The sequence below is a fragment of the Blennius ocellaris genome (assembly GCF_963422515.1).
Source record: "Blennius ocellaris genome assembly, chromosome: 20".
Taxonomy (NCBI): domain Eukaryota; kingdom Metazoa; phylum Chordata; class Actinopteri; order Blenniiformes; family Blenniidae; genus Blennius; species Blennius ocellaris.
The window spans coordinates 15,873,500-15,928,143 of record NC_137669.1 but is presented as its reverse complement, the minus strand read 5'-3'; the positions used below and the strand labels follow the sequence as shown (position 1 = coordinate 15,928,143).

At 40.7% G+C, this 54,644-nt stretch overlaps 1 protein-coding gene across 1 annotated transcript; it reads right to left on the bottom strand.

Moving 5' to 3' along the window:
• Positions 1-16,247: 16,247 nt before the first annotated feature.
• On the bottom strand, positions 16,248-40,146 carry triqk (triple QxxK/R motif containing). Its single transcript, XM_080516214.1, has 4 exons — positions 40,039-40,146; positions 37,321-37,395; positions 28,245-28,330; positions 16,248-18,057 (listed from the first exon to the last, which is right to left on the bottom strand). Exons 2-4 carry the CDS (start codon positions 37,379-37,381, stop codon positions 17,956-17,958), a joined length of 249 nt encoding a protein of 82 aa, XP_080372340.1. The 5' UTR covers positions 37,382-37,395; positions 40,039-40,146; the 3' UTR covers positions 16,248-17,955.
• Between the last annotated feature and the right edge of the window lie 14,498 nt (positions 40,147-54,644).

The window sequence follows — 54,644 nt, the reverse complement described above, 5'->3', positions numbered from 1 at the left end:
CACACAAACACAAACACAAACACAAACACAAACACAAACACACACTATCATAATTCATAGCACATTCCTCTCTTAATGCATGTTGCCAACCATTTATACACACACACACACACACACACACACACACACACACACACACACACACACACACACACACACACACACACACACACACACACACACACACACACACACACACACACACACACACACACACACACCTCACTCTCGCCCTCACTCATATTCATGCAGTGCCACACAAACAAGCGCACACACAGGAAACTGTAAACACAAACATCATCAGACTCAGCTTTTCACCAAGAAAGCACTGGAACATTACGATGATATTATCAATTAAGTGTTCGCCTACTGAGCCAAGTTATCCATCTCTATTACGGAGTACAGGCCTCTTTTAGAGACACCAGTGGGGTATTCAATTACAAAAGTGAAGAAAACAAGAGATTTATATATCCAACATAGAGTAAAGAGAATCGGCGAGAAAAAAAAAAGAGAAAAAAAATGTGCTTTTAATTAATTACCAGTCCTTTTGAGGCAGGTTTAAATGATTATAACAAACATTTTTAAACAGACTTGTGGGGTCAAATATCAAACTAAATTATCCAAAATGACAACAAGTGGCTGTCAGGACCATGTGGTGAACTTCATGGCCACTCAACAGCAGTTGTTAATTGAAATTTATGGGTTTTCCATCACATAATTGCAAAGAAAGGAAACTAATTACTTTATTAAAAGATAAAGCCAAAGAGGTTGATGCTGGTCTGAATTCATAAGCAGGCGTCCTTAATTTGGAGACATTGTGATGACTGACAAAACTTCATCAAGAGCAGGCAGCTGGTACACCGATAAAATATTCAACACATTTAAACAGAGTTGGTATGAAATCAGATGAAACTATGTCATATATTTAAGGTTTCAAATGTAAAACAGGATAATAAATCACGTATAGAAAATATAATTCTGATGTTTAGAACGCTCACGTAGGAACTGAAGTACAGATAAATGGTTTTGAGAGGCTGTCCACCACTTTTCTACATAATGAAATGTACTCCTCACACAAGTATGGACTAAATATCTCGAGAAAAAAATTTACCTCAACAAGGCCGATATACTTCAAATAAAAAAACAAAACAAAGAAATGCCAAGCATAAGGATCACTTGTAACACTGCTGCTTTCATGGTCCATTGAGTCCAGTCCTCAGCCACAATGTATAACATGGCGCACACTGGCAATAATAATGGCTGATATTCTGTGTCGGGTCACTGTCAAGTGGTTCACTCACTTGGTAAGCGGCGCCGCGTCCCCCCCCCAGGCACAATCCAGGCCTCCAGAGATATCACCCCACATATCGCTGGTCTCCCAAAAACACTTCAGTGCAAATATTTGAATATTATTTGTAACAAGTGCAATTTTACAGCTCAGAAAAATGGTACGTTCGCAACAAATTCAGTGGGCTGTGTATCCTGTGCCTGAATTGAAAATATAAAAAGTCCAGAAGAAGAAACGCTGTGATCGACTGAGCCACTTTGCTTCCATAAAGGCAGGAAAGGAAACAAATCAAAAATGAGAAAGACCAAGATGGAAGGAAAAAAAAAAAAACCTGGGAAATGGGGAATGATGTGATTAATTCGATTTTAAAACACGGAAAGAGAGAAAACTGAATTTCAAGGATCTGAGAAAACAACATATTACAGAGGTAATCTTCAATTAAAAATAAAAAAAAACTAAACTGTCAAATGATTCATGATTGACACGGTTTGTTTTGTACAGAGAGAATACATGTTTGTTCTGAATGCAGAGCCCCTTCATACACAGAATTACTTCAAAATTACATAATCAACGTCAAAAAGCCGACGAAGAAATTCAAGTTTTGTTTCGTTTTTTTTACTGGCTGCAGGCTGTATGCAAAAAAAGGATTTCTGATTGATTTCTTACAGCGTCTCTAAGTCTGTGTAACTGCGAGTGTCACTGGCAGAGGCAAGCGGAGAGAATTGCATAAACATGTATTGTTGTGCTTTCAAGCAGAGTATTGTTTCTGGACATATTTTTTCATGAAGTCTCGCGTTGCAGCCCCCTGGCAGGCGGGGAAGATCTCTTGGCATGGCTCTGCACCACTTTCTGTCTCCCCTCTCTTGTTTACAGCACAAACACATCTGCCTTTCACGCATAAGTGGCTCCTCAGAGTTGTGCAACGGTAAATGATATCCCCCCACCCGCTCCCAGACAGAGGTGTGTATCTCCCAAAAACGTCCCCAAAGCTGAGAGGACTTGGCAAAAACACACAGGTTGTTTTAATGAGCTGCTTATCATCGTGTGTGTGTGTGTGCGCACGTGTGTGTGTGTTTACACAACCAGTACACAGACACACAAACACAAATCAGACATTTAGTGTACGAAGCTCTTAAAGGGTTTTTTTTTATTTTTTATTTCAACTATATTTGAGCAATCAGCATTTTTCATTAATTGAAAATGCTTCATTAACATTGTAATGAACAATAAAGTGGTTTCACAAGCTTCGGTTTTAGAGGCTCTTCTCAGATGAAGTTTAAACCCGAGGACAAGATCACATAAAGACTGAATTAGCATAACAGCACACAGCAAAATTGATCAGGTCAATTCTCACTAAAGTGAACCAATCCAGCAATAAAAGTGTGTTGTTTGTTGGTTTTGGATGCAAATATAAAAGGTCTGACCAGTTTGTTTTGAAAATAATCAGACCGCCTGGTTTTTTGTAGAATCTTGTTTAAAATTTTTGTCAATTTGTCCTAATTAACCACTGATATCATTAAAAAAAATGCAAGGTTTTAGATACTTAAAGCTCAAAACTGTTGTTCCAGACAGACGGAAAGACAGGTAGGGATTCACTAGCTTCATTTCACAGAAAGCTAGGAGATATTTACAAAACAATTACTGATGCACAGCACACACGCGACACTGCATGTAACATTTGTGAAACGTCTCTCTGCCAGACTCTCATTAGAGCTGAATCAATATGCCAGAGAATGGGACACCTCTGAGAGGAATCTTGATGGGAGAAATTATGTGCCATTACCAGGTAAATGCCTTTTGCGTAATTATTATGTGCTGGACGTGGTTTGCGAGCAATCCAAGTTTATTAATGCACTGCAACTTTCATTGCTGGTGATGCTTTAAGTGCTGTTGCTTCAGGAAGGTGATATGACAACAGTCCAGTACTGTGTGTACACAGCGTATCATAGCGTATTCCGGCAATATAAACAATTGTATATTGAGATTGTTCAAATTTTTGATCATAGTAGAAAAGATCTGCACACTTTATTTTGTGTCAGTTATTGTGGTAACTCATTGATACAGGGGGAAAAAAATGGACTTCCCATATAATATTGATGAAGCTGCTCACAGTATGCAGTCACGTTAAACTTAAAAGATTTAAACGCATTTAAAATAGACCCCAATTGCAATTACCAAGTGCAGTCCTACTTGAGCACACTGAGATCTGAACATTTCATGAAATCAACACTTCTGTTCATCAAGAAACAATAACAACTCCATATGCTTCTAGGGAACAATCCCAGGTGTAAACTTGAGTCATTGTTCTGAAGCTATACTTAGTTTTCTGTCTCGGTCTGTATCGAGCAACAGCAGCAAAACCAAAGAGCCTCACTCTGAAATTATGTACTTTTTTAGCCCGTCGGAGCAGAGACATGTCGGCTGAGCTGTAATTGTGGCGGATTGTACAACGGGGTTTGAGGTTGCTATGTAGTCACATACTAGCATTATGTCTCGTTCCTTTTTCTTGGCCTTTTTTTTCTCCCCGATCCTCCTCTTTTGTATGCACGTCTCGATGCCTCGTGAAGCCAGCCACAAGCATGCGGAGAGCGTTGGATTTGCCAAACTGTTCTGCGACTCCCCCCAATAAGCGGATCGTCAGCTGAGCAGCCGACCTGAGCGCCGAGCAGCCAGTCGGCCAGAAATCCCAGCCGAGTGTCTCCTTCATCCTGCCAGCTCCCCGTTTCCTCCCAGTAGCTACAATGTGGGATTGTTTACAGCTCTTTTTATAGTCCAGTGAATAAGCCCTTATTTTCTCCCAATCTACCCCTGCTGAGAGAGCCAGCCCAGACAGTGGGAAGTAGCCCTAGGAAGTCGTAATTATATTTGGCACCGTGTGCAAGAGCCAGACGCGCACGCACACTTTTGCACAAATTCTTACACACACACACACATGTAGAGGGACTGAGAAGAGTTAAAACGCCATCACTTGCACTTATGTAAACAACCCTGCACAACATTTACTTTTAAGTATTTGCTTTCACTGAACGCTTCTCTAAAAGTACACACGGGTGAACGCACACTGTGCCTTTCATTGCTTCTCATCCACGTAGACCTGAAGCATTTCATCCCGCCTTTACAATCACCTGAAATTAGATTCCTCGAACGGTGACTGAAGCTTCTTCACCCGCGGGACATGAGGAAAACACGTCACATCATTGTATCCAAGTAAAACAGAGCAGTTAACCGTCGCAATGAAAGTCATGCTACGAACACAAAGGTCACACGCTGGCACACACTTTGTAAAAGTGTGGTTTATGTGGCTTTTTAATCAATTTTACATGTGGGGGTTAACAGCTGCAAGGATCCATTGGTAAGAACGGACACTATCGGATTAATGCCATGTCGATGCTTATATGGATCTAATACCAGTTCCACTGATGATCTTTTCAACATGTCTTTATTGCAGTATATTAACATCACATTATGTTCATAAATGTGTCTTGTAACAAGTTATGATTCAATCTATCATCATTTATTTGTATAAAAAGATGGCATGCTGGGAAAATTAACCCCGTCTCCCTTTGTTTGTTTTAGTTTTTTTTTTTTTTTTTTTTTTAAATTGTACCCTGGTGATAAAAGCATCTCGACCAAAAAAAAAATGCTTTCTGGTCCATTCGGACTACTGTGGATAAGATATGAGATGAACAACAATTTTGGCAACGATTCATGAAACGACTTGAAGCAGAAAAGTCTATCTTTTTGGTAATGACACTGTAATAACGCGATTAATATTAACACGTGTTGACGGCTGCACCTGTGCATATGGTTACAGAGAGCCGGTGTTACAGCAACTGCAGATTAAACTGATTTGTACAAAGGACTCTGGGTGTCACATTCTCAAATGAGGGTCACAACGGAATAATGGGAACGGCGGGTGAAATCGCTTTATTTTTTTTTTTCCTCCGGCGGCAGTTCCAGGAGTCCTCTTAAGTGCTTTCTGTGTCTGTGCAACATGTGTGAATACGCCATAATCCATTCCCCATCACAAATGCAATTCCGCCTTTCAGAGTAACAACGTTAAATGAGATGAATAGGCCATCAATTGCACCACAGAAAATTTGCCGTGGCAGGCAGTACACAGCTCGAACTGAAAATTGTACAGAATTGGGTAAAAAAAAAACGTTTTATATTCTCTTGTATCTTCCTGAGTTGTACTTGTATTTTTAACAACGGCGCTATAGTTAATGTCAAACCGTAGTAAATAAAATGCCAGGTACTAGAAAATCAGAGCGTCCCTTTATATTCAGCCGACGCTTTCACGACACAATAGCAATGGGCAGAGGATGAATTGGATCATAGCTCTGCTAAGAAACTGTTGGAGCTCCACAGGAATCCCATTTATCCGCGTGTGGCTTCCAGATTGTGCTATCGCGGCAACATCCTCCTCACAAATCAGAGTTAAAATGAACAACCAAGCTTAATTTTCGTCTTCTTTAAGCAGCTCAAAGACATGTTACAGTGAATAACAGCGAGGCAGCGTTACAGGCCATGTCAGTTTGTGTTCTGACTGATGAGGCAACACATATAATTTACATAAACAGTACTTCTGGATAGGTTGTTATGTGAAGTATAAGAAATATTTTCATGTTTGGCCAGTCGTATGTTGTTCAAAGCAGCAGATCTCATTAAAGAAATATGTATAGATCTCAAATTATAAGAATATTCGGGAAAAGGTTCATTATCCCTGAAATTTACAACTAATTGTAAAACTTTTAGAGCATTTTGAGTATTTGAAAAAGTTATATAAAAGTATTTATATAAGTATTTTAATCCTTAAAAGGGTTTTAAAAGGATGTATGAAAATTCTCCAAAAAGAAAAAGAAAAATTCACTAGTTTAAACACTGGGAACTTCTTCAGACTTTTACCTTCAGCACAAATGTTAGATTGACAGTTTGTTCAAAAAGCAATGTTATCTTGGGAAACGGCGGGACTTTGGGAATGTCGACAAGTTTACTGTAGGAAAATCGAATTTGTGTTATATCCGTCTTCTCCTTGAACGTCCATCACTATTGCTTTTTAAATAATCTGGTATGACTGTAACAATCTGTGAAGCGTCGTTCTTCTGGACTTCAGCATGTAATGAACTTGACTTCAACATTCCTTATAGCCCTTCATAGAGTGATTTACTCCAACCTGACATGACCTTTTCTAACATTTTGACACACAGTTTTTTTTTATCAGTAGACCTTTTTTCACCGGTCACCACAGTCGATCACCTGCCTCCGTCTCCCCCGGCCTCCTGCCTCCTCTACTGTTACACCAACCATCTCCATCTTCTCCTTCACTAAACCCATCAATCTCTGAGCACTTCCTCTTACTCTCCTGCCTAGCAGCTCCATCGCCAACATCCTTTGTCCAATATGTGCCATGGAGATGATGCAGATTTATCACATGCAATATCTTCAGCTTGGCTCTTTATCCCTGTCCTGCAGGAATAAATAATATCCGAACCAGCGCTGTGGTCTTGCTCTCCTTTTTATACATTTTGTCGGGCTGAACAGTGGAGTTCTAGATTGATTGGTCAATCATTTTGAAGATCATCATAAACACTGTTTTACATGAAATTATGACAGCGTTTGCCTGTAATTCTATATGGTGGGACACTAAGAAAAGTGTAAATCCTGCAAATAAGAACTTCATGCCAATTATAGTATTCTTCCATGTGTAAATGTCTCCTGCTTTGCATCTAGATATCATGAAATTATATTAAAAACACCTCAATAACTTTAAAAAAAAAAAACACAAAAGTGGAAAACACAGATCCAGATGTGAAAGTTTATTGAACTTGTCACCCGAGGAGATAACTGATAAAACACGAGAGATAAGAGTGAGAGAAGGAAAAAAAAAGCAAAGCAAAGGGCAAAGAAGAGAGGTTCTCGGCGGTGAGCGAGATGAGTGATTGGGGAGGGACAGGACGGTGTGTGGGAGACGTGGACGAGGACCGGGGCCGAGCTCACAACAGGCTGGTTGGGTGAGTCAGGGGGCAAGTATGCAGAGGATGCTCCCTGATTCACCCTGGTACTGGCTTGTGTCGAGGCCTGCGATCCGTCTGGCTCACCTCCATCACACAAGGATATCTGTGTTTGAGGGAGGAGGGGTTGGGTCAAGGTGAGGTGTGTGTGTGTGTGTGTGTGTGTGTGTGTGTGTGTGTGTGTGTGTGTGTGTGTGTGTGTGTGTGTGTGTGTGTGTGTGTGTGTGTGTGTGTGTGTGTGTGTGTGTGTGTGTCACACACGTGCAAAAAAAGGATCTTGGTTTTTTTTTTACTTTCGGGGCACTTTTGTGACCGTTAACCCTCAAATACACTCAAATTGATGGAATATGCAATAGGAACAATCACAAACTTGAGATAAACACTCGTACAAAACATTGATGTACTAATTACTGTCCTCTTCCTCTTTTCGGACCAGTTTTAACTAGTCTGTGATTGTTAGCCTTTTTTTTTGGGGGGGGGGGGGGGGGGGGGGATCAAGTGTGTGCCTGCTGTTCTTCCTCATAGAGTACCAGAGGCGGACCATCGTCAACCCACAACAGTCAGGCTCCATTGGATTAGCCAAATATGTTGACATGCACAGCATGAATACTTTTTACTCGTAAATATACAATTTATGGTAGTTCAGTCACTCTTGCGAAACGTATCCATCATGCCAATACAGGTATTTATTATAACGACCGGTTTTCACGTGGAAATTATTTTGCAAGGACTTCTCACCGCTGGTCAAGGTGTACGAGTGACGATCACAGGCTGAGCAAGGAGGTCAAACAATAGAGCCGAGGTGGAGATCACTGCAGGATCCATTTCAAATTAGAGCTTAAGAAAACATAAGTTCACAGTCACTTGGAGTACAGCGATTTATCAGCCTGAGAGCAGCTTGGTTTATATTTAGGTTGGAAGGCAGAGGGCTGACTAAGAGCTGTGAGCTTGTTTGAATGGAAACACTCTGAGTACTCGGCTTTATCCTGAGAACCTCCAATGACTCCAAAGTCTAATAAATTAGAAACTCTTAATAGAAATATGAGCCTTGGTGGATCAAAAGAACTAACAATCTAGCGTCTTCACATTAAAATAGCTTCTGCTTGAGTTGTCAGTGTCGTCATGGAATTCTCAAAATGTTCATTTTTGATTTTCTGTTGTTTTACTATTGATTCTTTGGGTACCGGTAATTTGCGTTCACTTACACTAATAACTGTCGCAACTATAAAACATCCATAAAGCCAAAGTTTGTTTGTTTTTTACCTCACAGAATAGTGAAAACAGTTTATTTGAACTGGCAACAAATTATTTTGAAGTCATCTGGTAATGATTATCTCGTTTCAGGCTTCAACAACAAAATGTATTTTTTGTCGAAGGGATTTTTACAGCTCTTCTTCGCCACATTTAAATGTTATTTTATAATCAACTACCGACAAATGGTTGGAAGCAGATTGGATTTCCTTTCGGAAACAAAAGATAATTAACACATTTTGTAAGAGCTCATATTTAGATAAAATGTATTATTTGATGTGAACATGATGTCCTCCTGAGATTCATGGACATGCAGTGTTTTGTGGACTCGTTATAAACACCAACTACTTGATTGTTTGAAATATGACCAAAAAGAATTGGAAGATAATCAAAGTGTACAGGAGGAATGTATACACTGACGAGGGAACGCTCAAACACACGATGAGATCCTGTGCGAGTTTGATGAAATAAAACGTCTGATGATTGCAAAACAAACTCGGGGTCGTCTTTATGACGCCGAAGAGTAACAAATGGGTTTAGTATCAACTAAAATGCAGGATTGTATACAAGTGAATCGAGACAGGAGCTTTTGTTTAATTGAGAATCAGTGACGACCGGTATCTACAATAACAAACAGCCCCCACTAGTGGCCCAACGTGAAAACTACATGGTTTTCAGCAAACACAAGACGATGCTTTTTCACTTCAAAATGTCAGGTAAACGGGAGCGCAGTGTGAACGTAAGTGTGAAAAGTTGTGTAAGTCAACGTGCTAATGTGTGAGTCGACAGCAACTTTGTAGGGTTGGACGCAGTGAAAGTGCGATCATAGAACAATAATGTTCTATGATTTATAATGATTTAAGACCAACAATTAACTAATGAAGGAAAAATAATCATTGTGACATAAAATGCCTTAATGATGTAACAGGTACAGATCATCTGCAGTTTGTTGTTGTTGGGCTATAATAGCTTTAAATAGGCTGTAGGTGTGAGTGTGGGTGAGAGTCTGTCTCTCAGAGCTTTGTGACAAACTGGAACTGAACTCCATGCTGTAAAAAGCTCTGACTGATCAACAACCAGGCTCTGCCTCCCACATTGGATATATATTTAACAGATATCCGATGATAAAAACACAACAAAACACCAAACTTTTAGATTTAAATTTGAATAATGACCATAAATCTAGCATGTGTTTAAATAAAAAAACACATCCAAGCATTAGTCATTGCCCACTGAGTCTTCGGAGGGTTTTCTGGTATAAAACATCTAAAATGGCATGTGTGCAAAGATTTTTTTTTTTTTTTTTTAAAGTGAAACAAGAGAAAAGTTTTTTACTGAATGGCCGTCTCTGTCTTCCTCTGACGGTCCCCTGACTGAATGGTATCGGCCCTGACCTCCGGCGACCCCTGGCTAAAGGGGACGAGAGGGAGAGAGAGACTGGACACTGGTGTCCATATAGAGAAAGCAGTGTGTGAGCGTTTGAGGAACAAAGAACGGCAAAGGGAGTAGGAAACATTATTTGTGCTCGCCTTCTGCCCCGAGGTTATGACTCCTGTGACTCTATCTGCTCTAAATCAAAGACGCTCCAGAACCGTGGCCTTTGAAGGATAACGACCATCCTCTCACCGCCTTCAAGGACACGTTCAAGCTCCATCTCGAGCGGGAAACTCACAGCGCATCTGCCACATTATTCACTAGATATTCAGGTGATGGGCATATTTTTCTTCAGAGTCAGAAGCCGAGGTGGTGGAAGGCTGGAGCAAAGATGGAGCCGCATTGAGCTTCATGTGGAAGCGCTCCCTCAAACACAGAGACGGCGTTCTGGCTCGTTACCTTCTGGTCACGCGATATCTGTTCAGCTTTGTTTCGCCCACAGTGGGAACAAGTGAGCAAGATGGAGAGGTGAACAGAGAGATTGATAGTTACTCTATTCTCGGGCCATGTATCACCTTCCATTGTTGCAGTTGCCAAAACACAGCGAATTGGCGCTTTAGCCAATTAAAGCCACGACACTAATGATGTAGGTTATGCCGCTAATGTAACTAATGCTTTGGTCCTGTGTGGTCAGACCTGTGCATGGGAGAAGAAGTAATTGTTTGTTGTCTACTGGTAGGAGTTGAAAGAAAAAGGGGAAAAACAATTAAGTTGGCATTCATCAGTCGTCATTATTATTATTATTCGTCATCCATTAAGCTAACAGGAGTAGGTTAATAAGTAAAATATGTGATTAAATACTAAAAAAGTGTGAGAACATTGTGTTTCACTTATTTTCATTTAATAATTATCTCTTTAAAACATGAAAAAAATACTACTACAAAATATTTGATTGTGCATTGTAAAATAAAATATTGTATATTAAGCCAAAATAGTGGTTTTTGTATTTTTTGTAAATAATGAAAAAAAAAATGGTTGTTAATAGTGTTTATTGTTGACAAACATCCTCCAGAAAAATGCTTCCCATCATATATTTTTCCTCAACAAATTCTTAAAAGAATACGATTTCGGTCAGTTTTACACTTTAGATTTTTATATATTAATGACCCAAGATAAAAGTTTTGACTAACTTTAAAATGTTAATCCTCAAAAGCATTTCAGTAAATGCTCCATAAATGGTTGACAGTCAAAAGTCGCTGATCGCTTTGGATCATATGTACACATTGTCTTATTTAAAAAAAAAACAAACGCTGATATTTTCACCATAAATAACCTGTTAGATCCCAAGAAGCGGAAGTAAAGTGGTGACATATTTTGGCTGGTGAAGACCAAAGAAAAACATCCCTGCTAATATGATTCCATTTCTTTTCTCGTGTGTAAAGAGGCAACACAAAGTTTATCAACCTCACAAAGTAATGAGCCAAAATTGTGCTGCAATGATTTAATCTCCGCTCAAATGATAAAAATCACTGAACATCCTCTAAACCGGGTAGAGGCCGATGGTTGAGGAGTAATCAAGTGAGAAACGACTTGCTACTTGAACGCACCCATCAACGCTTGCTTACTCTCTGGAACAGTGGCGCTCAGAGGGAGAAGGAGGGACCCCAGATCGGCTTACTTATTCCAGTAAACACCAAACCCGTCTGCAGGAAACCCAAGACGAGGTGTTGATGTTATTCCCTCAGGTAATTCCATGCTCACTAGCGCATGGCTAAACACAGCGATGTGAGAAACTCGGCAACGCGCCTCCGTCTCTTCGCCGGCTGCAACATTGTCATTTCCCCCCCCGAAAAAATACCAAAGGGAAGACAATGTGGTGATCCTGAAGAAGAAGAAAAAAAAAGATCTGTCAAATCTAGCAGCAGACATCTGAACTAATTCACATCTCAGACAGCAGACAATAACTGAACTGATTGCAACGGGGGATTTATTGTGCTGCATTGTTCCAGCTCCATGCCTTCACTCTGCATGTGCACTATAAAGACGCTTCATCAACACATGGTGGGTAAAAGATCATCTAATTACAAACCCCAAATAGAATCGCTCCAACAAACAGTATGTTGTAGTGATTTCTCCACAGTGATTTCAAAATATTAGTCAAAGCTGTGTTGTATTCTGTATGCAACTCAGATATAAGTCAAATCTAGGCTCCATTATGGACACATCAGTCCATCACATCCTATCTAAGGCCATGTTCACGCTGCAGTCTGATGGAGGTGACATTTAAAATGTCGTGTGACCAATCACGCAAATAAATCAGATCTAAGCAAGAAATTGGAATTAAGCATCAAGACCTGCCGTGTGAAAACTAGATCAGCTGGAGAGACTATGCAAACTCGACGTAGTAAGGCTCTCAAATCAAAAACCTCTGGATTTTCTCACAGTGAGGTGAAAGTGTTACCTGCAGTGAGAACATGGGACAGTCAAACATAATGTCCTAACAGAACATTGCACATTGTAAATTAGCTCATGCTTATTGTGTAGATGTGAAAAAAAAAAAAAAAACACAAAAAGGGAACAGAAGCTCTGGTGCATTTTAAACAACACTTGAAAAGCACAACAAATGAATGCCCACATCAGGAAGGAGCCAGTAATTCTTAGTCAATGTGCTAACAGGGCCCTCGGTGTGCGCCGGCTTCCCGTTCATCTGCGCCGTGCAGGAGACCCGATTCCCAGGTAGATCGGCCTCAAGTGGGTCTGAGCTGGATGGTTTACTCAGGGTGTTGAGTCTCCTGGGAGCTGAAGGATAGGATGTCAGCTGCTGCTTCCTGCTTTAGCCAGTAACAGGAACTGGCTGGGTTCCAGTGTGTGTGTGTGTGTGTGTGTGTGTGTGTGTGTGTGTGTGTGTGTGTGTGTGTGTGTGTGTGTGTGTGTGTGTGTGTGTGTGTGCTGTCAAACAGAAGACTGGGCAACAAGCCCAGGTGCAGCAGAGCCCAGGTGTTCCTCTGTGAAGAACACAATGAGCGCGTGCAAACATGGAGGGACAGGCAGGCAAATGGAGAGGGATTGGTATCAGAGAGCACACCTGTTGAGCACCTGCCCTATCTGCTCTAACACACCAATTATAGATGAAGCAGTTGTAAACACACACAAGCACACAGCCAAATTTTGCGCACCACCATCAAATCACACACACACACACAAAAAAAAGTAGCCACGCAGGGACAATGTCACTCTGAGGATAAGCAGAAGTTTTCTACAAAGACGCGCATCCAACTAGTTTTGAGTCTTTGCAACTTTTCTGTCACATCCCCCCCCCCCCCCACCCCTACGCCCTCCCCTCCTTCCCCCCGCCTCTCTCTCATCTCCTGCCGAGTTCTTCAGTCTCTGTGTCATTAGGCAGCGCATCAGGGATTAAGAGGGCGATGGGAGGATGTGATTTGCAGCAGAATCCACTAAGTCTGGCATTACCACACACCTCACAAAGCACGAGGGAGTTTTTAATCCACAGCACAGCACAATCCTGCTAATGCATTCATATCAGTCCCGCAGACGACCGAGGTCGGCCGAGAATTAAACACCAAAAGTATTACTGTCAAGTTTGTCATTGACATGTTTGTTTTCAACATTGCCGCTTGCTGATGCCCCGCATTTTGATTAGGAATTTGGCGTGCAGAGGAGCATTTGTGGAACACGGTGAAGAACAAACACGGGTCTTTGCCACACGGTGCATGCAGGGTGACGCCCGGCCTCATGGAAGATGAGCTACATGCAATGCAACATTTTTCCCATTTGCATAACTCTGAAATTACAAGCGTCGAGTATATACACATTTCTCACGTTGGCCTTATCGACGAATTCCTATTTTTCTCAGCAGAACTGTAAAAGCAACGGTAGATATGCGGGATGGTGGCGAGAAAAGAGAAAGAGGGAGGAGACGCTATGTGTGGGACCGGCAGTAGTACTGTGTGACATGCATCATCAGTCCTGTCTCTCACCATACCTCCCTAATGGGAGCACAGCAGTGTGTGTGTGTGTGTGTGTGTGTGTGTGTGTGTGTGTGTGTGATAGGGACTAAATGAGCTTCTGGTGGGACTGACCCTCCTCACTTCTCACCGGTCCGTCAGAGAGACTGAGCGCTCCACTGGAGCATGGCCACAGGCACGGCGCTGCATACTGAAAACACACCACTACGCCACACAAGGCAGAGGAACGGAGAGAGCGGCTGAGAGTGAGAGAGATGGACGAACTACGAATGCAGAGTTCCTCGGCGTGCACACGTACATAAAAAAAAAACTCAAAACATGTGGCGAAATATCACCGTAATAAAAGAGGCCATCCTTAGAAACCGATGGGAAAACACTCCGAGGTCAATGTGCCGTTATGTTCACATGACTTCATGGTGGAAAAAAGAAAAAAAAAAAGGGGGAATACGTGATCAAATAAACATTTGTTTATGTCAAGAGCAAATGCCGAGCAGACCACGTGCCCTGCGCCGGTTCTCTTGCAGTCATAATTATGATTCATGTCTCAGTACACATTCGTACACGTATGAAAACGTTTCCTATCGCCTCAAGTGTGGGAAAGTGCAGCGAGACTACAAACCGGCGTTGTGTGTTGGTGCGTTTGCAAGCTCAGCCTGAGCATAATTACTCTTGGTGACATACCATACATGACTAATGAGCAGAGTTTGAGCGCGGGGCGTCCGGCTCATTTGTCACAGGATGGTAGGTAAAACTTCAGTGCGTTCAGCTCCTGAGGAATTCTGTTAAGGTCATGCTAAACGCCCGCACGCCGCCGCCGCCTGATTAATTTCCTGTTCAAACACAAGTCAGTGAGCACTGTCAATTAGCAGAGAAATGTCGCCGTGCTGACGTCACGCACCCTTTTGTCATTGGTGTGAATAAACTCTGCGACGAACAATATCTCTTATGTTAATCATGATCGCAGCTCATGCGGCGCCTCACCCACGCGGTTCAACCTGGAAGGCGACCGTTACCCAGGCGGCGCCAGGCGGCGGGGACCAATGACGACACAGTCGATACTATTTAATAACCCGTTACTGATAGAACGCAGTTGTTTATAGCTGGAAATTGAAGCAATCTAAAAAGAAATAACGGTGAGCTTTTACCACATAAAAGTAAATCGACACGCGCATCTTTTTTTATTCATTAACTTTTAGGGCTGGGAGTAACGACTACACCTACATTTAACGGCTAAATATAAACAGTCAGGAAAAAGGATGCATGAAGTTGTGTCACCTAAAGTCAAAACTGTGCGATCGGCTTTCATTGTGTTCAAACGGAACAACTGCTTCGTCTAATTTATCTCAGTTTTTACTTCATTTGACATAATTTCTTGCATCACTGGCTCTTTATGGACTGTTTTCTCATTAGTGTTGAGCAATATAACAAAAAAAGAAAGTTACTTTTTGTCACTCACAAACAAAATGTTACTTTTAATTTTCTATCTCATTTCGGAAGTCTTGATACTCGTGGTTTTGCTTTGCTGCATCAGCTGAGCTGTCAGCGCCGCGTCACTACAATCATCTGGAAAAACCTCCGTTATTTGGGAGGGAAACGCTTGCGCGCACCTGTTCATCTGGTATGTTTGAGCTAATAAGTCATTATTAAAGTCTTTTTTTTTTTTTTTTTCCTGCCACTCCAAGTGGGAAGCAATCTTCTCGGGTGATGAGAGTAAGATGAGAGAAAACAGTTCAGACAAATTACTAATATGCGAAAGAAAAAAAAACAGCAGAGAGGATGTATAAAGGAAAACTCATGTTCATTTAGAAGCTCATGTCTTAATGTCGTTAGTAATTTCATCATAATTATCAATTACTAGCCCATATCACCTAAATTGAATGGCGCTACAATAACATCTTACTTTATTCCAAAAACGGCCGCTTGTGTAAACGTTTTCATAAATCGGTAATTTTTCCTAATTTGTGGCAGTGTTATGGTCAACAACGTAGCACCGGCATGAAAACCCTTACGTGAAGGTGAGTTTTGATCAAATTTGCCGAAGTGAGACACAAAGGCTTTACCCACAGTCGTCTGAAAAGAGTTGCAAGGAGGATTTTTCTCTTTTCTTGTCGGCAAATGTAAGGTTATTCATGAAAAGTGGAATAATGTCAACATTTTCAGAATCGACATTATTACTTTGCTTTAAATCCGAGGGAAAACATAAGTTGTCTGGTATAATTCGATATTTTAAGATCAAATTCTGACCCGAGTCTGAGACATACATGCATTTTTGAAATGAAGGCCATGAAGTTTCGTACTCAAATGAATTTATCGAAAAATTCAAGTGTCCGACAATCTTATTCATAATATGGAAAACACAGTTTATCATCAACATACATGGAATTTTTTTTATATCCAACATAAAGGAAGAAAAACAAAAAATCACATCTCAGTTGTGACAAAGGAGACTGTAAAATGTTTATATACTGTTCAAAACCTTTGCACTATTGTGACAAATACCTCATGTTTCATGGAGCCAAACATGAGATAAACAGGTTTTGCTGCCAGATCCTTTCCATTGTGTTGATGTCAAGGCTCTTGTGGCTGGTAATGGTGACCTTTAAGATAACAAGTGTCATGTATGGTGGACTATTAGTCCGGGCGATCTATTGTTACGAATGTGAGTGACTTGCAGTGTTGGGGGGGGTTGGGGGTGGGAGTGGGGGGGGTGTACTGAGGCTAGATAAAAGCCACTGGGCGAGGATATGGGTGCACGCTTATCATAATGGTTTCTTTGAGATGTAGTCTTTTACGAGAGGTCGGGAGGTCATGGGAGAAACGAGGAGAAAGAGCCAGAAAACTGAAAGCTGAAAATCTGTCTCACATTTGAGCAGTCAGACAGACAGAGACACAGACACACACGTTTCACAAGTCAGGAATTCAATAAGTCACAAGGCCTCGTGTGTATTTGGTATTGGTCTTTTGTTCATCATAGTAATACAAACATTGTCATATCTACACGATGAGGATATTGCTTTTGAAGTGCAGCTGGAAAGTGAGGACAGCATGACAAAAATAACAATTTCAGACAAAATAAAATAAAAAAAATGTATATGCACGACAATAAAAGTCCTTGACTCTCTTAATCCCTCAAATAGTGGAAGCACTTGGACAGAAATGGTTGACAGAAGGTCAGTCGCTGCACCTCGCAGGCTTTGTGCACAAAGAGCCATGCAATAATAAAAAAAAAAAGAACAGATCCGCTCTCAAACCATTTTTTCTCTATAGAAACGCATCACGTTGTGAAGAGGACAGTAATGTACACTAAATGGAATAACATCAAGGTATTCCTTTTGAGGAAGACATAGGCTTATCTCTTTTCAGCCTCCATGGCATCTCCATAATTTCTACTGAAAGAAACAAGCAGATCGTTCTTATAGAGCGTATCCTGAGGACGCCCGTCTCGCTGCTGCAGCAGATGCAATGTGTTGTTCTGTATTCTGCACACATGTTCAATCAGGACGAGGGGCTTTGTGGATTCTAATCTCACACTTTGTGATCTCCAGATATCTGGGAGGGGAGGTTTGTGCACTGGAATGTGAGGCAAGCGTTTGTCTCAATGTGACGGGAGCCTCGGCGGGAGATTTACATTTTTCTATTAGTGGGGAAAAACAGTGGGACGTGACTCCGCAGAATATGATTAACGGAGCTCAGTCTCCACTGTAGTTTGGATTTCTTGTTTAAAAAAAAGAGGCGCGTTTCTTCTCCTGAAAGTAGTTTTTGCAGCTGGATGCAAAACAATCAACAGGAAGGAAAGAATGCACTCGAGTTTGGGCCGGAGGACCATTCTGGTATTATACATGGGAATATCAAAACATTGTGATAACAGCATTTTTTTTTTTTTTACCAGGGTTTAAAAAAAAAAAAAAATCATTCAACTATTCAATATGTTTACAATGCATTGTCTTTTAAAACTTCATCATAGGATGAACTGTGCGACATGTAGATTGCGTTGACCCGCCACCTTCACCACGTGAGAGCATTTCCTCATGAAGACAGCCCGTCAGTCCGCGTCCAGATCGAGTTCAGTGCTCAGGTTGAGGTAGAAGAAGGCGTAAACGCAGAGCACAAACACCAGGATGGCAGCCACCACCAGGAAAGCATCCTGAAAGAGGAAGAGAAAAGGTTCCAGGTGTGACAGTCAAAGTGTTCCTCCTCGGTGTTTTCACCTCTGAAAGTGACTAAATACGGGATTTATACAGGAGTGGACTGAAAAATCACAAGAAACGGTATGGGAAAGCTTTTATGGGCCAAATTACAGTGACGGAACCAATTACAACTAATAGTTTCATTAAAAAAAAAACGTTTTCGAAGTAAATGCAGAGTGAATCTAATGATTAAAATGAGAAAATAAGATAGTAAATAAAACAGGTCTGATGATTGCAACCCGATATAAAGAATCTTTCTGTGTGGGGTTTGCATGTTCTCCCGCCGGCTTTTCTCCAACTACTTTAGGTTGTTTTATTGTTTACACAACAATATTTAGAGTGAGAATACAACATTTTTGTGTTTTCACTTCAGAAACGTGGCATTTTTACAAGGCAAGGTTTTGAAAACAATGTCCGTTTACACAGAAACAGCAGAAACGCTGAAAAACAAGTCTTTTTTTTATGTCGCAGAGACAATAATACTCAATAAACATTAGCAATGATGAGTACGTGGACATCCGTATGGACAAACGACCAAGTTAGATTGCTGTAACGGGTCAATTATAAAACTAACTTACGAAACGCAATGTTTTCGAAAAGTTCCAATTTGAAAGGCGGTTTGAAAAAGCGGCGTTGTCCATGTAAATGGACCCCCGAAACGCAAAGATTGTCACATTCAAAAACGTCTACTTGAGCTTTATTGGTGGATTTAAATGGCTTGTGATCGTCTGTGACCACTGGATAAAAGAGGTGTAAATGATGGCTGGATGGATCCTGACAAACTTTAAAAAAGGCCTGAAAACACAGGAAATCAACTCAAAATTACAATTTAATCGAGCCACATTGCTACAATTTAAACTATTTTGATTTGACGTTTTATTTATTTTTTCATTCCCACACTGCAAATGATAGAGCCAAAGTAAGGACACATAAGAACATGGGGAGGGTTGTTTGGGAACATGGATCCCAGCTAAAAGCAAATGAAAGGATCCATTTTTCCAAGAGATTTCATACCCAGTTTAACAAACTCACCAGGAATACTGTGTATAATAAGATGTAAACAGATTCCACATCCACTTGAACTCGTGTTAATGCAAACCCTTTCATGACTGCTGGCACAAGCTGCCATGCGCTGTGCCACACAATGGCTCCAGGAAATAAATACACTCCACTTCCACCCTTGGAGAATCGGAAAAGACCAGAGCCTGGGGGGGCACAGGCAGCTCTAACCCCCCCCTCCAACTCAGGATTCTTTTAATTTGTGGGGGGGTTTGCCTCCTCAGAAAACTGGCAGGAGTGAACGGTAAAAACATTTCTCTTGTTCTGCACAGGAGCAGTAATGTGGGGGAAGTACTTCAGTAATTATCTAAACCTTTTGACATGGCACTGGGATTTAATGGTAACTTAAAAAAATAAAAAAATAAAAAATAAACAAAAGCAAATCTAAATTTATAGAAAAAGACCACAAACTTTTTTTTTAAATTAGCCTCTCCTCATAAAGTCCAGATGATCCCTTCCCTTATGGAAACACTCAAATCTACTGCTTGTTTGTGTGTTTAATCTACAATCTGGTTATAAACCATCACGCTGGCCAGAAGAATTCATATTAGATCCATTTTTGTAATTTCCTCCTGTAATTGGCAAGCATAATGTACCTACATTTAAATGAAATTACTTTGAGTGAGCTGACTCTATGTAGGTTTTTTTCTCTATTTTTTGCCGTTAGTGAAACTTTTCTAAAGGTAAAAGAGGTAAACCAGCCTAACGCAGGAGTCTGCAGCATTCATGACCAAAAGAGACGTTTTTAACCACTTTTCACCAAATAAATTGCATCTGGAGACGTGAAACATGCTTCACCTTTAAAATGAAGATAAAACTGCTCAGATTTAAATATCTACAAAAACTGGGTTTAAGGTGATAATCAGATTTACAATCAAGAACATTTTTTTCAGCTTTTGTAGCCATTTTGTAAATAGTTTTTGCTTTTTCTTTGAACAGACTTATTGGCTCCAGTGATTTAATCGAGTGGTTTAAACTGTTTCATAAGTTCTATTTTAGTTGTTTGAGCTTTACCTCTTCGGTGATTTTAATCTTTTTTTCAGCAATTTTAGCTGCTTTTGGGATTTTTAACTATTTTAGTAATTTCACCTCTTGTATTTGGCTGGATTTAAAAAAAAAAATGAATCTCTTTATATTTTTGTGGTTTAAGCTATTTTAATCATTGTTTGACCTTTGGGACATTTCTTAAAATTTACCTTCAAGGCCTTTTTGGCCAAGAGAGATAAGATCCTTACTGATAAAAAAAAATTACAAGAGAAACAAGACAAAAATGTATATTTCCATCTTGTTTTCTGAAAGCGTGAGGCGAACCTCCACAGAGGGTCAATGAAGCCACATGTTGACTCGCAGCGCCGCCATAAGAGGAAAGTGGATTCAGACCGTAAAATGAAGCTTTTTTTTTATTTTTTTAAAAGCTTTTATGCAGAACTGAACATGTTGCAGTTGTGAGGTGAAGATGTAGTCTCTGAGCGTGCGTTTCAACGATTCCCCGTTCAAGGCCGCTGCGATGAAAGAGACCGACCTGACATAAGCAGACATTAACAAAGAAAGGCTAATGGAGAACATTTGCTAAACTATAAGTACCTTACTTCAGAGGGTTTGATTTGGTCAGTTTAACCACCAAGTTTTCACAAATAATGAATCAATTATAAATTGAAAGAAACAAAAAGCTGAGATAAACACACTTCACCACAATGTTTCAAGCCAAACACAGAGTGTCCGACTAATTAAAACCCATTTGTACTCACCTTCCAGCGTACTCCTGCCATTTTCACCGAGAGGTTAAACTTTCTTCAACAAAATGGCCTATTTTTTCTCTCTCTTTTTTTTCCCCTTCAAATTTAGATCTTCTATTGGTTAATTGTCAAACAAATTGAGGCTTTCCAAAGGAGTGGTATTCAACTTGAAAATGGGGGATTTGGAGCTCGTTCATTATGTGGCGCTCACACGATTACAATCTTCATCAGCTGGAGTTTCATTAGGGCCACTCAGAGTATTGAACAATGCCAGTTATTCTTTATCAAGAGAACTCATTAGCAGCAAACTTTCTAATCAACACTGGAGAGCTTGGAGGGCTTTAAAAAAAAAAAAAAAAAAAAAAAAAAAAAATACGAGTGCAGAGTACAGTCTGATTGGAGGTTATTCAAAAAGAAATATTTGATTTCCAAGTGGAGACGAGTCCTTGGTGGCAAACTGAGCCACAACAAAAAGGTTGCAAACTCAAGACATACGAGTCAGGCATACCATGACCGTTTAAATCATTTCCTCTTATTCAGTTGTGTAAAATCAAAACTGCTTCCATGGTAACTTAGTCAATATTGTCCTTTTATGCAGATTCTCTTTTTTATAATGAACACAAAACAAAACAAAACAAAAAAAAAAAGCAACACAACAGATGCAGTAAAATAAACTGAAACAAACTTTTGAACAATTAAAAATGACAATTTGAGATGATATCGTCGTGCCTGCACAGGACGGCAAATTCAGCCCAGTGGCCAAACGGCGGAGGGGAAACCACACAATGGAAAACAAGAGTGAGTATGAAAGAGAAAACAAGAGATAAGCCATGGCACAAATGAGGGGTGGTGGTGGTGGTTGTGTGTGTGTGTGTGTGTGTGTGTGTGTGTGTGTGTGTGTGTGTGTGTGTGTGTGTGTGTGTGTGTGTGTGTGTGTGTGTGTGTGTGTGTGTGTGTGTGTGTGTGTGTGTGTGTGTGTGTGTGTGTGTGTGTGTGTGTGTGTGTGTGTGTGTGTGTGTGTGTGTGTGTGTGTGTGTGTGTGTGTGTGTGTGTGTGTGTGTGTGTGTGTGTGTGTGTGTGTGTGTGTGTGTGTGTGTGTGTGTGTGTGTGTGTGTGTGTGTGTGTGTGTGTGTGTGTGTGGAGGGGGGCTAATAATAATTCCTCTCTGACAAAGTGGAAGGGGGCTGGGGTGACAATTAAAAGGCGTCACAGCATCCACAGCTATCTGTGTACTTGTTGTAGTGCCTAGTCATCAGCAGCATTGGTCTTCATTAGCCTCAGCCAACATTTATCTCCATCCCAGCAGCCACCAAACAGCTTAAAGTCCTCGCTTAATTGGAAAACTTTTAAATTTCATGCACTTTAGTTTCATATATTAACCGCCAGGCTTCCACCGCTTGATTTACTTTTCTATTTTGCTCGGGCCTCAGAGAAAAGGGAACCGTTATCAAATCAGGAAGGCTTGATTGTTTTTTTTTTTTGGTTGTTTTTTTTTTTTTTTTTCTTGTTGTTTCTCTCTCGCAGCTTTGAAAAATATGACAAAGAGAAGTGTTTGTAATTCTGACGACGATATCACAAAGAAAATGTCGTGCTTGTGACACAGGTAAGCAATTCACCAAATCGCTGGTGAAACAAAACGACGCACAAAAAAAAAAAATGGAATCCAAGCTTTGTTTTTTTCTTTCCCTCTCCTCCTTCTTAGCATCGGGTTTCAGAGAGAAAGAGAACAGCTGGTTACAGTGACTCGTCTATGAAAACAAGCTGGAGGGGTTTCAGTGAAAACACTTGAGTTGTAGAAAGCACCTGCACTTGATTGAGATCATTGTTTTCGAGGAGAGTAGCCCACTGTGTTGACTCTTGCCTCGCCTCACAGACACATTTCGTGCGCACACACACACACACACACACACACACACATACAAACACACAGCCTCTCTGCCCACATTTTGATGGAGACCTCTGGATGGGGCCCAAACACATCATCATCTTCATCATGCGGCTCTCTCAGCACCACCGGCAGCTGCAGCACACTCGGCATGCTGGGAGCCCGGTCCCCGTCACCCTGGCGACAAGCCACGGCTCAGCAGACATCCCCTCATCTGGTCCGATTTTTATTCTCCTCCTGGGTTTGTTTGCGAGTGTATGTGTGTGTGTGTGTGTGTGTGTGTGTGTGTGTGTGTGTGTGTGTGTGTGTGTGTGTGTGTGTGTGTGTGTGTGTGTGTGTGTGTCAGCGCGTGTGCACTCACGGTCTGCACACACCGACGTGCCGAGTTGGATCCGGCGGGTTTGTGGCTGTATGTGGGCGGGAGAGACAGACGCCGGCCGCAAAACAACTGTTGGGCTGAGGGAAACCGAGCTCATCTTATCTGCACCAGTCACCATGGTGAACACCCAGCCATTCGAGTGTGTGTAATGAATCGTTAGACAAAAGAGCCTGGTGTTTTAATTGGGGATTTTTTTTTTTTTTAATAGGTAAGACACCCTTTTGTCTGACAATCAAACACCTTTTATTTGATCTTCCTTCAGCACATCGTAGACGAACCTCCAAATACAATAATGGATCGTCTGTGGCGCTTCAACTGTTTTTAAGCATTATTCAATTTGTTCATCGCCAAGTCATTTTGAAATGAAATCATCAAGTGCTGAATCAGTTTCACAACAAGTATTGAAAGTATATCTACTACAAGTACTGCACAGCATGAATACAGCTCATTTATCACCCACTTAAATACTTGAAATTTGAAAGTTTTAACTTAAGACTGTCTAAGGGTATTTAAAGGATTAAAAAGTTTACATTAAAAACAACAACAACAAAAAAAAACAGTTGTATGTCAGTTTGTCATAAAACAAACAGGGGAAAGTGGAAAACTTTCCAAAGTTGTGCATGTTTCCAGATTTATAGATTAAAAGGCATTTATTTATTTAGAACAATATTTCGACAAGGCGTTACAATCTCTGTCCTACACGTAACAATGTTACCAAACATGATCCACATCTGTCCAATTTCTTTATATATACTTTGACTGAATAAGATTGCATAATATTTTATCTTTTTAAACATTTTTTACAGGTGTTTTTCTATGACGGAGTAAAACACAAGAGCGTTTATGTCAATATGAGAGAATCTTAAAGCTGAAGTAACGTGTTTTACCAATATTTACACAAATCATTAAAATAAATGGGAAAGTAATGAGTGAGTTATGAAATATGTTGTTGGCAAACTCATCATAAACTACAACGTTATGGATGCTTTAAAGTCCAGATGTGACTTCTGATCACCCACCACATCATGTACTGATCAGCTTGATTGATCGCACTGACTCTGATTAGAGTTTTCACTTAAAATGTGAGAACACTTGATGCTTTGAGCTTGTCTTTCAAAAAAAACAAAAAACATAAATAAATGCTATTTCTGTGAAGATGCGCTTATCTTTGAAATCACCACAATCATTCTGAAATGAATGGAATTGACTGAATCATTTATGTAAAAAGAACATGTTTTTTTTTCTTGTGATTTGTCATACTGCAGTGTATACAAGCTGCAGGATCCCAGTGAGAACAAGAAACACCAAACAAAACCCTTGTTGTTTTTTTTTCTTATACAGCTTTGTCTGTTCGGAAGGATTTTCTTCCTGAAAACATTTCCCAGAGCAGGAAGAGCCTTATCAACACCATCACAACTCTGTGGGCTATAAAATTTACTGCACATTAAAAAGCCTCCCACCCTCGAGATCTGTCGGCTCCTCGTGACGAACTCAACTGTGTCGTGGAGCCTCATAAAGCTCCAGTCTGCAGGAGCATGGCCAACAGATAGAAAAGTCAGATGGTGCGATCCAGATTTTCGGCTCGACATCCTTCACGGTTTGGAGGGACGGCGGTTTTGAAAACTCCCGAATACATTACCAATGACCCTGAGTGCTGCTCCTGAAGTGCAACTCAAGTTATTCAAAACTGCCCCGAGACAAAAGAAAATCTGCTTCATGGCTTCAGTTGTTTCGGCGTGAACATCGAAATGTTGCGCCCAAAAACTTTTGAATCAATTTCGCAAATTCATTCAGAAAGGCTGAAGGTTAAGATTCTCTGAACCGAACTCACTCCTTCCGTCTTTCTCCGGCGCAAAACGAGCACATAATGTTTAAAGCTCCTGTTCTATATAGCCGTACCCGCTTACACGACACACGTTCACGAATGACAGCTGGAGGATACCCAGAGTCATTATCTGGAGTCTCCATCCTCTGCCAATTCCATAAGCAATTCTGCCCCAACTTTCTGGGCTCATCGGCTAAATAAGACCGAGGGAAAACAGTGCAGAACTGAACAGAAGGCTAGTGTGCCAATTAGAAAAGGCAGCAGGCTCGTTTCCTGTGCTGCAAGATAATGTGCTGGAGCTACTTTGAAGGCGCTGCTTCCTTCTCTCGGCCACCTGAGGAGAAGCGGCGGACTCGAACGTCCTGCCGGCGTGGTTCTGTCTGCCGCGGCGACCCCACGCCGTCCGCCGTGTGGAGGAGCCGCGGACGGCCGTTCGGGCTGAACTTCCGTGAAAACACACCGTTGACTCATCGAGGGCACATACAACACATACAACAGGTGGTGGTGTTTTGTTTTTTTTCCCTTTTTTCTCCTTTCCTTTCCCCTAAGCAACCCCGACAACTGATCGCTGATGTGGGAACAGAAGTTCTGCCTCCCTCGCTTCTTCCTTCGCAGGCTCTCCATCCTTTTTCGGTGCCAACTTATCCAGACTGCCCCGTTACTAGGACAGCCCCGAGACAGGCTGCCCTGGCAGCTGCCACATTCTCCGTGCCCGCATGTCTGCTGGCCCTTCTGAGCCGCCAGCTGCCTCCGAGAGCGGCGTCGCAACCGGGGACAGGGTGGAGGAGAGGAAAGGAGGAGAGAAGAGAAGAGAAGAGAAGAGAAGAGAAGAGAACTCGTGAAAAGCCAAATGTTTGCCGTCAACCGAAGCTCCTCCGACAGAGCGGTGGGCTTTCTACTGTCATCACAAGGCTGTGTAAAAAATCACTTCTTCAACTTCATATCGCGCAGAAAAGGACTTGATGGGAAAGCAAGCGTGTCCAAATATCCATTACATTTGGGCTGAATTTCAATCGAAACTCGGGGCCAAAAGGTCTAAGTCAGTTTAATATCCTCGTCCCAGAGGTATTTTTAATCCGGCCTCTGAAAATTCCTCTCGTCTTGGGCATGAAAGGGCATGAATTATTCATGACCAATATCAATATTTCAAGATATGGACTAATCTAATTGGATTAAAGACGTGTTTAATGAGGCCTTGCATGTCTAAGAGATGCATATTTTAAAACCTGACCATTTCACCCAGTGTTTAATCCTTCCTGTAATTTGTCCATCGCTGCACACTTTGAGGCGACCCGCGCTTAATTGAGAAAGTGAAGCCTTTTCAGCTTTGCTGTGCAGCAAAACACACCACCAGAAAGGGAAATCAACACGTAAACAATAAATGTATAAATAATGATATGTTTACACGCAAAACATTAACTTCACACCAACTATAAAATGTACAAAACATGAATGTATCTAATCGTAGTTGTACTTTTAAAAGGGCAATCATAAACCTATGGCAGTAAAGTCAAGAAGCTATTTAGCTGGTAACACACACGAAAGGAAGATGTATTTATGCAACAGCTCGTCTTACTTGCATCAAACATACTCTGTCTGGCTCTTTTCTTTCTAATTCTCTTCTTTTCCATTTGCAGTGATTTCTTTTTCAATCCTTCTGTTCTCGTTGGTTATTCAATTTACAAGTTTACTACATGTTGAAAAGTTGTGATTTAAACTCTTTTATATTTCTCAACACACCGCACAACTGTAAACGTCATTAGTTGACGACCAGCTCTTCTTTTTCATTCTGTGTGTGCACAGATTTTTCCAGAAGAAGTGTGTGTGTGTGTGTGTGTGTGTGTGGGGGGGGGGGGTCGCATCTCATTATTGCAGGTAGCTTATACAACAGATTGCTATATTATCAAGGGGCGTACAGTAAGTTCCTACTCCGAGACAGCCAAATGTCTGGGATATTAAAAGTGATCTAGTGAGACATGATTTCAAACAGACAGAAAAATGGGGGGAAAAGATGGTTGGCAGACACACAGACGAGCTGAATCACAGATGGGCAAAGCCGCACAGGCAAGGAAACGAAAGCAGAGATTCAAGTGGATACAGACTCCAGTAAACCTGCAGAGAAAGTAAAGTCAGGCGTACAGCGTGTGGCTTCAGACATCTTGTCGCAGCCCTTGACTCACTCCGTACAAGATATTGTCTGTGATATAAAACCGAAGCACACAATTCAGGTACTTGTGCTTTATAGGTTGACTGTCAAGCTAAAAACCCGGAGTATACACTGGAAAAAGCAACTTTTCCGTGCGCGCGCCTGAAAACTGATCAATTACCAATGAAAACTAGAGAAAATGTCGATGCATTTTGAATAAATATATTAGTTATAAGTTTATTCTGAACCAAAGATTTAAACAACATTATAATACAAAACTAAATGATTGAAAATGAGAAGGTAGAATTGAAAATATATATATATATAAAAAAAATTTTTTTTAAGTGGCTTAATGCAGAGATCCATGCTGCACACCGAGATACACAGATGTTTTCCTACACTTGATAACCTTATTGCAAATCACATGTTTAACTATTATTGTGTAGCACCGGTATGCATTAGTCTGGGTCATTGCAGCTGATGATCTGTTGTAGCTTTCTTCCTTTCAGGGATGCTGCAATGCAAAGTGTGTTGCCTTGAACATTAATTGTAACCTTTCCAACCGGAACGTGAGAAATAAAGTCACTGGTTGTAACAGAAGAAGGAGTCTTTAGTGTTCTCTGTACACGTGAGCAAAGCGAGAACACAGACCAGGGATTTTAGGTAATAATGACCCAAATCCAATTGTGTGGGCAGCGTACAACAGCCAAAGAAAACATCAATCACCTTAGAACTGTCGATCAGCTGTCATGACACTCGTCTGTACTCTGCGAGTTAAAATAAGTCTTGCTCTCACGAGAAATTGAGGTAAGGAAACACCGCCAACAAAGAATCAGTGGCTTAAGTTTGTGGAAGACGACTTCCAAAGTTAACACGCATACTCAAACTCCAGCAGCTGGAAAAAAAAAAAAAATATTGGACAATACTGGATTGTGAACAATGTCCAAACCTGCCTTTCAGGCGAATAGAACATGAGTTTGCGTCTTAGTGGCTCTTAGGTTTTAAGTTCGTATTAATGTTTGTATCTGAAAAAAATGTGTTGTCTGATAAAGATTTAAGAAAAAAAAAAAAAACTATCCCGTAGAATCTCGGTTGATGGCCCGGCCGTACTCACCCTGAATCCTGAAGAAGTCTTCTTTGCTTCAGCTTTCAGACGAGTTGCCTTCAATGCACCCTTTGTCTTTTTGTAGTCCTGCTTACCTGAAAACAATGAAACATGAAATTGATATCTTAAAATCAAGCCACGAGTCCAGGTACTTCCTTGAAAACTATGCGAGGGTTTCAATGCTAAGTTTTTGTAACGATTAAACAAACAAGACACGTGTTGTTGCTGCTAAGCAGATGTTGTTCAGTTGGAGAGGAGCAGGCTGGATATTTCTTCCCGTTTCCAGTTTTTGTAAAAAATTGATCTCCTCCTGCCCGTAGCTTCATATTTAGTTGATGTGAGAGTTGTATTGATCTTTGCATCTAAATCTCTGCTGCTGCAGCAGAAAAACAGAAAAAAATAAATAAACAGACAGCATTTAACAAACTGACGAACTATTCCTTAAAGTATAGCAGCAGCTTGGAACGGACATCTGACAAAACAAGACAGGGAAATAGAAATGCAGCTAAATGTAGCACTGAAAAGGAACAATTTCTACAAGCAACCTTCAACTATCAGTCTTCACCAAGCGATAAATGTTGTTTGTGGCCTGCGCTGCACAGTTCACCTGTGCTTACTTGACTTCCCATGGGCTCAACTCTCAAGGGTGAGTGTTGTGGGCAAACCGGCCACCTGGCAAAGTAAGTGTGTGCGTGTGTGTGTGTGTGTGTGTGTGTGTGTGTGTGTGCGTGTGTGTGCGTGTTGCATGAGGCAGAGCCGGCTGTCTTGGTCTAATTAGAAACAACACACTGCAGGAAAAGGAACTTTGCTAACAATAGGGTAGAAAGGCAACAGCTTGCTGAACTGAGCGTGTGTGTGTGTGTGTGTGTGTGTATAGAGTCATGTACACAGACTGTACTCACAGTAGAGTCCTTGAAGAGGTTATTCTAGAGTCTAGACCATTTCCTCAAACTTATATCCAGACATTATTGAGATAAAATTAGTGAGAGCCATAAAGATGAAGAGAAAAGTTTGATTGTTCTGATCAATGAAATTGAGGACTAGGAAATAATAGTATTCTATCAGGAGAGAGGTAACGCATAAATACTCGTATTACTTGATGGGAGCAATTTGCAACGTCCTTCAACACCCTACATTGTTTAAGTTCTAATTAATTTCTTATGCTGCCCGGCCTAGTAACATAATACCGCGTGACAATGACCCTGCAAGATATGTTCCATTTTGACTGTTGAAGGCTTCGGGAAGTTAATGATGGATGTTGAACCTGAACAATCTGAACCAAGACGCTCAATGATAAGCGCCAGAGCACTGCACAGTGCAAAGTGCTTCAAATAAATCAAAAAGAATTTAAAATCAATTACAGTTGTTGAAGATTGTGATTAAAGGATTTGAGTCACTTTTAATGCATATTTCCATTCTAATATTTAAAATGGTTGGGTCTCATTAGTCCATAAACTTTGTAAGTTTATTTCCCCAAATCCAGCGTTTCCTTGATTTTCATCAAATTGAATACTGGATCATATGAGCTATATTGAGAATCTGCTGTGTCTGTGTGAGCTGGACTGGCTCCGCCCTCACATGCCCATCTTGGGAAGAGGAGGAAGTTCTTCCTCTTGCGGTGCCATGTGCCAGGGCAGAGCTGCTTACCTTGATTAGCATTAGCGAAACCCCTGATGACACAATATAAGGTTTTATTTCTGATTCGCTCGTTGGAGCAACACACTTTTAAAAACTGAAACAAGCCAGGGAGCGAGAGGACAGACTTTCTTCACTTCTACGGCGTCATTCCAGATATGGGGACACATACTACTTTTGGAAAACCATTTGGAAGTGAATGTTGCATAATATGACCCCTTTAAAGGAGCGATAAAGAAAATAAATGAACTTGAGAGAAAATAAATGGTTCACTTAAATGGTGTCCTTTCACAGCTATGCTCTACAAGGTCACTTACTTTCACTCTCATACTCAAACAACAATGGCTGCTGTACAAGGTGCTCGCCCTGGAGTGGGAACAATTCCATGTTCAGTAAGTCACAAGGCATTGAGATGCAACAACCAACCAGCTGAAGTCGCTCTGAGCCGAGGGTAAAAGAGGTACGCCTGAAAACAAAGAGCTACTTTTTTCTGAATACCAGGAGAAAGGTTTGCTCCCAGCCGCCAGAGGAAAGAGGAGATCATCATTAACCTGGAATTAAGCACGGGCTCAATGTCACTGCACACTTTGTCTTTTCTACCCCCCCCCCCCCCTCCCCCTTCATAAGATCTCATATTCAGTTGCTGTCTCTTCTCTCACATTCCCTCCATCCCCCCCGGTCCTGAGCTCCTCCTTCACCTCCCACTGACTCTGTGGAGCCAAATAGAAATGAGGAGCGTGTTGCCAGGAGCAGACAGTGAGCAAGTGGGAATTCGTTAGGGGGGTGGGGTGGGGGGGCTGGATGTCTCCTCCACTTGTCAAAAAATGGAGAAGGGAAATTTGATTGGAGGGTACCCCAGGTTACTTGCCATTCAAATGTGCATGGATTTTCAGACTGCAAGTGGGGAAACAGTGAGAGATGTGACACCGAATTCAACAAAACCAGCACTCAAAAAGACAAAACAAACACAGGTATAGTCAAAGAACAGTGGAAATAATGTTACATTTTATGAATAATAACATGAACATTTCTGGCGTGACTTACAGCAGCCAGAAAATCGGGAAATGTTACAAAACAGCTCATATTACGGAGTCCAATTAAAAATGGACAGACTGAACAGATAATCACATGCACATATTTCTGTTTAGCCAAACTATCAAAAAAAAAAAAAAGTGACAGATTGCTGTATTATTTTTTCTGCATAAAAGTACCAGGGGGAATTTGAGAATTTGAGAGAATCTAGTATGCAAACAAAGTTAACCTCTGAAGAAAAGTGTAAAAGCTCATGATCTCTGTTTCACCACATTCCCTCTATCCAGCTAAGTTCAACAAGTTGTGCACTTCTAAAAAGCCCACAAACAGTCTTCACATTATTTTGTACTCCGTGTCCTCAGGGTGCCCTCTCCGCAGTTCAACTAACAATATACAAAAACTGAAAAACAACAGAATTCATCCAAGCAAGCTTTAAACTTATAAAGTTAGATTTTTTTTGGGGGGGGAGTAACAACAATGTCTTCTACAGAGTTTTTCCAAAAAATATTACACCTGCTGCAATTTGATTTAAATTTGTGGGATAAATTACGTCAGCATGCAGTAACTCATTACACCCCCCCCCCCCCCCCAATACATGCACAACCATCTGGTAAAAATCAGCACTTAACTGGAGGTAAATCACAATAATTACACCCAGTAAGGCTATGAATCCATACAATAGAGAATTACATCAGGCAGTGTAATGCATCGTAATGTTGGCGTTATAGCGTTGTTCGTTATTGAAGCTTCGCGTTGGCTTTCTCCTGAGTGACGCTTGTTTGTGTGGGTCTCGAAAACACACGCGCCCACTTAGTATATGATATTGTATTGGGCTTATGAGCACCCCTTATTTGTCACTGCAGCAGCCCCCCCCCCCCCCCCTCCCACGACACATCAGTGCTGTGGACACTTTCTGTCACCAATTATCTACCTGAGCTGGGCTGCACACTGTCCTCCCATCCTGCTTCTGCCCGCCATAGCAAAAAAAAAAAAAAAAAGGCGTCCCTGTAGTCCTGTACAGCAGCAACAATGAATACGTCTCGGAGGAACGTTAACCCTTGGAAGCAGGAACCCTCGGGTGCCTGCTGGGAGGGTTTCTCCGACCGGGCCTTTTATTGGCGTCATCACTGATTTTATGTCAAGAGGAAGTGAAAACAGCCGTGTGACCAACACCACTTAGTGTGAATGCCATTAGAGGGAATGGTCACAGTGTCTCATGGATTACCCCGGCCTGTTTGTCACCGCATTTACCGATGAGTGGCATCTGATGAAGAGTCAAGGAGAAACTACTTTTTATCTTGAGCTATTATTCTGTTTAGCATAATGAGACAGGTAGGGGGTATTAGCTAAAATTAGTCACATGTGATTGAGCACTCAGGAGAAGGAAGAGGGGAAAGGTATGTGATTTGTGTGTCATGCAAATTGGCCATTAAGTTGAAGATAGTGGAGCGACAGACAACTACGATTATCAGTTTGTCTGAATCAAAAGAAACTTCAGTCGTGTCAATTAAAAAAATGCTGCTCCAGTGATAGTCACTGAAGTGAAATCCTTCATATCTTTATTTTGGAAAACAACTACTCATACAATGTAAATGTAATATCTCGTCAAAATAAAGTAGTTGAAACAAAGTTCTTGATTAGTTGATGAATAATGCATATTATAGCTGCATTTCAAGCAGAGGAAATTCGCCCCAAACACAAGGAACTATACCAAGAGGACATATGTGATTGGACGACTACTGGGTGCATCACATTTCAGCCATTGTATTGAAAAAATAAAAAATAAAAGCTGCCTCCTTCATTTATCCCGATTGTGCTTTGATCAAATTCAAGTACTCTAGTAACTATTTTTTTGGAGCTTTTTGACCCGCCTTCCTCCTTTTCCAGTATTGTCTCACGGAACCGATTTCCAATGCAACCAAGCACGATCAAAAACAGGCCAAGCTAAGCCTCCTCAATGTTTACAGTCCGTCAAACAAGGACGTCAAACATCACCTTGCTTATAAATGGGCTTTCTTCATAATGCACCGCCACCATTTCAATTCCCTACCTCATAAGTCAGGAGGCAAAAAACGTCTTCCTTTCTTCAGAGAACTAAAAGGGTTCAGGTACTTTTGTTTGAAATGGAGCCATTGTCTCAAGAGTCTCTTCTGATCTCAGGAAAGATTGTCTTTTTAAATCTTGGAGTGCTTCTAGAATTGTTGAAGGAGTATTTACTCAGGTGACTGTCAAAGGAAGTTCATGACTTCGGAGTTCTATTTGGTCCACAAGCAGTTTTAACAATGCTTTTAGTTGTGTTCAAAGACTTTATCATGTTTGTGGTTTGACTCTTTACTCACAGTGTTAAAACGGGAAGGGGTTATACATCTCGAAACCAAAACAGTCCGGCTGCTTGTTGGTGACAAGTTCGAGGATTTTCTTTCTTGAAACCCTGAACAGTCATCTGTTACTTCCACAAGCTCGGATTTGACAATAGATGAGTCATTCATTGAGAAACACTGGTACGTTTCTGCAGCTTGAGAGGTGGTTTAGAAATTCTGTTCATCTTCTCAGACCAGAACAAGGCAGCCATTTCTGAAAGTACTTTTCTAATTGGGGTCTTGTTTTCTTTTTAACGAATTTGATTAAATTGCTTTTCTATCTCCCTGCGACCAAAGCTTCTTGTACTCCACTTCTGATGATGTCCTCTGTTTTGTTCAACCCGTCCATACTTTGGATAGAACTGCTCCAGTTTCTGAAAGCGTTTTTTTTTTTTTTTGGGGGGGGGGGGGGGGGAGAGAGAGCGAGAGAGAGAGAGAGAGAGAGAGAGACGCCTTTGAAACTGAGAGACCTTGAGGGTAATGACAATTTATTCCTTTTTACATAGATTTCCAATGTGGCTTTTGAAACTTTTGCTCCGATCTGATGCTATTTTTTGCACCGCTGCCTGAAAGTGAAGTACTACTGCAAACAGGTGAACAATAAATGCACGCTGATTCACTTAAGCTACGAGTGCATCTAAAAAAAGAAACACACATTAGGGAACCTGCTTGTGCATTTTTTTTTTTGTTTTTTTGTCCGTGCGTACAAGGTTTCCTTCATACGCAACAAATACAGAGGCAAACTGCTTTGGAAAGACTGTCCACGACCGCCTGAGCGCACTGGGACGACTCAGGAAACACACCCGACAGCGTGTCTGACGGTTTCTCATCCTGTGCTTTGCTTCTTTGTCGATCCGGTATGGCAGCCAAATAGTCAGTGACCACATGGTGCGGATCACTGGCATCTGCCAGAATGAAGGGCGGTGGAGCTGGAGAACCGGTGCCAGACACGTGGGAGACATTTATTCCTTGTTGGTAGAATAGGAGAGCGGCAGAACTGTGCCGTCTATGCAAGCCTGAAGGTAAAAGCAAATAAATCGACGCAAGCAATTGTACGTCGGTGTCACAGGTCGAAGTCAAACATTTCATTGGTAGAAGTGCCATATCAATGGAGTAAACTTGTTTCATAATCATTGTTTCTGACGCTGATAATTTCCAGCTCGTCATCCTGTGTTTAACATTTTGAGTGTCATTATCTGTGCAGGCACTTTACGTTGCTTTTTGTCAGGCAGCAGCAATCATTTCTTGAACACCGTCCGCGTCCAGGTAAGAAAGCTATATCTTTACCTATCCTGAGAGCAGTCAATTATAATGGCTTTAATAACAGTGAGTGTCAACAGTGGCCCTTTGATGGCCACCTGACATGACAAAAGCACTCCAGCAGAGATGATGGTACAGCTCAACAACCAGCCCGGACTACTGCTGATGTGCCATGAATAAGCCTCCTATTACGATTTCAAATTACCATGTGTGGCCAATTCCAGCTCTCAGAAGACCAAGCCCCATGCTATTTTTGAACACTTCATTTTTCTCCACCTTTCCCCCCGCTCTCTGTTTTCTACCTTTGCTGTTAAACAGTGTTTGGCTGAAAATTGCCTGATGGCCATGCTTTTCAAGAAAGAAAGAAAGGAAGACGATAGAAATTGAGGGGTTGAAAGGAGGCAGAGGCAGAGACGGGGACCAAAGTGTCTCTGACAAGAGTGTTACATATATTTCTGAGTTGATGAGATGTGCTGAAAAAGGAAAACACAAACTGGAGTAGGACCAAAAAAAAATAAAAATAAAATTGATTTTCTGCACTCCTGGTAAGGGATGTGACAGTGGGAAATGAGCTTGTTATGTTACATCGCTCTCTTATTTGTTGAACCAGCCAGTTTTTACATAATGGCAGATGGTTAAGGGATATCTGCAGGCTAAGTAATGTGATTCCACTGTACCATTATGAAAACATGAGCAACATCTCCTCGGCCCCCCACCATAGCTTGGTCGAGTTAAAAGGAAAGATGCAATTCTTAACAGACTGCTATGGTCTGAGAAAAACAAATAATATATATGGCTAATTCAATGTCAACGTGATATGAACATTCATAATATACACATTGCAAAAGATTGACATAACTACAAGAAATCATGTTTCCTCATCCTACAGCGCTAGATTTAGTTGGTATGGCATTGTTTGTCACTACATTATTGCAACATCACATCATTGCACAAAAGTATTGGAAAATGTACTAATAACCATTTTGGTTAGACTTGATGTGTGTTCAGAAAACAATGTCACTTGCCAATAAGTTTACATATATTATAATTTAAAAAATGTTTTGGTATCCTACAAGAGAGCTTACTTTTATACAGGGAATTTATTGGATGGTGCAATGTCCAGCACTGTTTCTGTGGAGCAACAGATTCAAATCAAGGAAAGGACCTTTCCAAGCGTCCCTGCTTAAGTTTTTGTCAGCTTCGTCCCACAGTCCAAGCACGTTAATCACATTGCAGACTTTTTCTTGGCTATAAGTGAGAATATGTGTCTGAATACTTTTTGCCCAGTGGAGAACTGGCAACCCAGCAACAATGTGCTGTAGCTTCATATGAGCCTGGTCTGGGTGAAGATAATGTGGCAGAAGGATTGATTAAAAAAATATGTGTATATTTATATCTAAATGTTGTTAAGAGACATCTTGCACAACAAAAAGCACAGGGCCACCATCTACTGATGGAGGCGAACAACTTTATTCAGTTTCATTTTAGGTCTCTGCTTGGTGAGAAAATGGCAAAAAGTCATATTGCTATCAATATGCAAGTCCTGGGATATAAAGTAAAACCTTTCCATTTCCCTTTTGTCTTTGCATCAGTCATAGCTGCAGATAATTACCAAACTGAGCCACTGGCAACATTCTGCTTATTCTTCAGAAGAGAAAAACAAAAACAGACAGACATGATATGAGCTGTGATCTGCAAGCAACCGCAACTGGGACGCTAAAGGCGACCAAACTTTTGATTGATTCCAACCATGTTGCTTCACTTAGGCCGTCATGATGTAAGTGGAAAGACGGGGGGGGGGGGGGGGGGAAACCAAATACTGCAGGATTACAGTGGCTTTAAACTTTGACAGGAAAGCTCCGAACATGAAATCATCGAGCTGCTGTTCTTTCGCTACTCTTCACCCGAGTTGCGGCTCATTTGTCTCCGAGCGTAATCATTTCCACAGGTTGTACAGTTTGCATTAGACATGATGTTTTTTGTTGGGTTTGTTTCCCCACGCCGCCAATAAAGGTCTTCAAAAGAGCCAGTTTGGATACGTGTCAAACTACAGCTGAATAACTTCCTTTTCATAAAGTGTCATCTGTGACTTATTGCATCAATAATATCAGCTTGTTGTTTTATTAGAGAACATGATGTTCCCTTGTTGTTGAAAGAGAGCTACACTACCAACAACTCAAATGTCAAAAACATCAGGAAGTCATTTACACAAGTTAGTCTTTTACATGCAAGTCAATATATTGATTACACCGATTGAACTGTGAGTCATCTGGGACACAAACGGTCATGTGAGCAGCAAAAGTCCACTTCCTTCATCAAACATATTTTAAAGAACCGTTTCTGACCAGTGATCCGTCAAAGGGAGAACATCCAGTCCTGGTGGAGGCTTTTCTCTGTGTATGCGTGTGTTTTCTCTGATTTCCTCCAACAGTCCGAATCAACTGGTCACTCTAAGTCCGCTGACAGAATTTGGCAAGTCTAACCCCTAATCCATTCAACATATCCAGAAAACTTTAGATCTACCAGAAAGGGTAGGAAACCAGAGCTTTCCACCCAGATAATACCACTAATCATAATAATCATTACCATCATCACAGCAACGTCCTGACAACGGCCAGACAAGGTTTGAATCATCTTGGAAAAATGCCCAGAAGTACTCGCTCATTGCACATTTTATTTACAATCCTACAGCAACAGCCAGGCGGCTGTAATCATGTGACTGTAGTCATATGAGCGTCAACTAATTTCCTGTCTGTAAACAAACCGATTCACCAGCGTAGGAATGACAGAAGACTCACCAATCTGTTTTCTGTACTGATCGACTGGTAATTTGGTCGCACTGGCATCCTTCTTCCCCATTCTGCTTCCTCAGCCTGACAACAAACAAGAGGGGGGGGGGGGGCATTTCAGTGAGAGAATTTCACAGCTGAGTCCATCTGCAACACCTGATCATTTAGTTTAATCAAATACAGCGCCATTCCCGTTAGCGTGGCCCCAGATAACTTGCACAATCTGCAGGAAGGATTCAAGTTAATACACAATCGCACATACAGAGGAGCAGTCGGTTTTGATCAGGCAGATGGTTTATCTTTCACATACATCTGCGAGACATAACTAAATTAATTCTCACCACCTTCCAGAGTGTGTTACGTTCGCAGTGTGTGCACTTCCTCTCCATCTCATTTAGTCTAACACCATTTCCCTTCACACCATGAGCTCACTTTGATTACACTGAAAGCTCAGAGGTAAGTTACAGAGAGAAAGAATTATATAAATGCAGGTAGTATATTTAGGTGGCACATGTGGCAATGGGACTGTATGATTTCACATATATTATAGAAAAAAAATGTTGTCTATAGGAGCTGTGCAGGTATAGGTGCTTCGAGAAGACCTCAACATACATGTATATATATTCCATGCAGGCTCGCTCACAACATGCTGCATCAATCAATGTGGCCCTTTGTTTATAAAAACGGTGGGAAAAAAAAAACCAAGCACGAGTCGAAAGACATACCTGCTCTTTCTGATGAGAGTAAAATATCTAACATGTTATCTGGCTGGAGGTTTTCTGAATGTTAAAAGAATGAGCTGCACCCACCCATGGCTTGGCTTTGACTAATAACACCCAGCATCCACAGCGCCATGCTCGACTAATGGTAATTGATTACGGCAAAAAAAAAAAAAAAAAAAAAAAAGACAATCTTTACGTGTGACAGAGGGAAAAATATGGATGCAGGTGTGCACATAGGGGGAACAGAGAGGTGAATAGGAAAAAGTATCTGTGTGTAACCAAGAAGAACAAGTGCGGGGGGGGGGGGGGGGCTAAGACTGTGGCAGGGGAATAGAGGAGAGAGACTGAATTAGCATGTTCACAGAGCGTGGCTGGCTGCCGCTGCTGACTGATGCTTTCTCATGGGAGGCTGCTGCCGCCGCCTTGGGATGCCTGATTTTTACCGTACACAAAAAAAACATTGTCTTCAGCTACATTTCAAACACGGTTAGTGCTGGCAGAGGCGGAGGAGGATGTATGCGCTGCTATTGTTCTCCAGTGGCTGGAAACCACAGTCAGCAAATTAAAGGTAGCGAGAGGAAGACAAAAGGAAGAGAAGAAATTGTTCAAATGTGATGTTTACGCAGTAGGTTTTCAGAGCAACTGGCCATGTTAAACTGTGGCATAACAGCACTATATTACGGCTAAACCGCCAAAATCAGCCCACTTGACTGCACTACGTGAAGTCCATTTATTTCAGCACATTATCATGTTTTCTATTTGCTTCAGATGAAGACAGAGGAAAACTGTCCACGAGCAGCGTAATGAATTTTTACACCGACTGACAGCTTCAATGACGGTATAGATACTATAATAACACTCTCATACACTGGAACACAAAGACGAAGAAGAATCCATTCATGTTTATCTCTACACATTACAGCACATTTATTGGACTTGACTGAAAACACAGATTTTAAGACAGTTGTTCCCTCCTAATTAGAAAGCTTCGCCTGATTCCCAGTGCAGTAAAACCTGCCAAAGTACTCCTGAACAAGGTGATCTGTGCCATACTAATTCATTTAAAAAGTGATTTTTTTTTCCCCCCCCTAGAAAGCCAGGTGGACTGACAAGTAAGTTTTACTCAAGGAAACACTGAGAATAACAAAATAGTGACAGATACACTGATGAGAAATAGTCTAATCCAGATTGTACAAGTACAACACATTCCCAAAGAAAAGCACTGTTCTGCAGTATTCAGAGGTGATGTGATCAGACACGTACTGAAATCCTCTTAGGTCTTAACTGATCCATCACTTAATTAATGACTGCTGGTGCATTCATGAGTACCTGGAGGAAAAGTAAGATTACATTACAAGAGAAGTTACATTACATTATATGTACCAACTCTCCTTTTCTTAAGCAAAACAATTCGGCCTGAATTGCTCAGGTTGAGCCAGGAGGAGCACCTGGGGGTAAAACTTGTTCCAAATCAAAACCAGCAAATCACATGATCTGCTGTGGTGACAAAGGAAAGGAACAGATAAAAACACAAGCCCTCTTGTCTGCTTGGTTTTCTATCACACTCCCTGTATCCACTTCAGTGGCTTAACCTTTGTAACAATAAAGCTTTACATGCTCAGAACAAATGCAGAACATCAGTTAAGATACTTAAAGCAAACATTGACATGGTGAATGGATATTGTGAAATTATAATATACATGTTATATGATTATTTTTAGCTCTTGGTCGAACAACCGATTAAGTTAGAGGGGACATGCATTATAAAAGTCTCCCTATCACATGAAATCGTGTAAACAAAACACTGGGCACGACATCAATACAACATTACGACGCATTTGGGCCAAACAATGCACGTACTTTCCTGTCCCTCCCTGCAGGACACGTAGATGTCTTCGCAGGGCGGATACTGAACTCTGATTAAATGTCACATTTAATGCCACTGTGCAAATGGAAATGTGAACACTGCAGGCACATTTCATTCATTGCATCCAAAGATACTCACACTGCTCGTGTTTTTCGGCAAAACTCGTCGTTCACTGAAGCTGTTTCTGCACTACGAAATGTCCGGCTGCTGTATCGGGCCACGTAGGACAGCGGAATCGACTTTTTGTGGTACTTTGATCCAAATTTCAGCAGAACGCCAACACACCACTTATTTCGCAAACACTTCCTGGTTTGAACGCCAACATGTATGACACGCAACGATCAACTCCAATCAGACACAGTATTCACAGAGCGCTGACCAATCGTAGTGAAGTAGGCGGGACAAAGTGAGAGCTGGCGAATAGCATGGAAGTGGGCGGGGCAAAGTGACCAAAATACTGCGGAGCATGTGACTAACTGCCAGCGGAACATCAGTGTCGTCTTCGACCCAGATAATCACGAGCCTCAAAATACACAAAAAATATTTGTCATTAAATGTCAGGGGGGACAAACCTAGTGATGCAATACCGAAAAGTGTACGTTGGAATGCTAAATAACAAACAAATACAGTGTTTTCTGGGCAAACTCAAAATCAAGATTAGTTGAACTAATCTTGATTGAGAGATTAGAACTAATCTAGTTCTAACGTGTTGAGTTTATCAATCAAACTATTGATAAACAACTTCCATTTATCTATTTTCTAGATCAATTCATCAACAGAAAACATACAAATAAAACAACAACAGATTGCAATACAAAGTTCTTCACACAAAGGAGACGAAAGGAGGCTAAAAAGAATAGTAGCTACAAAAAAAACATAACCAGATGGAACATAATCATAAGTAGGGAAATAAAATCTCAAAACATTGATTTAATCATTTTAAATCAACAAGTCATTAAGTAAATTAGACTTAGACATTCTTTATTGTCGTTAAAATTTTCACGTTACAGATCAGACAAAAACCGAATTTTGTTGCATTGGCTCATAGTGCAGGATTGAAAAGTGGCATCAAATAATTTACAAAATAAGGTGCAGATATAAATAGATAAGCTCTCGCCTCGATGGCGGCGCCCTGCGTTTTTGGACTGTGGGAGCAAACCTAAAGGAAAGCCACACACACACACACACACACACACACACACACACACACACACACACACACACACTCAGGGTAAACATGCAAACTCAGCACAATAAGGCTCCAAAGACCTGAACTGAGGGGACAAGAGTTTTATTGATTCAGAGTAAATGCCTTTAACTACCATTGTGTACATTAATCAAATTGATAGAGAAACATGTGGACTGTACAAATGAGTGGTGCTAAAAAATGTCCAACTTTGTTTCAATAATACTCGTGAATTGTTACTGCAAGGTTGTTTAACAATTTAAAATGGTTTCTGTTACAGTTATAGATGTTTTGGATTTCTGGCACACTGTATTATTTTGGGAAGTTATGGCTCTTTGAAATTTGTTTATCAACACTATGACTGCTCTGAGCGATGCTCACAATATAGAAATGCATCAATAACGTTTGGCACAAAAGAAATTGCAATTATAAGATGATAAATCTACAACTACTATAAAGAATAGCATTTAACTTAGTCAACTGAATATGAAGACGCTACCTTGAGATCAACTGTAATCATTTGAGTTTCGACTTTTGCATCACTCTCAAAGCAGATGAATCAACTGGGCTTGGTATATATCTGTGAAGTGCATGTTACTGTAAGGGTCTAACTTTCGAGAGCAATAAGCTTTATACTGAAACAACCAACACATTTACATTTGAGGAAGATTAAGAAGACTTGTTATTTGTTACTTGGAGTGCTGCAGGAGGCTCTTTTTGTCCAATCTGCTCACCAAGCTGCTGTGAATGACTGAATTTCCCCCATGTGGAATGAATAAAGTGTCATCTCATCTCATCCTCCAGCAATCCATCTTCTATACTGCTTTCTGCTATGCAGGGTCACGGGAGCCAATGCCAGCTTACAGTGGGCGAGGTCAGGATACACCCTGGACAGGTCACTAGTCCATCTCGGGGCAAACACAAAGACAGACAGCCACACACACACACACACACACACAGACTTCGGGGCGTTTTAGGGTCACCAGTTAAATTCACCTGCATGTTTTTGGACTTCGGGAGGAAACTTGCAGCTGCTTTTCATTTCATTGTTCATCAGTGCATTTCTTTATTCAAGCATTCTTACAGACACCAAAACATGCATTTAAATACTAAACATGACGTGTTACTGATACTTTCACACAAATTAATTTAAACAATCCTTTTTTTTTTTTTAGCTTAGAGGTGTAAATCTATGAGATTTAAATACTCAAATCAAACTACAAAGACCTGAGTGTACACATAATTATCAGATCTAACAATGACCGCACTATTACATTTTCCAAAAATTTAACAATTATCCAGAGCAGCATTGTGAGTGTGTGTGTGTGTGTGTGTGTGTATCTGAAATTAATTAAATTGTGAAATTATTTTGACACGTTGGCCTCAAGTCATTGTTTCCTTGTAAGATTATCACCAGTGGCTCCTTGTTGGAAACAATAGCTCTGTGCTGTGACAATTAAAGCAACAGCCGACCTCGTCAAAGATGAGGCAATCTCACTCCACAATGTTCCTTTCTCTTTCATCAGTCTCTCTCTCTCTCTTTTTTTTTTATGCCTTTTAACATATTTTTTTTCTTTGTTTACTGTGTAGAATTTTATTTCCTCCTAATTGCATTCAGCCTCATTGCTGCCTGGGGCTTTGTGCAGATTATGGGGAGACTTGCCACCGCTTGTAACTTATTGAAGTTTAAAATGATTTTGTGCTCTCCCATGGGCATGCCATTTGCATGCTGCACAGCAGTAACTAATAGATGTAATCTGTCTATAATGTGCCTGTATAATGCTTGACTTTACACAAAGCTGCCATTCAAAGCGGGTTCTTCAACACTGCCCCCCCGTCATTTGACCAGGTATTTCAAAGACATTCGTCATCAATAATCATTTCTATTAATGAAAGAAAAAAAGAAAAAATAACACAACTGTACAGGAAAATAAAAAGGGTTTTCTAAGCATGGTCCTATATCATAATCACAAACAGTCAGCGCGTACAGCTCAATGCACCTGCCCAAAAGCTGCTGTGACAGTTAAGTTAAACCTGTTAACAAATAGCCTCAATAAGAAGCCTGAAACTATTGTCTTAATATGGCCATCAGAACCAGCATGAGTGCAGTTAATGCAGAGCTCAAATGTTCTCTTGTTATACTAAATGTGTGTGATTAATTTCTCCCGTTGAGTGAAACAAACCAACGTGCTGTGCCTGTCACACTGATAGATATGGAAAGCATTAGCATCAACTGCTACTGCCGCTGGAAATGAGGCAGGATGGATTTGTCATGATGAACAGTTGAAATGTATGGCTAGTGCCCATCACTGAAATGTACAAACGACATTTTAAAGAGACGATGGGATCGTCCCCGAGGATCTGTAAGTGTAAAGTGAACAAGAATTCAATTATGTTCTGTGGCGGCGCTTTTCCCATAATCGGATTTGCCACCGTCTACATTGATCCTGCGTGATGTCGATCACTGTGTACGGTTTCCATCTGGAATTATACTATTACAAGTACACATAAACCTAAACCTCACAGTAATTTCCAAAAAGAAGTGTGGGACTTAACTTGATAGGCCTGATTTACAAAGATCATGTGCTGATTTGCATTGGATTGCCCTACTAATGATGCCATGGATGGGGGGAGAAGAAAAACACAAAATAGAAAACGATTTGTGGCAAATTCAACATTGTGAGAAAAACGCAAGACATGGAATAAAGATTGCAAGACTTAAGAGGACGTTCAACAGAGAATATCACTTATTAAAGTCTCCAAATAAAAGTCTTTGGGAGCCAGCCAAAGGAAATGACTCTCACCATAATAACAACATCTCTACTGAAGGGTGAGCTGATCTGTGCCTCCTTGTCAAACATACCAAAAGCAGACAATATAACAATATTCATGTAGGCAAACATACCTGTGTGTGTTATTATGTACGACTGTTGAAAGCGACCCTCCGAGCATCCCATTAGTGACTCAGGAAGGTTAGGCTTGTTTTTATATCCACAAACTTTTAGAAGATGAAACCCATTATATGTCCTTATTTCACTCTGTGGATGTTTCTGTATGACCATCAAAAAGTGTTTGAGTTGAATGAATGTCGGCAATTAGAAGTGACCACACAGCAAAGACAATATGAAACAGAGTGCGTCTGTTTATCTAATGTGTCCATCTAACTTTCACTCTGTGTGCATTTAAATCCGTTTGTGTGGATGCCTGCGCTGTCGTCTTCTTAGTGCTTCACTCCCTGTCTGTCTGTCTCTTTGAACCTCACTCTTTAACACCCCGTCACTCAGTCCCTCTATTCCTCTCCCCCTCCATCACTCCTTCTCTCCGGCAGTTAGGCGGGCCTTTAATTGCCAGACATTAAAAGGAATGCTAGAGAAGAAGAAGAATCCCCCCGGGGCCATTGGCGGGCTAAATGGCAGCTCTGCCGCCGTCGCCTCCTCCTACATGCCGCATTGAAGACGTGTCAACATAATCTCAGGCAATTTGCAGTCATCATCAGGGGGACTGATTAATTTTCTGACTGTCAGTTGTAAACAGTGAAATTGTCTTTCTGCATTTTCACTTCTTGGTTGAAACGTCTGAAAAGCAGAGTCGTGATTAACAATCAACGTATTCATGTGGACGTGTATATTAATCCACCTGTTACAAATGCTTTTAACTGAACATAATAGACCCACTTTATTTTTTTCGGTGTGTTTGTTTTTGATGACCTTAGGGTCCCTACGTACTGTAGAATAATATTATTAATTGTATAGTACTTAAGGATATGCAAATGCTACTCCATTGAATATTCCTCTAATGAAACGGGTAAAAATAAAAAGCAGATTTCTGTTTTTGTGCACCAAAAATATGGATCTTCATATTTACCTGGCATCGTCTGATTGTAGCTGATTAAAGCAACAGAAAACCTTTTTATATGGATTAGCATTCACTGGAGTATCCACTGCTTTCTCGCCGTTGTTTATGTCTGTTTATGTTTTTATCATGTCTCTGATGGCTTTGATGATTTAAAATTCTTTTTTTTTTTCTTCCTTATAAATTACTCTGAACTGCCTTTTATGTATGAGAAATGCTTCAAAAGTAAAATCATGATAATGATTGAACTGTGCCCTGGCTCCGGGACCCCGTGACAATAAGCTGGATAGCCGTATGGAAGATAGATGGATATTTATTACATTTGTCGGATGTCTCGCTGTACGGAGAAAAAAATGTAATTCATTTTGAATTTGCAGAGTCGTCAATAGCTTCTGTCATTCATCTTCTCTGATGTCTTCCAAATGTGTGTATCTAAAGCAGGCGTGTTTGTAGAAGAGGCTCAAGGCAGCAGTTGCATTTTGAGAATTACATTTCTGACCATGCGTTTTTATTTGTGTGTGTTTTCATTCAAACTTGTCACAAGTCTGATGTAGTGATGTATTCGGATTACTTTAATAGACATATTGATTAAAAGAGGGCCGCGTGATTGAAGTGAAATAGCATTTCATGGAATAGTGTCTTCCAATTCAATCCAGAAATACTGAGAAACACACTGTGCCCTCTAAAACTTGTCACATGGATTCTTGGAGGCTGAAGTTGAGTGCTCCCTTTTCATTTCCATCCTCAGTCATGTTATTGGTTTGCAGGAGAAGACACAATTCTTCCTCCTGTTTAATATTCTTATCTCACTTTTCCCGCACTGTCTGCAGTGTGCGGTGAATTCTCTCCCCTCTCTATCTCGCAGCCCCAGAGTTCCCCGTCACTGATGGGGGAACCGTATCAGCACTGATACAGAATGAAATGAATTTAGGTTTTATGAAACGTCGGCCCTCCTATAAGAAAAAAAAAAAAAAAAAGAAGTCACACAGACCTAAAGAGATACGTTATCGTACAATGGATTTAGTCCCGTCTCGCTCCAGTCATTATCCTGTATCGGAGCCCAGCGACTCTGATGGTTAGCGGTTATCCTCAAGTGCGGGCAGGGTTCGGATGTTTCAGGGCGATCGCAGCAGAACCTCCTTTATGATGTGCGGCAGTTGTCAAAGGCTCACAAAGAAATCCGTTTGAATTTCAACAAATACCAAAAACTGACTCAGAGCCTTGTTTGAATCTGTCTGGATGTCTTTGTAATCAAATGAAACAGAGGAGTTTTAGTTTATTACCACACGAATCAAGCATGTAGCTTTCAAGTGTGTCACAACTAAGACCTGATGAACCACATGCATGAACCTCTTTGTGCTTGCATCATTTGCTTCCCTCTTTAAAATCAGATTCAGAGTTTCCTTTGCCATGCGGCGGTGCAGTGGTCAGCACTCTTGCCTCGCAGCAAGAAGACCACAGTTCTTGGTCTTTCTCTGAGTTTGCATGTTCTCCCTTGATATATGCTGTGAGTTAGCTTGCTTGTACTTAAAGTGTGCACACACTAGATCCTAATGGATTGACCTTGGGTCCATTTTTGTTGGTTGGTTGGTTCAGTATCCATCGGCAAAATTCCCCCAGCAGAATTCCATTGTTGGATTATTTATCCACTTAGAGAGAAAAAGAGCTGGGATGTGAGCATAACCAACAGAAAATTCTTCTCGGCTGGCACACGCCAGCCTGCTGATGGGTTATAGATAACTGATAATGTCAGCTGTTTGCGGAACACACTCGACACATCTGATGATAAACTCCAGAGGTTTGTGAAGTTCATGGTGATTTCCTAAGTCATGAACTGTGTGCGCTAACTGCTCAGCTCTGGTGTTTGTACAGGTGCTGCAGCTGGATCTCCGCGAGGTCCTCCGCTGGTCACACTGCAGACTCGTTGACCCATTTAGAGTATTTATTTTTAACCGTTTGCTTTGGCACGTCAAACGTAGCTCCTGCTGAGAGCTATTCTTGGAGTGCGTGATTTGTGTCACGATCGCTCATGCAATGAATCCACAGCAGCACAGTTTCATAAACACTCAATTTATATTTGTCCCTAAACATGCACACGTCCACACACACAGCGATACATAAAATCCTACGCTGCCCTGCCAACAAAATCCGGTACACCTCACCACCACCTCGTCGAGTTGTCATGAGGCGACTGCAGAGTTCTGACATGTTAATTTCAGCATTGAGTTGACCCCCAGCTAATTATCCTTCAACTCTGTAAACACTAGTAGCACCAGTTAACACCAATTAATGGCCACTAATCATTCCCAGATGCTGTAGCTTGAGTAATAATTTGGCTACACTTGCTCTTACGATTTCACACAGAATGCGACTCCGGATTTCTTTGGTGTGTCGAGCCGTCACGCAGACAATTAATTCTGAAAGTTTGTGCACCGATGAGTCCCTCCACTGTATTTTTTTATGTGCCATATCCACATGGGTATAATAGTCCCATTTTTACAGAGCTCTTTTTTTTTTCATGGGAAACTAAACTTGAAGGTCTTCCAATACTAAAATGTGGATAATGCAACAACCACTGTGTCCAATTTTTTTTAGTGTGCAATTACTGTACAGATAAACAAGGCACAGAGATTTCTCCAAACAACCTTGAGATGACAGAGACACAATTAAAAAGAATGTGTAAATTATGACAACAAAATACGGTTTGAGTTGACTTAAACAGATGTAGGGAGAGGGGGGGGGGCAGAAATAACATAAAATAATTCCTCAATTCTGTCTGCTCCAACATTATTCTTGATTTGCTGCCTCATTGTTTGTATTGATTAGTCGAGTGCGTACCGTTTGCTGTCTTGCCTGCCAACTGTACTGTTGCCAAGGGGAAGCGTGAACGAACCTCTGCCAGCATCAGCCTCCTCCAGCAACAGCTGTGCCACATATGCTGCCGATCAATATAAACAAACACGGCCTCCCTGCACCAGGGATAAGGATTGACAGGTATGATTCATCTTCTGTGGCACTGGTGGGAGGTGCAAGTCATAATAAGCAGAGATAGATCTTTTCCTGTTGCGGTACGACCACTGGGGTTAGTAGGGGTAGGTCGCGGAGATCATTCGCCCCCCCAAGGTAACTGGCGGGGTTCCCCACATAACCCCTCACAGTTCTGCTGAGGATTAGAGCAGCGTGACTCCGCCAGGGCTGTAATTTGTGGCATTCTGTACACAGAGCGAGCAGCAAAGATGAATGGGGAACAGGCACGGATCATTGGTGCTGTGCCAGTCGCACTGCAACTGAGCATATTCAACACCGACAGTGGGGAAGATCACGGCATCCAAGTGATTCATGACACTCTGCCTTTTAATAAATACGTTTAGAGCTACACCATTTCAGCATATGATCATCTCATCAAGGGAATGCTGTTTGATGCATCTCAGTCTCAAAATAATGATGAAATTTCCATGCAAGGACCGTTTACGGGTTTTGATCACGGCACCGTGGTTCTTTGTGGCTGCGTGACAGGAGTTCAGCAGCTTGTGCATCACGTATGCTATTGTCTCAGGGGCACAGCTGAAAACATGGGCCACGGAGGACAATAGCTCCATAGAGTGGGTATGACGTCCTCTTGATGAAGAGTAATGGCTTGAAACAATATTTCCCCAAGGAGCAGAATTGAAATCTGAACACTGTGATATGGTTTCATCGCCATGCAATTTAGAGATGTCAGATCAGTTTGGCTGGGGCCAGCATCGTGTGAGGGAGCAGAGCACGACCACGGGAGGGATGGAAAATATACAGACAGCAGTGGTGTTTTTATCTCTGCCACCGAGACGTGAACGATGAATAAATCAAGCTTCGGTGGAGAAACAGGATATAAAGTCACAAATCTATCAAAAATGTAAAACATTGAAGACGCACAATATTGAAATGGACTATACATCTTTCTGGAACAATATAAGAACATATTGTCACCACTATATCATATTGATTCTTATTTGTTCAAATAGTACAGGCAAGCATCACAATGGCATTTATTTGTATAATGATATTCAAACTAATTCAGATGTATGAAGGTAAAACATTCCTTCTTTGTTAAAATTTTGTATATAAAAAAAATACATCATGTTCAGCCTGGCATTTGATTTTTTTTTTAAATATCATGATCAAATGAAATTTATTTGAACATGCAAACAAGCTAAAAACAACAGAAGAAAGACAGCATTTGCATATATTAGAGACCTGATTTAAACCAGCTCATTATTACTGTATCATGTTTTAATCATGACATTGGGTAAAATTTAACAATTTTTTTACCCAACAGGAAAAAAGCATATCATTGCTACACTATAATAATTGAAAAAAAAATGCTCAAATTTTAAAGTTACGATTGTAGTTAAGCTAACTTTAATTAAACCCCAGAGAAAAAAAGACAGGGGATGTGATAGCCCTTTAAAAAAAAAAAAGACACTAGTGGAATAATTAATAATAAAATGTCTTCAATCAGTGCTACTGATATGCAGCTACTTAATAATCAGGTCTGATATTTAGATAAGGGTTGATTGGTGCATTTAAATCAGGCCCATTGTGCGGTGCAGTCATTAACAAGACCATGACTCTGTTGGAAGCCTCCATCACGCAGGCTGTCAAAAGTCACTACTGACAGTTTCCTCTGGCAACCTCTCTCCTTCACATGCTGACGTCACCGCCAGTTAAAGCTGCAGGGGACAAAGTCAAGAGAAGTCGAGGCACATGGTGGGCTCAAACCCTCGCCGTACAGGACGAAAATAAAAGATACAAGAGGTGGCAATCATTGCGATAATAACAAGAGAGCATCAGAATAAATGAGCTTTAAAGGTACGCCGCTGATTTCAAAACAAGCATCAAAACTGAATACTAATGTGTCTGCAGTCAAGGCTATGGCAACAGTCTTTTTCTTGCGTATTCTTTGACTGGAGCTGCACAGCTGTGGAGATAATTTATTTGTTTACTTTATTTACCAGTCAATTACATTTTAATGTGACTTGCCTAATGTCCACATTCTGTCTTCAGATGTGGTCTATGTAATGACTGTGATAGATAAAAGACAGTTTAATTATACTAGACCCTAATTGTCTGCGCGCAAAGCCTCCATTACAGCAGCCGTGCATCTATACCATCATCCAGAGCAAATGAGCATAATTTGAAGTCTTTGTCTGATTGCAGATGTTGCAGTGGCCTAAAATTGTGAGGTAAATGTTGCCTCTGAGGCCACAAGCAATGAGGATTTGTAGGTAGAAATTCAAAATAGCAGCCCGGGAGGAAATTGTAAAGAGAGAGAGAGAGAGTGGTTGTTGGAGCAAACCTCTGAACCTGGAAACACAGCAGCGACGGTAACGGATGGTGGAGATGTAATGTACATTTTTCAGCAACAACAGCAGCTGCTCTGGTTTCTATTTTTCCAATGAAACGCACATCTACTGGCCAAACAGTTTTCATTGTGTCCTGCACACAGTCGCCAAGGCAGGAAAGTTGTTAAGGGGCAACAGAATATTCTAGTCATTCCTCCCGGTTGCTGTGGTGTCATTTAGTCCCAGTGCGATGCCGTTCATTACTGCCCTGCCAGAGCTCTCACGACTCGAGGCTCAGCAACTAATTGAGATGACATTTTCAAATACACACACTGTTATGAGCTACAAGCAGTTATACACATACACATACACACACGCCCACACACACGTAGAGCCATGTAGACTCAAAGAGTTATATAAAATGTTGATTAGAGGTTGTGTCAACAAAGTTGGCTCCAGGTGCAGATATATATATATATATATATATATATATATATGAAGATCTGAAACAGTTATATTTTAGGTTGATCTGATTCAAACATTGAAACTTTTAGATTTATTACAAATAAACAGTTTTTAAACAGATTTTAAACCATTTTTGTTTAATTCCTCATTCTTGAATAAGCCAAAACTCCATATTTTAGCATGTCATAAGATCAGATAACATCCAACGTTTTGAAATACAAGCTCTTTTTTTCTTACTTTGATTATATGTCGAGAGTCGAGAAATAACTCACAAACATTCTACCGCCACTAACATCAAAGTAAGCATAAAAGACGCAGGATCTGCTGAAGTAGAAAGCATGTGACTGTTGGGGTGGCAATACAATAACGAAAACATTTCTCCCCTCCTAAAATGTTTTTTTTAAACATGTTATTTTACAATACTTGTCATTTCCAACACAAATAATAATATAATAATGACAGTAATAATAATGACAATAATAATAATGATGATGATAATAACAATAATAATAACAATAATAATGTAAGTTGTAAAGCGTGTTAACCATACCTTTTTTTAAATGGTTGCCATGACAACAAAGAGCTGCACCTGTTGCCGGTACTCTCCAACGGTCAAATTACCTCCTCTGTCATTCATGTTTCCTTCAGGTGTTTGTATGTCCTTCATGGAGTCGGTGGAATTTGGCCTATTTTGTAGAGGATGTGTTCTTGAGGCAGCGTCACCTTTATGACCACATCTACTTCAAGCAGTATCACGCGTCTCTATCCTACCATATCATTTTAGCGAGAGGTTTGTATTTTTACCATCTAAGGCCAGATATACATGCTTACATATTTACATGATGCATGCAATTTGACAAGAAGAGATGAGGGAAACACATACAGCTTTAGTGTCATACACATTTAGATAATTACACCCAATTAGCATCACAGCCGTCTATGCAAGTCAGCCAAACATGCCAATGGATGCACATGAAAATAAATATTAAATGAAAATTAAACAAATACTTTCTTGTATTCAATTTGATTATGAAATCATATACACATACAAACATACAAAGATAAAGAAATGCTCCCTCTTACAATAATACAAATTTTTTTAAAAACAACATTTGTTGTCCCCTGGCTGCCTGCTATCATTCACATTTCACACTTTCACCATAAGGTATTCACCACACTTCTCCAGGCTGCTTTGCAGTGAGCACGGCTCCCAGGAGTCTGCGACGCTGCTCAAATGTGTTTCACGGTCTCACAGTTGCAGGTTGGCACACCAGACACTGCGATCACGCCGCAGTGTTCCTAGTTTGTGCCGCCATCAACAGAAGGAGAGAGCCAGAGGCAAGAAACATGCTTTATTATTATTATTATTTATTTATTTATTTTTATTCTGTAACAAAAGCTAACAACAGAAATGAATGGCACTAACTTGATTAGTGATCATTATGCATTTTCTTTGAGAAAAAACACAGGTCAACTGAGATGAAGGTGAGAAAGAAACACTCATTTTACTCCATTTTAGGCGAGACGTTCACAACTGCTCGCACAGCTGTATTTGCAGTTACTGGGAGTTTGCTCTGCTGAAGAACCAGTTGCAAAGAGTGACACAGAAAAAAAAGAAAAAGAAAGAAAGAATCGCACCAATTTAGAGTCATCACACAAACTACAGGAAGAAAAGTACATCAGCACAAGCAGACAGACCTCAGCCAGGAATCAACCCGGGGTATTGTTGTGAGGCGACACTGCTTATCACTACACCTCCATACGGGTCCTGCTTGAAACAAATAGTCTTCTAACAAACACGAAAAAGGATGTGATTAATCCTCAGTCTATATTTCTTAACTTCCCAGTGTTTTTGTTTCCATTTAATGAGCTTCAATCACACTGGAGCAGTTTAAATGAAATGAAGCCAGGCCTGGCAGGAGCAAGCTTGAATTTAATTAACATTACTGGACATTTGAGGGCAGATTTCATTTAAATCAATGTGTCGGCTGGTGAATATGCTCCTCTTGGTTCAGCGGAAGTGAACAGAGGATCAGTGGGAGATAGAGGTAGAAATATGCTTCAATTATCAGGTATATGAGAGTTCATTGGTCTTCTTATCTATGGAAAAGCGTATTTGTTGCAGCCAAATTAAAATAAAAAAAGATCTTAAACTAATGTGATCTGCCTGAAACATGACTGATCAGAGACCCTGACCTCAATGCTGGAACAGACCACAGGTAAAACGCATTATCACACACTGCAAATTAATCTTAAATTCAGAGTATTAATCATGTTTCACTCCAAATTATTATTTAAGGCATTGCATCTATTGACTTAATCTCCAATTAACAAAATAAACATAGCTATGTGTAGGTCCACAATGAAAAACATTATTTTCTCTCAGGTCACAGAACAACACTTTGTGGAGGATTTGTTTGAATCATTTATTTCTAGGTAAGAAAAAACTAACTACAGCACAAACCCATGTTTATGTTATTAAGGAGAACGACCTGGAGTCAGATCTTTCAGTTTGTTGTTTAGATTTCAGTCAGCCAGAAGCAGTGGGAAAATATTTTCCTTTGCTGAGGGTGCTGAATAATGATTTGATTAAAACACAGGCATCCATACACACAGCTATACACACACACACACACACACACACACACACACACACACACACACACACACACACACACACACACACACACACACACACACGCGCACGGGGAGAAAAATGCACAAACACTGTGTCCTCAAAACCTGAGAGACATCGCACATGAAAGGTGCTCAACATCAGAGGGAGTCAAATTGGCCTTGGCTGGGAGGATTGGGCCAATCAACCTCCAACCGTATAATTAGTAATTAGATTGGGACTAGAGTCAACTCTGAGTGGTGGAGCGTGGCCAATTCAAATCAGCATATGAAATGTGATTAAATTAATAAGAGAAAAATTGAAATATTAATGTCCTCTTTTTGGGCCTCAGTCTGATTGGTTTGAACTTTAGTTAATTATAGTCTCACAGAGGGGGAAAAAGAAAAAAAAAAGATTTATTGACTGTGTTTTATTAAAGTATGCTTTATTGTCTTTTGCAGGAGGCCAAGACCAAATTAACAAACTCCCAACAATGAAAAATATGAATGAAATAATCACCTTTTATTCAAAATGAGAGATGAAAATTAGATTTTTCTAACTGTGCTTCGTCTCTCATGTGAAGCACGACAGAGAGTCGGAATGGGGGAAGTATCTAGGGACAGTGGGGGTACCGTTTCTGAGTACGTTTAGTTATTGGATTGCTACAAATTGTTTTATTAAAGCACACGTTTTTGAAACGGAAATTATAATCGAAATGATACAAAGAGGGTTGAAAATCAACACACTCAAGAGAGCCCAACCAACTTGACTTGAACTGGGGAATTTCTCAGTGTGGCAGGAGAACCAATGTGTCTGTGGGCCCCTAAAACCTTTAACGAGTTAGTTAGTTTCATTGTTAAAATAACAAAGCAATTCAATACAACAACAATCGGTGTCTTTCCCTCTGTTATTGAATATTCAGTTTGTTTTTCCACATTTAGTGACAATTTATTTACATAAAACCATATTCTTTAAATTAATCCTTTTTGACCACATCCAATGGTGTTAAACTTTCCACAGAATAAAATGAAGTGGTATCATCTGCAAATAGAATACATTTGAGCAGTTTAGATAGAGAAATGAGGTCATTAAAAGATAAAATAAATGGTTTTGGTCCAAGGGCTGACTCCTGAGGCACACCACATTTTATATGATGTGATTCAACATCTTATAAAGTGAATTACATCAGGAAGTCTACCATTCAAAGGAAAATGAACCCATTAACTGGTGTGTGACAAAACAGATAAAACCTTCAAACTTTTTCATGCCAAGTGTTGCTCAACAGCGCCTGCACCTGTTTTTTTCC

Coding starts and splice junctions, on each gene's coding strand:
- triqk (XM_080516214.1), bottom strand. CDS start 37,381: ATGGGGAAGAAGGATGCCAGTGCGACCAAATTACCAGTCGATCAGTAC. Junction 28,331..37,320: donor TCAGTACAGAAAACAGATTG/GTGAGTCTTCTG, acceptor CATTGTTTTCAG/GTAAGCAGGACTACAAAAAG. Junction 18,058..28,244: donor AGACTTCTTCAGGATTCAGG/GTGAGTACGGCC, acceptor TTCCTCTTTCAG/GATGCTTTCCTGGTGGTGGC.